The sequence below is a fragment of the Thermobia domestica genome, chromosome 1 (genome assembly GCF_964235325.1).
Source record: "Thermobia domestica chromosome 1, izTheDome1.hap1.1, whole genome shotgun sequence".
Classification (NCBI taxonomy): Eukaryota; Metazoa; Arthropoda; class Insecta; order Zygentoma; family Lepismatidae; genus Thermobia; species Thermobia domestica.
In genome coordinates this window covers 212,936,205-212,997,152 of record NC_137454.1, presented here as the reverse complement: position 1 = coordinate 212,997,152, position 60,948 = coordinate 212,936,205, and the positions used below count along the sequence as shown (strand labels likewise).

General features: G+C 35.6%; 1 protein-coding gene across 1 annotated transcript; it reads left to right on the top strand.

Moving 5' to 3' along the window:
• Positions 1 to 8,750: 8,750 nt before the first annotated feature.
• Positions 8,751 to 45,803, top strand: LOC145693548 (D-beta-hydroxybutyrate dehydrogenase, mitochondrial-like). The gene is made up of 7 exons (XM_081769639.1): positions 8,751 to 9,008; positions 15,607 to 15,690; positions 28,878 to 29,052; positions 32,838 to 32,990; positions 36,186 to 36,353; positions 44,316 to 44,458; positions 45,573 to 45,803. The coding sequence occupies exons 1-7, from the start codon at positions 8,823 to 8,825 to the stop codon at positions 45,726 to 45,728; spliced, it is 1,065 nt and encodes a 354-aa protein (XP_081625765.1). The 5' UTR covers positions 8,751 to 8,822; the 3' UTR covers positions 45,729 to 45,803.
• Positions 45,804 to 60,948: the final 15,145 nt, after the last annotated feature.

The window sequence follows — 60,948 nt, the reverse complement described above, 5'->3', positions numbered from 1 at the left end:
CAATTAAACTTACTTTAGAGTATAATTTGAGATCGTGAGAAAAAAAAAGAACTTGAGAAGTTTTAATACACAGAGGAATATTATTAATAACAAGAAGAAACAACAGGGGACCTATATTAGATCTTTGAGGGACTCCCGATAGAGTATTAAACTTTTCAGTGACAAATCCTTTGTATGAAACATATTGTTTTCGGTTATACAAGTATGATACAAAATACTCCATTGCTTATTTCGGAAAATTTAGAGATGCCACTTTTAGTAGCAAGACATGATTATCAACGACGTCAAATGCCTTGCTAAAATCAGTATAAACGACATCCACTTGACTGCTTATATCTAATTCTGTTGGTATAAAATTTGCTAAAATTGATAAGTAGAGAGCGAATTTTAAGGTGCAGCACCTTTCCTAAAAATGCAGTTGTTAAACAACCAAAGTTCAAAATATGTATTTTCGTGCATAAAGCGAACTGAAATGAACGCACTTTGTTGCACCTTTTTCGCGAATGTTGCACCTTTTTTGCTAAATTAATAAAATTCCCTCCTTTTTACTTCTTTTAGCCTGCACCACCTTCACTGCTCCTTTTTTCTTTCTTTTATTTAAATTTGGACAGAACAATATGCTCTATTTTCAATCTGGTTTACACATAATATTCCATAAATTTAGCCGCAATCTTGACGGATTTGCTAGGGACAAATTTGAACTGAATTTGCGAAATAATCAGGACGTAGAAACCTTTGCAATGTCAACTGAGCTTCTCGTCCATGTGCTAACAAGATATGCACCACTGGTTTCCGTTGATTTCGAGCAAAGGTTCTCCACATACAAGGATCTCATGAGCTCCAAACGACAGAAACTAATATTCGAAAACATAGAAATGTTGTACATATTCAAGTATAACCAGTTTCTGAAAACCCAGTAGTATGTAACGGTCTCACAAGCCACAATATTGCTAAATTAATGTTTATTTTTATTCTTTTAACACCGAGTTGGTCTTAACTACAAAAACATTGAATGTTGTACAAGTTTGAGATTAAATAAAATAATTTTGCAATTTATGTCAAATGTTTAAAGCCAAATTTTTAACATTTGCTGGTGTAATGAATAAAGAATGTTCACGTAACTGTATACTATAGCAATTATCCTATTATAGCACCTTTTTTTTTTGCACCTTTTTGAATGATTTCTCAGCAATGTCCTTTTTCTTACCACATTTTTGCACCTTAAAATCCGGTCTCTATTGATAAGTTTGTCGAAGTAGACCTGTTACGTAAGAAGCGGTGTTGATAAGTTGAAAGAACAAGTTTTACGTGATTTAAAATTCGCGTATATAATATACTTTCAAGAATTTTGGCAAAGGGCAACAGAATAGCAATTGACCTGAAATTTTCTATTTCTCTCTTGTTTCCAGATTTCGGAAATGGACAAACTGAACTTTCTTTCCATTTATTTGGGAAAGTGTTTATTCTAATAGAAATATTAAATATAATGTGAAGCGGGTATTTAAATACATCACTGCATCCTTTCATAATATAAGGGGGAGTGTTATCAGAACCACAAGATGCTTTTGGTTTCAACGCTCGTATAACATTTTGTATTTCTTCGAGTTTTATTTCATCTTATTGAAAGTTGTCTAATATATTACATTCGGTCGATTAGCAAGCAAAGAGTCAACGTTGTATGTGGCGGGTACATTGTTGTCAATAATGGGAAATGCCTGTGCTATTTCACTGACATGTTGGATATCATGACCATTGTATGTAAGGGAGTTTGATGATAAATGCTGTGTTTTGCGTTTAATAAAGCTCGAGATCTGGCATGGGTCTTTTTCGATAGAACATTCTGAGTTTAAAATAAGTTTTGTAAGCTAATTTTATGTCAGATTTTATTTCTTTACGTAGTCTTTCAAATTTGTTCGCGATGATAAAGTATATTTGTTGATCCCTTTTTCCACTTGTTATGGTGGATTTTATTTTCTTAATTTTATTATATATAAACCAACATGGATAACTTCTGCTGACGTCTTTTGGAGTATTGGCAAATCTTCTTTAAAATATGTACTACATATTTGAGCTGTTTTCATTATTTCATTTATAAAAAAAATAACAATAGAATGAACATAAAGTCTTATTAGAAAAGTTCTCAATAAACACTACCTGCAAAGATAACATATATCATAGTTGAAATATACTTACTTTGCTTTTATATCTGTGGAAATCATTCACATATCAAAATGCTTCTGAAACATATCTAAGAAATAAATTTTAAAAGTTGTTGTACAAACCTCTTCCATTATGTCTTCACTTCCAGTGCAAGATATATCAATAACAATTACCAGATGATTTTTCAGGAATGTAAGATCTCTTATATCGTCAACTTCATGAGAAGGATCCCAAAAATTAACGCTAATATAATGAGCAGAAAGGCTTTTGCCAAGCTTGATTTCATCTAGGAACAAGCAAAGAAAAAGATTGATCTACTGATTAAGTTTTGCTAACATTACAAATATTTTACTGAGTAGATGTAAATGAAGATTTAAATCGAATGTAGTTGGTCATTTTATGGGAGAATTTAATTACATTTATGTGGTAAATCATATGATATGAAAATCCAACTTCCCTCACATGCATATATTTTAACTATTGCTTTAACTTACCTTTCTTTGCATCACTATTTGAACTTCGTAAGATACTGACACTCTTTATTGTTACAGAAACGCATTCACAGTACTTAAGTACTTTCTTTTACTGTAGTATAATAGTCGGGAAATTTATCTAAAACGTAGTACTCCAAATTTACTAATTAAAGAAAGTTCACACATGTAAAATGTCATATTTCAGCAGATATTTTAATTACATTTTCATGTTTTACAACATTTGCAACTACACTAATAAATTTCATAAAATTACAAATTACACCGTGTTTCAAAGAGAATGACCTGATTTTGGACGGTAATAATTACGGAACATGGGACGTACAAGCAAGGAAGTGAGTACTGTTTAAACTTGTGTTGCATAGAGTTTCAGAAAATCGCCTAGATGTCAGCCTGTCCGGTCAACAGAAGGCGTTTTGTGTGCTGTAGTTTCCAAAGACTGAATCAGTGATTTCGATCCAGCGTGCTTTTCGTTGGCGTTTTCCCATTGATCCGCCTGCAACCAAAAATATTCGTCATTTGTATCGCCAATTTGAAGACACAGCATGCTTGTGCAAAGGTAAGAGTACAGGTCGGCTTCGCATTTCAGATGAAATGGTGGAAACATTTCGTCAAACGTTTGAGCGGAGTCCGCGAAAGTGCTGCTGGTGGACACATAGAGCATTTGTAATAGCATAGCTAAAACTTGAAGATTTTGTGCGTATTTTGCAATTTATCTCATTTTTATAGTATGTTTTTGTCATTACATAAGGACTTTTAAAATCTGGACATTCTTTCTGAAACAGCCTGTATATCTCCAGTCCAGCTCAAGAACCTATTACTTTCAAGTATTTGAACTTTGACAGGTTTTCTTGCACAAAAAGGGAATTTAATTGAATTTACTTCACCCTTAACATGTTCATCATATATTTTACTTTAAACTATAATGCGATTTAAAAATCTATTTGCTTTTAAAAATGAAAATGTATTTAATTTTTCTTCCTAATAGTTTTGTACCGGTACTGAATTATGTAGTTCTGTTCATACGGTGTGTTATGTTCTGTACATGGTAGGAAAATTAATTTAATTCATGTCCAATATATTGTTTTATTTTTTTCTTCTAGATATTGAATAAGAATTTTGTGACATGGTATGGAAGATCCAAACAGAACAAAACACAGTTTACAGGGAAGGGGGAAGGGATTTAGAAAAGAGAAGATCATTCCTCGATGAATGCTAAGAGATTATTAGTAAAAATTAATTATATTAAAACTATACACTATATTAAATGGCTGCTTGTAGTGGGTTCTGACTGATACTAACCTGAACTCCAACAAGTAAAACACACTCCATTATTATATCCCTTTGAAGTAAAGAAATCCTCAACCAATTTGAGAAATATAGAATCCACTTTAATCGTTGTAATAAAATAATTCTTCTGAAGCAAATATAATATAAATATTACGTAAGATAAACAACACATACTTTTAGGTTTCGTTTGTTTCGAAAGTCGATACAAAGATTTTGGTATATTATTTCAAAAGATAGTAATATTCTGTTGTAACTTCTATCTTCTTACGTAGCGTGGTAAAGTCATTTAACAATTGAAAGGACCATTATCATTAATTACACTTCAAATAAACGTCCGAACTTAATGAGTATATTGAGATTTCTGTTATTACAAGTGATATTTAAAAACCTAAGATTGATATAACTAATTGCAGCATGTCTTTCATGAAATAAATTTCTTTAGTTTTGCGGTTTGATGAAGTCAATATTGATTGTTTACTTAAGTGGTATAATTTTAGAAGATAAAGTAAAGTGTATGAAATCTCCCAAAAAAAAAAAAAAAAAAAAAAAAAGATTTAGGAGAGCAGATAAATGAACGTTATAATTAAATAAATTATTGAAAAGCCATGTTAGGATAATTAGACTGTTCCTGGCTGAGTTAGATTAATGTTAGTACCTAAGTATTTGCTTGTTATAGTACACTCTAGAATTCGCACAAGGAAACTGGGTGGATATTTATTTCAATTCCATGTTTTCAAACAAGTTTAATCTATAAAGTTAGTGAAGAAAAAGAAGAAAGTGTAACACAGCCATATTTATCAATTTATAGATTTTTACCTCTTGGTAAAAAGATGGAATACTTTCGACCCATATTCATAAATACTTCTTCTGTCCTCTTTATTAAGATTACACTAGTGGGTTAGTACGTCCGTCTGCCCATTACTCCACATGATAACTCTGGAACGAAAGCGTATTTTTGGATATTGTTGTTTGCAATAGATAGCTAGAGTCATTATCTCGCAGAGTTCATTGGTGGAATCAATTCGTTAATATCTTCACGATTGCTTAGGTCCGCACGTTATAACACTCGATAAGTCTTCAACGAATTTTACCTTTTGAATTCTGTTTCTTATAATAGATAGCTAGAACAATGTCGGCTGAATTCAATAAAGGAATCCATTCGTTACCAACTTTACAGGTAACGGGGACTTTAACTTGGCTACCCATATACTATTTTCTGCTTTTTAAACTAGGGTGTACAATGCAGAATGCTAGAATGCTAGAAGTTAGATGGCAAAGTGCTGTTAAATGATCCCCTAGCGGTTGCATCTACCAGACGAAATTGAAACTTCTATTTGTGATCCTTTTTACTATCTTTAGCAGAGTTCATTTCTCTCTTTCACTTTCATATAACCTACGTGTTCTTCCTTTGGGACTATGTGCAACTCATCGTGCCCCCTTCTTTTGTGCAAACTTCAGGAAAATCGAATCTGAGTCTCCCGAGCCAAAGGTGGGGTAGAAGCAATGAAAGCATAAGGGAAACCGACAGATGAAGTTGTTAACGTACTTCCTGGACTTCGTACCTCTTTCTGGCTAAAGCACGTCCTTTCTTTGCACCTTGTTTCAGGTTGAATTACCAGTGGAGATGGTTTGGATAAAAACCCGTGTGGTACGGATTCTATCTTATATAGTAATAGCTGAATTGTCCGTTCTTCGCACGGGAAGGATAAGGCTTAAACAAATGAGTGAAATAAAAAATAAATAAGAAACGAAGAGCAGTAGTAAGTGAAATGAATAACGAAATGCAGTACTGAGTAAAACGAATAACGAAGAGCAGTATTGAGTTAAATTAATAACGAAGAGCAACTTCTTTGGCGTTGATCTTCCAAAATAAAGGAATGACTGAAATGAATAACTATACGCAATATCTTTGCCACTGTTCCAATCAATTCCCGGGGCAGCCAACGTGTCCCTTCTCGCGTAAATGTCAGCGAGTGTGTCATCAATCATCTCAGAGACCACAAAACTATGTATTCGACAGTAATATCGACCATTTTCGATTATTATTTTAAACCTATTCGTCTTTCCGTCACCAGGCTCGATATTAGTGTTTCTTGTAAAAATATGGTTACGTGTTATCAGGGCTTTCAGCGATAATTTTCGTTTAGCAATTCATTCTTTGTTAAACTTACACTAATAGTCATCATCGATCACAACCAGCCAAAAAATATATATTTTAACCCTGATAAAATTCCCGTCGAGTGGAAAATCGAAAACACAGCTTCGTACGCACTTAGATGTGGTATAGTGTGTTCAAAATTTGTTAGCTCTAGATAATTCTTTCCTATGAGAAAAGCTGACGACAGATATACCCACACTATTTTATTATTATTAAAGGTTGGTACTAAAATCCCACAATAAACTCTACCATTCAACCAAACGACTTTTCGGACTTCACTTAAATAACCTACTAGTAAGAATAACTAGTATTTCTAGTTTCGAGCGGGGGCCACAGTGGCTCAGTGGTAGAGCGTTCATCTCGGGGACATGGGATCCTTGGTTCGATCCCAGCTCGCGCGAATTGAACTTTGTGGTGGATAAACACTGTGTGTGTGGGGTCTTCTCGAGGTTATTTTGTTTTCTCCCACTTTCTTCATTCCACTATTTCATTCATTTCTCAACATTACCGTCTCCTTTAGCGTAGTTGGCATAACCGTGGGACGTAAAACTTAAAGATTTCATTTTTCTACTTTCGAGCGACGATAGAAGAGAAGAAAGTATAATGATCGTAAAATAAAAATTCGAATGTGAGATTTTAACAGATTTACGTGGTTTATGGCTTTCACATACAAAAAAAAAAAGAAAAAAAAAAGAAAAGAAAGAAAGAAGGAAAAAAGTTTTGAAAGTATGTTCATTAGTTAGTCTCGAAATATGTACATTTGTCCAAAGATCATACCATATCAGAACCAAATTTAAAACATACGGTTTTTGGTTGAGTTGGGTTGGTTTTGGGTTTAACGGCTCGTTCAGCAGCGAGGCTATATGAGACGTGGACCTATTGATTAAGGTGGAATCCGAATCACATGAGCTCCCACCGCGAATCGAACTCCGGTCTCCCACGCCAAAGACGCGTACGCTAACAACATACGGTTTTTATAAGATTCTACAAGGGAGAGAGTTCTACTCCCAAAATTAAAGGGTATTTACTGAAGTGTGAAAATAAAACTTGCGTTTTTCTCGAAATTGGAAATTTTGTTCATAACAGTAGTTTTCATCTTAAGCTCTATTAACAACCCTGTATTGTGGTATAAGTTAGTCTGTCCCAATCTGGGGTCGGCGAGACATTTTATTTTAATTAAAATTTATCTTATCATGGTGCTCACGTATGGAATATTTGAAACGTAGGTTTCTCGGTTTCAACCAATTGAGAAGAATAGAATACCAATAGATAAGAAGAAATAACAGAATTACCAACCTAGCCTGAAACATAGATCATCGATTACATTAAATGAATGTTGAATTAATAACAATAGGTCTAATTGGTATGATTTTTTAAAGAATATCTCTATTTATAGCAGTATTACATTATCATAGATAACACATTTAGTGTTGTAAAATTGTAATTTACTGTTTTGTTTTTATCATATGTAAAATATATTTTAAAAATGAATTTTTGATTTCATCGGTGGCCGTAGAGAATTAGCAGTCGCTAGGAGTCTGCGACATAAGAAATATGGGAAAACGTTAGTATAAGTCATTTCTCCGTGGTAAAAAATCCGGAATGAGTAGATTACTCTGGGGTGAGTTTTTGTTGAACAATTTTCTCAAAAATAAGTCAGGCAATTTCATTCATATTGCAAAATAAATGTTTTATGAATAATCCTACAATACAGCATGTCGATTTTCATTTTTAAAAAAAAATCACAATGGGTAGCTTATTCTGAAGGTGGCTTTCTTTTAGGACGTATTTCTCAAAAATGACTCGGGTGATTTTGCTCACATTTCAGAAATAAATATACTTAATTAATAACCTGAAAATATGACATAACTCATTTGTCTTGTAAGTATCTATAAATGGTAGTTAGTTTAATGTTGAGGCTGTTTCTTACGGACAATTTCCTCAAATAAACTAGTCAGGCAATTTTGTTTATTTCATAAATAAATATTTCATTAATAACTATACCATAAGTCATTTCTCATGAAACATTCTATAAGGAAACGAGATTTCTTTGGACGAAGGGGGAGTTTTTCGAAAACGGAAAGCTTTCAGTTGTACGTTCTACGGTTATGCCGGCTACGCTAAAGGAGACAGTGATGGTAAAAAGTGAATGTAATGGTGGAATGAATAAAGTAAGATTAAACGGAAGAAATCCGAGAAAACTCACGAATACTATGTTTTCCACTATAAAGCCCACTTGGCGCGAACTGGATCTAACCAGGGACCTCATGCACCAGAGATAAACGCTCTACCACTGAGCCACAGTACCTTCTTTCCCGAAAGATGCCTTCTAATCTTGTTGCTATTTCACAAATACATTTAACACAAATTAGAAGCGGGAAAGTGTAGTGGGGTCGTCTGTGCCTTTTATTTTCTCTTTCAAACTCGGAAGTACTACTTGATTTATTGGTGTTAATAGTCAGTAGCAGAAGAAGAATAAAATTCATAAAATGAAGAAATTTCTAATATTCACGTTATGCTGAGATTTGATTCTATTCAGACAGAAGAGAGAAGATAGATATCAAGGAGGTTAAGGACAAAGAGATAAGAACATTGTTTTGTAGCTTCGTATCAGACGTCACGTGGGTAAAAGTGCTTTAAAAAAAATAGAATAGTTTGGCATCGAATCATGAGAGTGTAGTACTGCATAGTATAATATACTAGTGTCTGCTTGTGATGTTGGTATGGATTTATCTCTTGATGGTGTCCACCGTGCCCTTCAGCGAGGTCTCCAAGTGGGCTTAGCGTCTATTGTAGGAGGTTGGTTTCTGCTGAAGATAGGGTTAATTTCAGTTCAGTCTCCATGCTATGTTTCCTTCCTACTTATATTTTTGGCTACCGTAATAGCTTTGTATGTGGACAGTCTTCGGGTATGTATTTTCATTTACTATTGTATTATATTTAATATTGTTTTTGTTGTTACAATCAGGGATGATTTCAGAATATTGTTATTGCCTATATCAGGTGGTTTAGTAGTAGAGCGGTTGCCTCTGATGCATCGAGTTCCTGGTTAGATCCCGGCAAAGTAACTTTGCGGTGAGTGTGTACGTGAGTTTTCTCGGGGTACTTCGTTTTCCTCCCACTTTCACATTCCACAATATTTCCATCATCATTCATTTGACTTAATCAAGGTCTCCCTTAGCGTAAAGGCTATAACGTGGGAAGTAAAAATGAAATATTTCATTTTCATTTCGTATAGCCTATATCGATTCTCAAACTTTCCGATAACGTGGACCCCCTGTTAATTCGAAAAGTGATGTGCAGACCCCCTGTTCTTTCGGAAAGTGATCTGCGGACCCCCTTGCAATGCTATCTGAAATTTCACATGGTATAAAAGATATACTGATTAGCATTATCACTGACAAGAAAAAGATCAAGAAAAACAGTACCCTAATAGCATGTTGGTTTGCTGCAAGTCTTTCACTATATTTGATTTCAACTTGCTAGACTTTCCGTGTACTGTACACCTGCTGCAGGCCTTTTGAAAGAGCTATCCGCAAATGTCGTAATTTGATTTTCACTTGGTAGATTTTACTTGCCTCGGAGGCTTGCTGCAACTTTGTAGCACGTGTGTCAGATCTAAAGCCTGTGACAAACATCTTGGCATTTCAGCTGAACGAATAAAACGCAAGCTTTCGCGCGACGTTGCCAAGTGGTAAAGGGGTGTGACTGTGGCTAAGCAGATAAACTACAACGCGATCAGGTGACAGGGGATAGACGTGGATGTGTGCAAAATAAATGTGGCAAAACTGCTGGCCTCTCATTTGCTAGCAACACTTAAAGGAAACTTGGAGCGCCGCCTTCAAATGCCAAGATGTTTGTCACACCGTTTAGTTTCTAACAACAGGTGGCACAAAAGTCTAATCTTAAAAATCTCCCCGCCAGGCTGCCATTTGTAGTAGGTACGAAGTGGGTGAAGCTTTAAAACAAGTGAATAATTAAGATAATTACGTAAGTATCCAGTATGTAGAGATAATTTATATTTTAAATGTATATCGTTTGACAAAGTTGTTGAGAAAAATATACTGTGTGATTGTTCGTATACAGTAAATGTTCGTTTGCAAAAGGCATGCAATGTAATGCAAGTATATACCTGCAGAAGATTTATTACACTCACTTGCTGAAGACCTGCTGTAGACTTACCACGCAAGTATATACTTGCAGAAGACTTACTACAAACTTGCTGTAGACTTGTAGTGCAAGTGGCATTCTTGCAGAAACTTGCGTCAAACCTGCACTAACTTGCTGCCGACTTGCTGTGCACTTGCAGTGCAAGTGGAAACTTGCAGTAGGCTTACTGTGCAAGTAAATCCCTTGCAGAAACTTGCTCTGCAAACTTCGTATACACTTGCACTGCAGGAGTGCTGTAAGTTCAAAGAGCGTCAACTAGGAAGTTTGCGTTAAACTTGCATCAAACTTGCAGACTTGCATCACAAGTCTGCTGCAAGTTTTCCAGACTTGAATTGCAAATCTGCTGCAAGTTTGTTGCAAGTTATTTTCTATCTGGGTACAATAAGTAATTTATTCGAAAGATACATAATTGTTTCCTAGTGAACGAAATTTCAATTGAAAATACATTAACTTTCAAAACTGAAAATCATTTTTTTAAAAAAGAAAACCCTTAATAAACGATGTTCTGAAATGTGGAGTCACTAATGTGAGGAATGAATTTTTCTGTTTATATATATATATATATATATATATATATATATATATATATATATATATATATATATATATATATATATATATATATAATAGCATTGAAATCAGGAATAAGTTTTGCCACCATCAACCTTAGGTCCGATTCCACATTAACACGATTTCGCTTTAAGGTTTTAATACTGCAAAGAGCAGAAAAGGTCTGCTCAATAAGTAAGTTGTAGGGAAAGGCATCAAATGTTGCAATGCCTTTTTTAGACAACTCTTCACACACGCAAGTCAGAAATTTAGTAAAGAAGGAAAACATTTAAATTTACAAACGTAGGCATAATTTCTAATTGCTTTCCTTTTAGTAACTGATAAAATACTTCTTGCATAATAGCTGTAAGTTCCATTTTATTACAACACATTTCAATTTTTAGGCGTCGCGAACCCCACTTTGAGAACTACTGGCCTATATTATTGCTTAAGTACCTAATTTTGCCTTCCTATTAGCATTTTTTAAAATCAGGACTTTACCGGTATAACTGCAGAGACGTCTTGTTTCAAGGAAAGTTTTCGCTACTTCCTAGAAATTTAAAACATGTAGCACGTCGTGTGTAAACCATGCAAAGAAGTTTGGTTTGTATGTTTCGTTGGAGATATTCTTGGAATGTTAAGTTGATTAATTTTTTGCTCTATACTGATCAACGTAAAAACCGGAACTGGTTTACTTCTACCACTTCCGGTTTTAATAAAATCTCCATCAACGGACTCGATTCGTAACATTTGCGCATCGACATCCTGGCCAAAATTGATGGTGATCCATCAAATATTTCTTGAGATTTTGTGTCTTCTGGACAGACGGACACAGAAAATATATAAAAGAGGTTTGGTAAATCAAACGCCATAAAACTAATAAAAAAAATTTGGATTAAGTCAAATTCAAATTCACCCTAATACGTGGAAACCGCGAGAAACCAGAGCGTGCTATTGCAGCTAACAAGGACTTGCAGTATTAAACAGAATTGAAGAAGTAAAAGTGAAAATGTACCAATACACATGTTCTCGTATGATTTAATCATGCCCTAGTCACACATGTTTAAAAAAAATCGTTTTACTCTCTTTTTTTAAAATAAAAAGTTGTAGATGAAAATCATAATGATTAGTTGAGTACTTGAAAAGTACCTCATTACAGTTGTATCACAATTAATGGTTTTTCTTGATGGACTATTAAAATGTATTAAATTAAAATATACTTAATTTGTCTTCACATTCAACGGTATACTTTGGTTCGGACTATTGCTTGTGAAACGTTGTAAAACTTTGGACTATTATGAGAAATTATAAAATGTAAATAATTTATTTATTGGATATTTCTTTTATTAAATGCTCTCTATAAATAACGATCAAATGTTGGATTATTTGAACACGAGCTTAATTTCAGTTTTTGTATGCCATTTGGATGTTTGTTTTCAGTAGTTTGAAAAATCTTACAGTTTAACGTCCCTGGATTATATCCTTTAGGCTAAGGGAGACGATGAATAAAGCAAGTGAATGAGATGATGGAAGATTTGGTGGAATGAGAACATGAGAGGAAACGGAAGTATCCCGAGAAAACTCATAGACAAGATGTTGTCCACCACAAACTTACTTGCCTGGGGATTGAACGAGGGACCCCACACAGAAGAGGTAAACGCTCTACCACTGAGCCATCTTGCCCCCGTCATTCAATATTTTGAGTATGTCATTTTCATATTCTATTTTTTTAAATTATAAATGCCTAATTCGCTGCTTATTTTCTATGTTTTTAAGTATCTGAATATCTTGTTTCTATTTCCGACAAAATTATTGCTGGTTTAAACGAAATTATGAATAATTTTGCTTCTATAGCCTTTATCTATAGCACGCATATTTGCCCCTTTTCATATTAATAAATTCAATGTGAGTAGAGCTTTTGTATTTAGGATCTTTACTTGCATATACCGAGGTTATGAAGAACGAAACCTACTATTAACGAGGTCACCAAAACCAAGGTTTGAATTCGGTGCAGTTGGTGGATGCACAAACCATCATACAAGATTAACCCTCACAATATAGGTCGTTACCCATTACACTATATCGCCTCCAAGAGAACTGGATACAGAACAACGCCACCGAACTTGGCTACTTATAAATTCAAAAATTTTTAACATGCATCTCTCTCTTATATGGTCCATTTTCCCATATTATCCGGTTAGACTCGTAGTCAATGGGTAGGGGCCGCGGTGGCTCAGTGGTAGAGCGTTCACCTCTGGTGCTTGGGGCCCCGGGTTCGATCCCAGCCCTCGTCAAGTGAACTTTGTGGTGGACAAACACCGTGTGCGTGGGTTTTCTCGGGGTTCTCCCGTTTCCTCCCACTTTCTTCATTCCACCATTTCATTCATTTCTCATAATCGCCGTCTCCTTTAGCCTAACCGGCATAACCGTGGGACGTAAAACTCAAAGATTTCATTTCATTTCATTTTCGTAGTCAATGGGAAGTATTAAGGAAACGAATGCTTCCGAAGGAGGAACATAGAAACCTTCACGTGTGAATTTTTAATAACATTTAATCAGTGGCGGATCTAGAAGGTAAAAAACAGGGGGGACAGTCAGAACCCAGACTATGATAGATACAGTATATCATGAATTTACAATTTTTAATGGGTCCTGCAGGAGTTTTCAACTTAACTCCCTCCCGATTGGATATTGTGGCTAGGTTGGACGTTGACATTATAGACCTCAAGTATTGTTTTACACATTTCATAACAAAAAAAAAAAAAAAAAAAAAAAAAAATGCAGTTGAAACTACATGTAATGTTTCAAAAATTTTCAAAGAATAAAAGCCTACTATAAATATTGAAAAATATATAAATAATAACTTCAATTATTTTTGCTACTCAAAACACTGGGGGGCCTAGGCCCTCCCGGTCCAGGGCTAGATCCGCGACTGGATTTAATCTAACCTTCTTGAAATTAATTAATAGACACTCCATGTGCACGGTAGTGTTCTCATTTGCCACACATAGCATCTCAAAGTAATGATCCGTAATTACATAGGTCTAAGCCAGACATAACGAACTTTCTGTAATTGTAATTTTATAGAAGAGAAGAATAACATTTACGACAATTAGATAGAAAAAAGAAAAAAAAAAGTAAATAGTTTAGGCAACTGCATTGAACTACGTGATAGAAAATATGTGAAATTAAACAGAAGAAAAGGTGATAATACTTGATGAATTGAATTAAAGTAAAAATGTACAAGTACTGTACGTCACGAAAAATAAGTTGACGGTGAGTATGGAGAAGTTTCTCAACTAAGCAACAGTTGTCCGTTGAGAAGGGCGGCCATCTCTTAAGGTTCAGAAAAGAGTGCGGAGAATTTGGCAACTAAGGTTACCTAGGAGATAAGAGTTGATGCTATCTCGTCCCGAAAAATTTATCTGTTTCTTTTGGAAAAGTTCTGTCTCTCTCACGTATCTCTGCATGGTAGTTCTGTCTCATCTCGTTGTCAATTCCAATTGCTTTTTAAGTTATAGGAAAGAACCCAACAAGCGTTTGAAAACCAGTAAAGGAAATTTAATGAAATTCTTATTCCGTATTAGTACATTATTATACAGTCAAGAATTAAACTTATGAGTTAGAAGCGGAGATTTGAGCTTCACTCTGTCTTCTGTAAAAGAGCTGGAAGAATCCTTACGGTGATAAAAATATATATAAAGCATAGTGTATAGCATAAGCTAATCAAAATGTAAATTTACCAGGAACATTCCAGAAGAAAGGAAATACCAACAATTTTATACATATTTCATTGTCTCTTCCTGTGTGTTGTGTGTGTCAATACCATTTTTCCAGAGAGTAAATGACATGAGTCACTCTACACAGAGACAACTCAATATCACTGAATCATGACGAATGAAATGAGGAATGTAAGTGTTATGTTTATTAAACGATATATTAAATGGAGAGGTGTGGTCCGCGAAGCCCTTTACAAATGTTATTGTAACCTTTCGACAGCAAATACTCTTATATAAGCGCTGTTGAGCAATCTCAAATATATTTCTAAGACAATGTAAAAGTATTTAATCAAATACCTTAAGCTCGAAATTCAAACGAAAATACACATAGTTTAACAATACAACCCCTCAAATCCGAACTAATTGGGGCTGAAGCCTGTTCAGATTTCGGGGGGTTCGGATTACCCGGGAAATAATGTTACGTACTTATTTCGTCACTGAATTGGCATTAAAACAACGACTGAGGTTAGACAGGGTGGCCCAGTGGTGGGAAGGGCAGTGACCTTGACTGGCGGGTGTACACTCATGTCCAAAATGATTGTCGCATATCTGTAACTGTCTTCTTGTAAGAATATAATTAGATAATGATTTTGAATAAGCATTAAGTCTAAAAATGTTAAAACATTAAAAAAAACTAAATTTGTGTGATTAAATCTATTTTTTTTCATTTTCCAGCTGTAGTTATTTTTTTTCTCCTGAGAACGTGTTCGGATTTGCCGGGTTTTCGGATTTCCGGGGTTCGGATTTGAGGGGTTGTACTGTATTTTGTATTGATAACGTTCCTTAGAGTTTCTTGGAGAAGAAAACAAACAAACAAACAAAAAAATCACCGAACTGATAGAAGCTTAGTGAAAATAACTATTAAGTCAATTCATAATTCCAGAATATTATGCTCTGCAGTTTTTTTTTTTTTAAATAACATGAAGACCGAAATAGATACTGTAACGCAAATAATTAAATATAAGTGAGTCTTTTAACATAACTTTTGTTTTCCTTACTAATTTTCTAGGTTGAGATCAGAGGTAAAGCAGTTCTTATTACAGGATGCGACTCAGGTTTCGGGCATGCACTAGCTATTCGGCTGGAACGAATGGTAAGTTCTACAATTTTCTGATTTAGTGTACAATTTACCCAGGTAACACTTTCGATTGTAAGTCTGAGTAGGACACTGGTAGTACTTTATTAACGCAACCGGATGGGGCCCGAGTCTAGGTATTTAGCCTCTCAGATATTTTCCATGAGTGTTTCTAGGTTGTACTCGCACTTAAAAAGAAGAAAAACATCATTTACTTGATGTCTGGCGATGAAATTGTGAAGATTTTGTATCTTGGAGGTTGTTGTCAGTTTTCATGGTTTGCGGTGTTTCGTCGCAGAAGATAAATGAATGTTTGATGCTATAAACGTTTTACTTTCTTCTCTATTAATACATGAAGCAATATAAATAGATGAAGAACAAATAGCAAACAACCTAACAGTTTCACTTAATAATAAGCAAGATTTACAGTACCGGTACTTATTTCAAACATCATGTTTCTATTGTAATATTTTTTCCTCATGTAAATACAAGACAATTTGTTTGAAGTAATATATTTATTTGTTATCAACACAACAGGCACAAGTCCAATTATAGTGTTAGTGTATTATAAAATAAATTTACAATAGTTCTTTTAAACATATAGTTCATATTATAGATTTCAATTTCTTTATGTTCGATACACATTTTGTCATAAGAAGATAATATTCTCCAGATTCGTGATTTCAATAATACGTTGATATTTGCTTTTTTTTTTTTTTTTTTTTTTTTTTTTGCAATAGAACAGGCCAGAGTTGTCACTACGAGTTTTAAGTGTCGGGACCTTTGTACACTATAAGTTAAAATAGTGCTTAATTATTAGCTCTAATTCTTTACTTGTCCTAGTATTAATCAACAATGTTCATGTTCAGTATAATCATTATCAATTTTCAAATAATTAAATTGAAACTGTAAATTTACGTTGGAGTTAAATAATTACAATATATTTGTGTAGAAATATACACAAATGTTAAGGCTCAAGTCTAAATATAGTTACGACACTTGTTTTCTTTTGAATTAATGAAATTGAAGCAATGTTGTTTCATAGTTGCAAGTAAATCGTCATAATATTTTTAAGCTACAAATTGCCTGTACACTAGCGCCACCTACTGGCACTATGTAGGCAGGTGGCGCATGTAGTAATACTGCTGAATTGACTGTATACACAGACTGACATGTTTTTAAATTATAAATAGAGGTGTAACAATTCCAACCGATAAAATAACAATAAATTTATTTATCTTAAAATAGTATTTTTAAAGATTTATTTATCATATTTCGAATGTATGTGTGTGTTTTTTTTTTTTTTTTTTTACTATCTAATATACATCTTTTAAAAATACACTAAACGAGGGATACAAATAACCATATGCCCACTCGCTTGGGGTGAGTGGTTCATCGGTACGGGCGAGTATTTAATATCATACCGAATAATATTTTTTCTGTTTTGCTTTGATGAAAATGTCTTGTCTATTTTCTTATATTGAGTACTTCTCTTTAATAAATTAAGTATTGTATCTTGTTTCCTATGTAAGAGATGTAATGAAATTTGTAGTTTGACATGGTACCATCATTATGTCCCATAGGCTAAAGGAGAGGAATAATTATGGGAATAATGCAAGTAAATTATGGGAGAATTAGTAGAATAAGAAAATGGGAGGAAACGGGAGAACCTAAAAAAATCATGGACGTGACGTTCTTCACCACAAACTTACTTGGGCTGGGATAGAAGCAGAGACCCCTCGCACCAAAGGTAAGCTATCAGTGTTTAGTTAAAGTTGCCTCCATGTCAATTCAATAGCCAGAACACTAAGGCAATGGGAGGGAAGATCAGTTTCGAGAACGCTAACTTGAGTTCATCTCAACATTCATTCATTCATACCAACAAATAACTGAAAGTTTTAGAGGAATTTGAAGATGGTCGTGGGGAGAGCTCAGCCCACTCTGACCTACCAGTAGCTATGAGTCTACACCACACAGACTCTTTTTTAATGCCACGAATGTTTTCAACAAAAACTAGGTGCTCTAACTATAAAGGTAACCAAGAAAGTTCTGTCGCTTTTTCTGGAGGTCTGTGTTCAATTGGCTCTCACACCGTAAGTTGAATGCAAATGGAGACAAGGCGGTCAGTTGTAGGTGTGGGTATAATCAAAATATTAGCTGGTTGTGGCAGTTCAGTTACACCGTGAACTTGCGTAAGGACAGAGTGAACATGGGACCTTCACAAAGCTTCATAAGAGCGTGTAGGCTGTATGAACTGGGGTGAAACGCTGCTGCAGCGGTGCTGAAGATGTGTCAAGTCTTTGGTGAGGGTGTCGTGATTACGCGGACAGTGCAACAGTGATTTAACAAGTTTAAGGACGGTAACGAAACACTCGAAGACGCACCACGTGCCGGAAAACCAACACATGTGCAAAATTTAGATCTTCAGGCAGCAATTGAGGCGAACAGTGGCCAGGCATGAGTCATATCTGGTCAGGGTGTTAATATGTGATGAGAAGTGGGTCCTGTACGAAGCTCCACGGCGCCGTCATCATTGGTTAGCATCCCATGAAGCAGTTCCAAAACAGTCGAAACCAGCACTGAACCAGAAGGTCTTCCTGTATGTTTGGTGGACTTCTTGCGGCATCGTGCATCGGAAACTGCTACCAGCTGGTCAGAGCATCAATGCAACTGTGTACTGTTAGCAGTTGAGCCGTGTACAAGAAAAATTCAAAACTCTGGAGTCAGCACTTCTAAATCGTAAAGAGGCCCTCCTGTTACAGGACAACGCTAAGCCCCACGTGGCTAGGATGACGCAGGACACCATTCTACACCTTGGATGGGGATGGGAAACACTATTGCATCCGTCATACTCCCCGAACATTGCAGTGTCCGACTATCACTTGTTCCATTCCTTGGACAATCTCCTTAGAGGACGTCAGTTCAAATCCCTAGAAGAGGTGCAAAATGCACTTGATACCTTCTTCGCTTCACGGTCCACCAAATTCTACTGCGATGGAATCCATGGCCTTCCAGAGCGTTGGCAGATGGTCGTCGATGCTGATGGGAAGGTTTTTGATCTTCCAGTTACGTCTTAGGTGATATATCGACACTGGAAGGTGGTGGTTGAAAAGACGACAGAACTTTCTTGGTCACTTTAATACACTACAAATTTATTATTTTGTTATAATATCTTAAAACAGATTTAATTAAGTTTGTGAAAAATGTACTTACGAAGAGCAATTTACTCCAGTAACAATGAATAACTAGAAAAATCTTAAAACCACAAATATTAAAGACATTTAATGGCTGACGGGTCGCGTGAAGTTAAATCCCCTTTCACACACTTCTTTAACTACGAGACGTTGCGAGAATGGTGTCAGCATGGTGCACCGTCCGATCGATAGTGCCTCAGGTACCAATTTCATAAGGACGGGGAGATCCTTAGAGCCGCATTGGAATGACGGTTAAATTGAGAACAATTCCTCTCCCACGGGAGATCCAACTCTGGTCGTCTTATTAAATTCGCTATCGTGATTCTTCACTTAACATAGGGCTACTTACAATGAAAAAATATATATTTATACTTTAACACGTAATACTGGAATTTGAATAATTTAACATGAGATATCTATATATTAATAGCAGTGTCTGTGAACAAAAAACTTCAGATCCAAATTGAAAGTGACTATGTTTGTGACTCTTAATCCCTTGAACCACCCGACCGATCTCAATCAAATTTTTGACGTAGATGAAGTTCTGGCATGGGAGTGTTTTTAGCTATTCACGTTGACGGTAGAACTTAGGGGAGGGGGAGGAGGGGAATTATAAAAATAAATAAAACTTAATAATTTTCAACATAGATGACGTTCGTATCTAGGATGGATTTTACCATTTCACTTTGACGGAACAACGTAGGGGATGGGGAGGATTGAGAGATATACAAAAATGAATAAATATAAAAATAAAAGTGACCATGTTCGTGAGTTAATAACTCTTGAACCACCTGATCGATCTCAATCAAATTTTCAACATAGATGAAGTTCAAACCTGGGAAGTTTCTTATTATTTTATTTTGATGGTGAAACTTAGGGGAGTGGAGGGGAGGAGGGTAAATATATGAAAATAAATAAAGCTTAATAACTATTGAACCACCCGACATATCTCGTAGGCCAGTCAATAAGGGATGATTTAGGGTCGAATAAGGAAAAAAGTAGAGGAAAGCTGGAACAAATTTTATTTTCTTTATGCAAGTGTCCGTAACAACATACTAATTTTGCACCGTTCTGCCACCCCGGATCTTTCAGCATCGCTTTGTAGCAGAACCTTAATGAAAATTTTCTGATACTATTTTGTTTTAGTGATTATTTTTTAAATGTAGAATATAAATTAATGTATTTTCATTCATTTCAGGTGTGACTAAGGATTAGTAATCAGGTCTATTAGATCATCTATGTTAAAGATATCAGCTGAAAAATGATTTATCTGTGAGAGACTTCTCGGTGATGGTGTTCAGGGGCGGACTGGCCCACCCTGCTACCCTGCAAATGCAGGGTGGGCCCCCCAAACAGGTGGGCCCCTCCACCAATTTTAAAAAGGTGTGCTCAATTAAACCTACCAGCATCAAAAATATGGCAGGGTAACTCCCGCAAACTTGTGTTTTGCATGAAAAAGACGTAAAGTTAAACTTTCATGAACAGACCTTATTCTTCTTCACGTTTATTGACTTGAAAAGGTTCCGTCTATGAGACAATCAGGCCCTAAATCATTGCGGGGTTTGTGATACAGCAGCTGTTAAAAACGAGCACATTAACTACTACTTTTTTAAATATAAGAAACACAGTAGATTTCAGGCTGTTATTGGATTTGGATACCATTGCCTACTCCGGTCCTTTTACAAGCCGGCGAGTGGCGATGTTTTAAAGAAACAATAGTTTCTAGATATTGTTATTGTGGAAAGTGGAGGTGGAGCCGGAACGCTTTTGAACTGCATTGTCCTCAGACCAAGCTTCGAAGAAAGAAATCGGATTAGGATTAGTTTTTTTTCAGTGCGGTAAAGCGAAAAGAAATTAGTCGCCACTATCAACGATTGTTTTAAACAAACCTCAAACAATTACTATGAAGTTGCTGCCCTCGGCTCGTGTTTTATTTGTATATTTCATCGAAGAGCAAATCCGATAGCAGCAATTCAATTATTGGAACGCCAGTTACGTGTCGTTTGTCGTGGAAGACAGATGTGTTTGTGTCAGTATGGATGGTAGGAGTGATTGTAAGATTACTGTAAAGAAAAAATATAAAAGTGGTGCTAAAAAGCGAGAACACAAACGAAGATGTGATTTACAAAAAGTTGCATCTGACCCAAAACAACGTAGGCTATTTGAATCTGTGAAGCCCCAAAAAACAAATGAGCGTGATGTGACTCATTCGAGTACTGCGGGACAGTTGCCAGGTATTTTTTTTGTTTTTCTGCCTAAGGTGTTTATAAATTATAATGTATACACCACGTCTTTGGATGATTTCAGTCAATTGTAGCTTATCTTTTATGGCTATTTTTACTTGAAATTACACAACAGGCGAACACGAAATTAACTGAACTGTTTGCTGCCGCGTAGTGCTTTCAAACGGGTCAGATCAGGCTTTCATGCGTCAGGGGTCGAGCCAAGCCTGCTTGAGACACGGGTCGGGTCAGGTCACCTACGCTAGGGTCAGGGCTGCTCTAGCCACGGGTCGGCTCGGGTCAACTTTCTTATGCGCCGTTTCGACTAAATCCTTCTCGGGTCGAATGGAAATGCAAACCTGCAAGACAGTGTAAAGTGTGTCTAGTTTGTGCACTGCACCTGCTTCACGAATTAAATCTTTATGGTCCATTATATCCATCGTTGTATAAGGCGTATAAGTATGTTCTAACTCTATCGTGTATTCAAGTATCATGTGAAAGAATTTTCTCGATTATGAAAGTGATCAAAAATCGGTTGCGTTCATCGCTTGGACTAGATTTGTTGGAAGACTTTATTCTTTTATACATAGAAAGATCATATACGTTTGATTACGACAAAGTGATTAACGATCTTGTATCTAGCTCCAAAGAATTAGGTAGATATTTGAAATTGTGAGTGTAACTGGGGCATAATGAAGATATTAATATTAGGATACATTTCTGGCATTCATATTAATATTCTACTGAATTGCATATTGTAACCTAATATTATATTATATTAGGTTACAATATGCAATTCAGTAGAAAATTTCAACCAATTTGATATTAGAACTGATTTATGAGGAAAGAAACTTACATTATTTCTGTCAGTGCTTTAATTATTTAGTGTTTCAAAGTTGACTTGAGATTAGTTTTTACTTATTGCACATGTATATATTTTGGGTTTTCTAAAACATGACATTCATTTGTTTACATAAATGGTTTAAATTCATTACGTATAAAAACAATAGCATTATATAAATAACTGAAAGCACTAATTCCGGTATTGTGTGTGTTTACAATTAAAAATGATAATGCCAATTACACACTGTATGAGTTACTATTAAAATGTTCCTACTTCAGATTTTTCGTAATTAATGTTTTGCTTTTGTATGAATATATGGGATACCTTACTATTTATGGGTTCGAAGATGGACTTATATATGCCATACATATGAAGAATGCCAAGTACATTTTTTACATTTTTATACAGTGGGCCCTCATTTCAGTTTAGCAGGGTGGGCCCTATGGTTGCCAGTCCGCCCCTGATGGTGTTACATGTATAGTAAAAGAAGAGGGACTGAAAACATTAGTAGACTGCAGTATTAAGGTGAAAGATGGAGATGAATGTTAACTTACGGGACTAAGAAGTGTTACACTTCATGAAAAGTGTAGAAAAGAAAACAAGAAGTAGCAAAGCGTTTCTTTCACAACGTATTTCATCATCTACGCCCATAACCCTTGGGACAGAAGTACTAAGATTTAATTTTCAAGAAGCCTGCCTGTTTTGTAGACAATGTACATCAGATGAATTTTTAAAGAGAAAACAGAATACGAAACTTGTGAGTGAGAGTGAGAGTGTGCATCGCGTAGAAACCATTCAAGTTAAAGATTCTATTATGGAAGCCAACAAGGAAGAGTGCCAATTTTCATTCAGTGAAATTTTTCAAGATTTCAATGATGCACTGCCAACTGAAAAAAACAATAAGAACTAAATTGAAATAAAATTACTCGGGAGATATTATTATACCATCAAACAAAAACATAAAGCCCATAGTTTACTTCCGTGATAGGGCATAAAATTCTCATAGATACATAGTATGATCCTGAGAAACGTAAGTATATGGACGAAGAGATGTTGAGAATAATAATGACAGCCGGGCAAATAATTGCTGAAGATATCAGATCTCAGGTTTACGAAACTGATGATAGCCATCAGCAGATAATCTTTGAATGGCGTTAATTCATTCATTCCGGGGACTTTAAAATGCCTTCTCGATACTACTGTACTATCTTGAAAAACAAGACAGGGAAAAGCACAAAATGGGAAAGAAAAAGTACAATTTCTCACGTCATAATTGCAGCAGATACACCAAAATATCTGTTATCTTCATCGCAAGTAGGACTTGTGGTGCATCCTAATCAAAAGATTGGTAGTAAGCATCTTAACGTTCTCTTTTCGTTAGGATTGTGTGCATCATATGCAGAGGCAGTTTTCTTTCAAGTTTCGGTTCCTGTGCATACTTCATTCTTTGTTTGTTAATATAACAATATCTTCTGAGTAATTTTCTTTCAGTTTAGTTCTTATTGCTTTTTCAGTTTGCAGTGCATCATTATAATCTTGAAAAGTTTCACTGAATGAAAATTGGCACTCTTCCTTGTTAGCTTCAAGGTAGTTGAAAGCATAAGCCGTGGCATCTGAAACAACATTATCTTTCGGACGACCACGTTTCATTCCAGAAGAAATCTTGTGGAACTTTTTCATGCATAAGGAATGGTATTTGGCTTCAGCAGCAACTAAATCATGAACATTGCCAATCCTAATACTAACTTCTTTGCCCTAGTCGTCATTGCTTCTGTCGGCTACTTCCATAATAGAATCTTTAACTTGAATGGTTTCGACGCGATGTACACTCTCACGCTCACTCACAAGTTTTTTATTCGGTCTCTTTAAAAATTCATCTGATGTACATTGTCTACAAAACAGGCAGAGTTCTTGAAAATTAAATCTTAGCACTTCTAACTTAGGGGTTATCGGCGTAGGTGATGAAGTACGTTGTGCTAGCAACGCTTTGCTACTTTTTGTTTTTGTGAAAACTTTTCTACATTTTTCATGAAGTGTAACACTTCTTACTCCCTTAAGTTGACATTTGTTTCCATCTTTCACTTTAATACTGCAGTCTACTAATGTTTTCAGTCCCTTTTCTTTTACTATACATATAATACCATCACAGAGAATTTTCTCACAGTTATAACATTTTTCAGCTGATATCTTTAACATAGATGATCTAATAGACGTGATTACTTATTCTTAGTTACACCTGCAATGAATGAAAATAGATTAATTTGTATTCTACATAAAAAATCTCTAAAACAAAATAGTATCAGAAAATTTTCGTTAAGGTTCTGCTATAAAGCAATGCTGAAAGAAAAACGCGTAAATTGCCACGCCTATAACATCTAAACGGTGCATCCTAGAGAAAAAATGAATAGAACATTTCTTGTAGAGAATTTAATGTAGATTATTATTATTATTATTATTATTATTTTTTTTTTGTAATAACATATTTTGCTCTAAAATGCTTTCCATGCGAGATATTTACAAAAAACTAATTTTTGGCGCCATTTTTCCAAGATGGCGGCCAAATTCGGGGTGGTAGAGTGGTGGAAAATTAGTATGTTGTTACGGGTACTTTTATAAAGAAAATAAAATTTGTTCCAGCTTTCAACCATTTTTTTCCTTATTCGACCCTTCATTGACTGGCCTATCGATCAAACTTTCAATGCAGATAAGGTTCGAACCTGGAATGTTTTCATCATTTTACTTTGACGGCACAATGAGAAGGAGGGACATATATGTAAAAATAAATAAATAAATAAATAAATAAACATTAAAAATAATAATAATAAAATAAAAGTAACTGTCTTTGTGACTTCATCCACGCTTAAACCACCGAACCGATCTTAATGAAATTATCATCATAGATGAGGTCCGGACCTAGGGTGGTTTTAATCTTATGCCTTTGACGGCAGAACTTAGAGTAGGAGGAGGGTAGGGTAAAGATATATAAAAATAAATAAAACTTAATAGCTCTTGAACCACATGACCGATCTCGATCAAATTTTCAATGTAAATGACGTTCGAGCCTGGAAAGTTTTTCTTTATTTATATATATATATTTTCACTTTGACGGTAGAACCTGGGAGGAGGGGAGATTAATATATAAAAATAAATAGAACTTAACTCTTGAACCACCCAACCGATCTCGATCAAATTTTCAACATACATGACATTCGGGCCTGGGATAATTTTTATCATGCCGTGTCCCGCAATATGGGAAGGGGAGAGGGATATATAAAAATTACCTAAAATGACCAATATCAAAGACCGCTTTAGTAATATTAAAAACAGAACATATTACTATTTTTCCTTAATTTAACCCAGCGAAATCGGGGTGCGTCTTAGATTCGAGGACGTCTTAAATTCGAGTAATTATCGAGAAATTCTTAATTAAAGATATTTTTAACGTGTTACTAAAACTATTTTGCTAGCCATAAATATTTTTAATTTTATATCATATTCAGTCATTTAGACAATAATAGTGTCCTGTGCTTGCGCAGGACGTGCGGGTTTGGTAGTTCCTATTGTTTTTAAATAGGCAACTTTAACAAAAATTTTGTGAGTACTCAGACACAAAAGTAATTTCTCAGAAATTGTTTCGCAAACCTAAAGAATAAAATAATACTATTTTATTATTTTCTTTTATAAAATTAAGTAATCATCATTTCCTTCACATAAAAGCAACCATTCAAACGCCATTTCAACAAAAAGAGTTAAATTAGTAGTGCCTACATTTTACACATCTTCTGGATGTGACTGTTATATTATTGTATTCTGCATCGTCCACCCAGAGCCACGCTGTACACACCGGTGGTCAATGGGCTACTGTTTGAGAAAAGCAATTTGTAAACAAATCTGAAAATTGTGTAACGTACTACGATGTTACTGTTTATCCTTCAGCTATCAGGTAATATTTAAATGCCATAGTTATGATTAATAATAATAATACTAGTAGTTACTTACATTGGTTAACATTCTTTTCCTTATTTTTTGTTTATGAACGTTTGGACGTAATTCAAACCGAATCATACTTATTAGCATGGTAAGTTGAAATCCTCCCAAGAGGGTTTGAAGGAACTGAGGATTGGTGGCTTGCATTTTGTTGCTTGTTCCATATACTTAACAATGTTACTGTAACTGTTTAAATTTGCGTCACGCGTCCAGCCAAAACTACTGTTTACCTGTTTAAGCAGTCCACTCCACTGAAACTACTCGATATAGTGTCACAAGTATCAAGATGAAAACACTGATCTAATGATCTTTCTTTACTCATGAAAAGATCTTGCACCTTATCTAAACAAATTCGGTCAACCAGGTTTACCGGATGAAAAAGATTTCAGTTTCCTGATGTATATACCCTAGTACCTTTGTTTTCATCAAATGTCTTTAATATTTGTTGTTTTAAGAGTCTACTAAAGGATTGATTGTTGTTGGGGTAAATTGCTCTTCATGAGTATAATATGTTGCACAAACGTTATTAAATATGTTTTAAAATATTATAACATTTATAACATAACAATAAACTCGTACTGAAGTTAGAACACCTTTGTTTTTATTGAAAATAATTGTGATATTACGGTAGTCTGCATGGAGTAACTACTGAGTGGCCAGCGTGTGCTGTGATCTCCTCAGACCATCTTCAGCTTTCCCCGAAATTTTCAGTTACCTTTTGATATGAATGAATGAATGTAAGATGAAGTGAAGTTATAATCCTCAAAATTGATCTTTCCTCCCACTGTCTTAATGTTCTGGCTACGGGATTGGCATGGGGTAACTTGAAGAAAACACTCGTATAGACTTATTAATAAATTAATAAGATCGAAAAAGGAGCTTAAGGTCATCTTTACGTTTTCTTAGACATTTAAAATCTCCGTCTCTTTTTCTTCAACTATTAATGACTATTAAGAAAGGTACTTTGTCAACTGTTTGTTTGAAGCATATATATGTTTTTCATTGCTGTCCTGTATTGTATAAATATCATCCATATATATTAATTCTTTTTTCAGTCATACGTATACCGCTTTCGTATGAGAGTAAGAATTCATGAATCAATGTGGCAATATGGCTCCAATCATCATTTCGAGTTTGCTTAACAAATGGGGTGAGCTGTATCTAATTTTAAATGTTGAAAAATTACTCCAAGTCATTTTATTGAATAATCACATTCTAAGGTCAAAGTTATCTCTGAATGCCACTATAGTGAGAAATGTAGCAATCATAAATCAAATTCTTAAAGCTATTGTAAACAGTGACTTTTCCTGGCAAAATTTCGGGGGCATTTGCCGCTGGAGTTTGTTCCGCCATTTCTGAGAGTAAACATAAATTAAATTGTGATTATATATATATATATATATATATATATATATATATATATATATATATATATATATATATATATATATATATACATACGTATATACAGCGTGATTCAAAATTATGTGAACGATAAGGTAACGTTATATAAGTGATAATACTTTATCAACAATGAAATCTCTATGGAAGTACTTTCAATATTAGCCTGAAGTTTTGTTTGGAACGAGCGTAGTAGTTTAAAATTTAACCGCTATGTAACAGAGTGATTAGTTTCAAGATGGCTGCCTGTGGTGCAGACAGAGCATTTTGCGTTTTACAGTTTCACGTTTCTCGGTCTGTTGTTAGTGTTCAACGCGAGTTCCGCACAAAATTTCATAAAGATCCACCATCAAAGAACTCCATGTGTAAGTAGTATGACAAATTTAACAGAACGGGATGCATTTATAAAGAAAAATCGCCCGGTAAGCCGTCCACTTCTTGATGTCGAAAGAGTTCGAACCAGTTTTCAACGCAGCCCACAAAAGTCAACAAGGAGAGTTAGCAAAGAACTTCAAATGCCTCAAACAACTGTTTGGTGTGTAGTGCGTAAACATTTCAAGGTGTATCCGTATCGAGTGCAGTTGTTACAACACTTAACTCCTAATGATCACACGTGTCGCAGGACTTTTTGTGAGTCATTTCAAGAGTTGTGAAGTGTTGATGATGATTTTTTGGGCAAACTTTGTTTCAGTGATAAGACTACGTTTCATGTGACAGGAAGAGTGAATAAACAAAATGTTCGCATTTGGGGAACTGAGAAGCCTCACCAAATCTGTGAAATTGTGCGTGATTCACCGAAGACGAATGTGTTTTGTGCAAGTTTATGGTTCGTACTTCTTTGACGAAGGAACAGTGACTGGACAAACATTTCTACAAATGCTTACTACGTGGCTTATGCCACAGCTCGAACATGATAGTGCAAACTTCATCTATCAATTGGATGGAGCTCCATGTTACTTTCATCACAATGTCAGAAATTTCCTCAACAACAGACTACCACATCGCTGGATTGGGCGATCAGGTAAAAATGATCATCAGCTTCTACGTTGGCCACCAAGATCACCGGACTTAACCCCCTGCGATTTTTTCTGTGGGGAAATATAAAAGATATTGTCTAGAAACCCCCTCTACCCCAAGATGTGAATGAACTGAAAGAGCGCATCATGCTGCAGTGCAAACTGTTGATGCAAACATGTTGAAACGGGTCTATGCGGAATTGGAATACCGAATAGATATATACAGGGTAACAAAGGGGTCCCACATATAACATTTGTGATGTACTATTTTCATTTTTATTACAAAAAACTTGGAGAGTTTTAGCATTCAACTGTAAGATTTGAAGCTATTTGGATGATTAATAAAAGTTATAAGGAGTTGTAATCGTTCACACCATTTTGAATCACGCTCTATACTACATTCGTAAACTTTCAATACGTACCAAAAGAATATTCCATATGCATTTGAATTTTGCTCTCCAGGACAAGGTTTCATGGAAGAACCTGCGAAGTATCTGTAATGCTCTTGATACATTTCTCTTACTATGTTATTTCTTCTTAGGGGTTCACTGTGTTTGCTGGCTGTCTTTTCGAGTCTCAAGAAGGTGAGGGAGCAGCTAAGTTAAAATCACTGGGAAGAAAGGATCTGCATGTAATTCAACTTGACGTAACTTCAGATGAGCAGGTACAGAAAGCAGTCGCCTATGTTAAGGAGAACCTTCCTCCTGGATCACGAGGTAATCTTAATTATTAGGTAAATATAGGAACAATAGTAAGTTGGGAACAATATTTCATTTGTCTTAAACTGAACTATTCTACTTGTTCGAAAATTGTAGCTGAAATCTTCATTGTCCATACAATAATGATTGATTCATTGGAATTTAATGTCTTATTTCGTTATTTAGAATAAGTGTATGAGAATTTGACATATAGCGTAATGACGGACCCGAATCACAAATCGAACATGGCTTTCTCCTATGAAAGTCGAGAATAAAGGTTGATACTAACATCCACAACAAACCCCTTTTAAATTGTTGACACGTCCCACACAAAACCAGTATCTTCTTTCAATCTTTCACAACGGTTCTGGTTTCCAATACTCCTATTCCCCTCAGTATGCGCCCTTAATTAACCCTATTACTGTTTTGAAATTATACATTTTTATAAAAATATTGGTTGCTGCCTGATTTAAATCTAGGTATTTTCGTCTTCTTCTAAGATTTCAATGGTACACCTTATGTCAAGATTTTTCTTACTGAGACTTCTGAAAACTAACCGTATTTCCCAATGTTATAGAACCTTTCAGTCATTGCTATTACTTCTACTACAATCAATGCTGCTGTTACTATTACTACTACTTCTAGTACTACTACTACTAATAATAATAAATGGGGCGTTCAAGTTTTAAAGTCTCCTAAGATGACAGACAAGATCAATTCTTTAGAGCTGTGTTTTTATCAGTGGAATATCGCTAATACTAGAGCTGCCTGACTGGAAAATGAACGTCTACGCAGTGTCCTTCACTATCTGGAACAGCTAAAAATCGTTAGGAGCTAGGTCGGGTGAGCAGGAATCATGAAATACTATGTGAAAATTATTTCTACGAAGAAAATTCTGAGCTAGGAGAACATTCTGATTAGAAGGAGCATTGTCTTGATAGAAAAGCACATGAGAGATCTTCTAGGGCTATTTTGTTTGCCACGTTAAAGTGAGCAAAGTCTTTAAGCATGATTATAAGATGCGTCTCTCTCTCTTGAATATGTACGAATTAGGATTAAGAGCACTCCATGTTCCAAAATGTGGCCAACATTACCTTATGAGCATTGATGGTAACACGAAATTCCTACGGTAGCTTCTATTATAACGACTGCCGTTTCATTTAAGTGGTACAATGTGTTTTATCTATTTGGAAATTGACGAAAAGAAAGCACCATTCATTATATCATCACATGTTATTATTGATTGACAATTTGCTACCTCACAGACTTGTGGTGAACAGTCATAATTCCAGGAACCCTTTGTGAAGAAAATTTTTGCATTTCAGAAACATTTTGGTCTTATGCAGTATGGTCTTAATAGATTCCATGCAAGTGGAAAGTCTAGACATGATATTACGTACAAGTAATAGGCGGTTATCCATAACGTCTTCTTTCACTCAATCATGGTTTCAGTCCGTGGTTGAGTCTGTTTGAGTTCGTTATCACGTTTCACCTTCTTTAAATTTCCGCAGAAACGAACTTTTTTCCCACATCCAGTACATCTCTATATGTCTCACTGAGTTATCTATAAGTATCAATTAATGCCAGTCCATGGAGGTGGAATAAGCGGGTGATTACACTCGGCTCTTACACACTGAATGTCGCCCTTTGTAGGATCGAAAACGCTGTTCACTCTAGCAGTAGCCGAAGGAACTACGATCGCTGTATAATGTTGCCTTTTATGTTACAAATTTATTAGGAATGTTTTCGTAATTTAACATGAGTTACATTCTTCAGTCTGCTCACATCACCTGCAGGAAAGGAGATCTTGCAACTTGAACACGACTCGTGATAATAATAGTAATGTTAACGGTTGTATGATGAAGATGTATGTATGTATGTATGTTTTTCGTAGCCTGATTGTGCTTCAGATTCACATTATGGGTTTATAAGCTGTTGGAATTCCAGTTCATCTATGTCTTTTATAGCCATTCAAAGAATAAGATGTTAATTTGCAAACAAATGATGCAAACATGTAATCAAATCCTGTTTTATTTTCGAATTAATTTACAGTTAAACAATATCTGTTAACATGTGTGACTAACAATGTGTTGGAGAGTGCTTCTATCATAGGCTGTTAGTTGCGCGGTCACTGCAGTTAAACGGAGAATTCTGTGAGTTCAGGTTGGAAACTGAATTACACGTCCTTTATGAATTTGAGCCGGCATCACTTTGTGCTCAAACTGCCCCTGTTTCCCCACAGGTGCTGCGTTCTGGCCTGGCTCCAACCATTGCTAACTGGTGTCTGGATTTCGACAGTAAATCCATTTTTGTCTGTCACAATCTGTTTAATGAAACATTGATTCATAGGATTATTCAACAGTGTTTTGCACACTTCCACCCTTCATTATACTAGATCAGGAATGAGATCGTGCGGGAAATTCGTGTACATGTTGCCAACAGTGGCCAATGTCTTTTGTATGGTTGATTTTGAGGCATCCACCTCAGCCGTCAACATACGGATGTTGATGTTTGGATCCGTCTCCACAGCTTGGCGTACAGCCTTCATGTTTATGGTGACTGATCTTCCTACACTTTCTTTATTTGATACGACACAGTCCTGGGTGTCTCTGCATTCTCTTAGAATTTTCTGAACACCTCTTTTGTTGTGTCGTAACTCACAGAACGTTCCTCTTTCACCGTTTAGATGCTTCATCCTGTTTCACGGGCTGTATGTCTCAGTTGAAACTGATACAGCAGGAGCTCACTAATGAGTGTTGTTTACAGCTCCATATTTCAGCTCAGAGGATCATTTGGAAGGAGACAGAGAGCGGCGATTAAGATATATGGCAGGGGAAGGTTTGGTCTTTACATTGGTATATTGATTACTGTATCAGTGTTAAATACTAATCTTATTAGAGATATCCAAAATTCATGTTCTGACATGGTGGGAAATTAAGAGGTAACTTGGTATTTCGGATTTAAAAAAATCACTTCTAAAGGGAGAAATGGTGAGAATTTCTATGATATCCAAATTTCCCTTTCTTCATGCAGCAAGTGCCGAATGTGAGGCGGATTCGCTTAAATTTGAATGTAAAATCATGTATATAATCTCGAAATTAAAAAAAAGGGAATACATGTTCGAAAAGTTTACTCCTGGAGGGAGGTAAAGACATATTTCGACAATATCCAAATTTCAACAGACGTCCTTTAACGTATGTCTGTTGCTTTTAGAGTTTGAACCAGTTATAGACTGCAGCTTCATGATGGCATGTTTCCTCAACACTCGCAGCCAGTTTTCTCAGAAATAGGAGTTTTCGGCTTGTTAGACTTCTGAGGGTTCCTCACCTAGGTTGCGGTAATGTTCCACTGCTTTTTCATGTACTGAAGAACATCAGTCGATTTTTCCTTACAGGTGAACCAATTACTTTAAATGTCGCATACAAGTTTCTAATTGACTTGCCAGAAAGTTGGTCATTCCAAATCTGTATGGAAAAGCCTCTGAACAAACAGACAGATTTACAGTATTTGCATAAAAATCGACAATACAGAACATTTTCTGCTGTCAAGTAGTTGCCATTTCACTCACTTCACCATTACCTCCTAATGGACGCCGGCGAAACTGGGCTTCTACAATACATAAAAAAACTCAATGAGAATATCGTCCAAAAATGTGTAAGGAAAGCTTATTACATTTAGAATAACAAATGAACATTATCGGGAACATCATTTTACTTATGCTGTATTATATAAATAATACAAGTAAATTATAGATTAGTCATGCGCTATATTTTTACAATTAACTCTGCTTACGCATTTTTCAGGTCTTTGGGGAATAGTGAACAACGCTGGTTTGAGTACTTTTGGAGATGTGGAATGGGTTGACGTTGACTCCGTTAAGAAGATGATGGAAGTCAATGTCTTGGGAATGTTAAGAGTAATTCGAACATTTCTACCTTTAGTACGTCCTGCAAAAGGTAAGTGGCTATATGCCAAAACACAGTCATTTTCTGTTTTGACTTACAGTCAAAGAGTGAAACTCCATTTCACAAAATTTAATTCGTACAATCATTAGTATTACGAGGTATATGACTAAAAAAAAAAAAAGATCCTTTTTATTTAAAAAAAAAGTGAAACTGGCGTGCGTGCAAGTAGTAGTAAGTTGAAATGGCTGCCGCCATAGAAAATCCCGCCATCAAATATAGGTCAAGAGTTGTGATCCGCTTTTTCAACGCAGAAAGACAGAAGGAAGAAAAGGACAGCTGACATCCATCGAGAATCGAGTGCTGACACTGTCTAATTGGCGACGTGCTAACCAAAAACAACTAAGAGGAATCTAAGATCTGGAATTCTTTGATTTATGACAAAATCCGCCCATACAGCTACCCGTACGTTGAGACAATTCAAACATTCAGATGCGAACTTTTTCATCACCCTCCATAGTACCGACCTTGTCCCCTAGTGATTTGTTTCCTCCTTCATATGAAAAGGTGGTTTGCAACGAAACACTCCAATGACAGTGACGTTCTCAAGATCATTTTTCCACTGGATCAAATCTCAGGCGGCAAATTTCTACACAGAGTGTGTGCGAATGCTCGTGTCACACTACCATAGATTCATTTTGAGATGACTATATAGAAAAATAGCCAAAGTATGTACTTGTATCGTAAAATAACAATAAATTTTGCTTCTTTCATTTTTTATTTGGAATATCCAATCAACTTTATTTTTATTTCTTTCTTGCGCCTGATACTTGATTATAACTTTTTGTATTATCCATTATTATCCGAGCTTATTTGAGTTCATTTTCACATCCAAGGAACAATAAAATATATGTATGTTGCTTCCCCGGGCGGACTAATCTACATTTTGCTTTTATTGTTTTAACAATCACTTTATAATATTCGTTTGCATTAGTTCCTAAATAAGATAATCAGAGAAATACTGTAGACGGTCTGTCCAGAAAGTATTGGGACTCATTTTTTTTCTAGATAAGTGGAGAGTGATTTTCATAGGCAGAGAAGTACGAGAGGGATGTTAGGTTTAAGACACGACCCGGGTTAATTATCTCTGAGTATTTCAGAGTGTGCTTTAAGCCTGGAGTGACCATTTGCTTTGTAGTATAATCAGTAATCAAAGTGTTGTTTTGTGTTGTTTTTGAGTTTAGCGTCCCTTTCAGCAGCAAGGCTATATGAGACGTGAACCTACTGATTAACGTGGAATCCGAACCACATGAGCTCCCGCCGGGAATCGAATCCGGGTTTCCCACGCCAAAGGCGCGTACGCTAACCGCTTAGCCATGAAGGAGCTCAAAGTGTTGTTTTCTAGGGGCGTACCACGCATGACAGAAGCTCTGACAAGGTATAGTGACGCAAAATGATCTAATTTTGAAGTCTTTTAACTCACTGTGCATGTATCCATATTCTTTTCATGTACGTAGTCTCGACACTTCTCGGCATATCACACTTTGAATTGTAGGTCCCGTCCTATATAGCCTTGCTGATGATTAAGGGCATAAATACAAGTCGAAAAACATCTATATACTAATTAAAACATTAGAGCTTTTGTTTTTCCATATTCCAGTGCAATAAATTACTAGATATTCAATTGTGATTAAATACTAATATTTGATAAGAATCAAACACGTTATCAACTGGCATGAAAATAAATTATAATAGTTTTAGTTTTTTCAAGCTTCCTAGCTTTGTATTAGGTTGGTGCGAATTAAATACCCTTTTGAAGTCTGATGTAATACTCACGTGAGCAACACAATACAGTAATGATCTAACGTCAAATTTCTGTACACGTCCAGCAAATAGGCTGGCGTACTCAGACAATCAGGAAGCAATGCGCTGATGAACAGAGTAGCATGAAGTGCATCATATACAAAGCATACTATTACGAGTGATTTTTCTCTATGAATTCAACTGCGACATTCTGCACAGCAAGTCGAAAAGCAATATATTAACAGTGCATTTAGAGCAGGAATTGCGAATGAACATACCATTTGCCCTCCTCGTTTATCACATTTTGTTCCGGTGACACAGCATTGCAAAATGAGCCCCGTGGGTACCGACGAACATCGTATTCAGATGAGTCCCTCAGGAACAGAGCGGAAGCGGAACCTCGGGAAAATATTCGTACCAATGCAGAAGAGTTAGGCATATTATACCATTGTCGTTCCGGGGATTTGGTGCAGTCGTTAAGGCGAAAAAGTATACTCACCGATGTCACATGAATTGACACAAGCAACCAGAATCGCCATCTGGATATGTGCAATTATGTGAGCGTAAGGGATATCCGGGAAAGTTTTCTTCATCGATTGTTCAGATGAAAAATTGATCTACTATCACAGCAGTAAAGGATTAGCAAAATCGTGATCAATGTTCTGGGACAGTTTCTAAGACCAGCACAAGATGTTGTTGCTAGTATGATGGTCTATGGTGGGAGTGATCCATATTATCTCTCAAAATCATCACTGCTAAACTTTACAGTGCTCAGGACCATGAAATACAATAATCTAGTAATGGCCAATTGAACAGGTGTTATTATGTTGAAAACAAATCACATCCACAGGCCACGTGACACAAAGGATGGTCCAGGCTCTCTTTGAGTTGCGGCATGAAACCCTTCATCACCGCTATACTTTCCCGATCTCTGTTCCACTGACTATCACCTCTTCCAGCATCTTGATCGCTTCTTGAGAGGGAAGACCTTTCTTGAGGATAGCGCCGTGCAACACACGGTTGAGGACTTGTTTTCACTGCAAATTCCAGATTTCTTTAGCTACGGAATCCAATCATTTTCTGAGCAATGGAGAAAATATGTGGTTGAAAACGGCTACTATTTTTATTAACCAGGTATGGTACTTACTCATTTTTTCTCAACATTGAAAATTATGGACTTAGGGAAGACATTCCATTCCCACCACCTAATAATTTGTGGATAGGTTGTATCACTTTATAGGAAGTAACACAGATAGAAGAGAATATTCATTTTTTTGCTTATTTACATTCGTAGAATAATTTATTTTCAATGCCCATTCAAACCAATATATATGGAATTTTCTTTCTTTTTGTTAAGAAACAAGATAGTACTTACTATTTATTTTATTTTATAAATACATTCTTATCTGTATGCCTTAGATAGTATTTCTACTACTTTTTAAACAGGTAGAGTAGTGAATATATCTAGTCAAATGGGACGCATGGCAGCTCCGTCTAGATCCACCTACAATATTTCTAAATTTGGCGTAGAAGCCTTATCTGATTGTCTCAGGTATGAGATGCGACGCTTTGGAGTCGATGTATCTGCAATAGAACCTGGGAATTTTGCTGGAGGTAATGTTAACTTTGAGATAATCGTAGCTATATTTTTATTGTTCTTCCAAGAATGAGCACGTATCTGCGAGTATAGTGTGTTGAGGTTGTGCAATAAAACATTATTTCACCTCCGTTGCATTCCCGTACATCCGGAATTAATAGAAGCAAGTCATTCTGGACATATGCCGATTTCCTGGATAAAAGCATGGTTCAGCTGCTTGCATACAAGCAAACATTATTGTAGCTTATACAGAGTGACGCAAAACTATCTACCAAGTTTAAAAGTAACTTTCTCTTCAATTAAACCATAAGAACCATCATAACCATATAAATCAGTTAATTAGCGGAACCCAAACTCTTTGGAAGATCCAAAATCAACTATAGAAATTAAACTTGTTCCATTTCTGCGGATGTTGTGAGCAACGTATATACAGTTTACAAACTATAAGTTGTTGTTGTTGTTTCCCTTTAGAAGGACAATGCAATATTTAACAAACTTTACCGCCAATTCACATGAACCATACTACTGTTAACAGGCCATAGATATATAGATTTGAAGCTTAATATTTGTGTAATCGCAAGTTAATTATTGTGTAAACTTAAAAAAATGTTAAACAAAGACAATTGGAACTCTTAATTAAGCACGACTTTAATCTATAGCGTAAAGAGAACAGATGGATTGTGGGTAACGACTAGTTTTTTTTTTTATAATAGAAGATGGCTATAATTAATCTTCCCTAATAAAATTATTTCAGAATGTGTCAACTATAAGAGATAGGAATACTCCATTACTTGGAAATATAAACGTGTAGGCTAGTAACTAATGTGGAGTTACGGTATTGGCAGATTTCAGTGAGTTTCATTAATTATACACAGACCATTTAAGTCGCTACTTGGTCTACCACCAAGAATTTTTCACATACACTTGTTCCAATATTCTAAGTCAAGAGCGAGCGGTCAAACTTCCACTACCTTTAACCCTTTCCGGATCCGAGGTTTTTGGGGTATTTTTTAGACTTTCAGTCAAGCAGGTACTATTTATCCTAGGATCATGGTTCATACCTCATTCTCTTCAGAATTGAACTGGCTTTCAAGTGGTACCACTTGCATGCTCATACCATATACCAGGAGAGGGGAAAGTGATGTCAAAGAGAAAATTTCGAGGGAAATTTTTTTTCACACTTTGGGCCCCTCTGGAACGGCCCTGTGTGAACGTAGAGATCTCAAAAAATCTGATAAATAGTACTTGGTATACTGAATGTGTGTGCCAAATTTCAAGTATCTATCTTGAATACTAAGGACGGAAAAAATTTTATCAAGAATCCCCACAATGCCCCAAATTACCGTAAAACACCATGATCTCAGGTAAAAAATTTCCTGAAACATCTCTATTTACCCTAGGACTATAATCCGCCAATCATTCTCTTCAGAATAGAACTGCCTTTCAGGCGGTACCATTCAGGCGGTACTATTCACTTCAGGCGGTACCAACAATCGCTGGATTGTATCTTGCGTTAAGATTTTGTAGAACGTTTTTTTCTTTCTTTCAAAGACACTATTTTGTAAGTCATCAAGGCACAAACACACTTCATATACTGTAGTCAGAAATGAAACAGCGCTGTACAGAAATGAAACTTGCATTATTACGTATTGCATTGATGCCAATTTCATGTTCAGTTCCTTATGGATTAACGTTTCAACTTTTCTTTACCACGAATGTGATAAGTAAATTACATGAATTTTTATTTAGACTAATTTGTCAATTTGAATAGTCCTATAGATATATTTGCAAAAGTTGGAATATTGTATATTTCGTAAATTGGAGTTTTATTTTAGGAAACTAACAATTTTAAGAAATCCGTTAGAGGAACTAATAATTTATCTCTCAAATTTTGGTAATAAGTGATCTATTTAGGGTTCTTATTTTTTTAACTTACTAAGATGGCACAAAGATGCATTAATGAAATATTTGTTTATATATATTCCGAGTATTATCCAAGTATTAAGTATTACATTGATGCCAATTTCATGTTCAATTCCTTATACATTAACGTTTTGTCTGCACAGGTATTTAACGTTTTAAATCTTCACTCTTATTTTTGTGCACTGTTGATATTGTTATTGGCCTCTCTGAAGTGCTTTATTAACATTAGTTAGCAGTGATACTTTTTTTTTGGTGAAGTCTGTTTTAGGGGACGGCCATCCTAAGATTCAGTCTCATGCAACCACATCAACACTATTAGCCAAGTAAAGATAGGATTGAGAAAGGAACAAATTAGTAACAAGCTGAAAATTGGTATGGTAGTAGGGGGATGTGTCAGGAATAACATACTAAAAGTCCCCTAAAATCCCACTGTAGCTTTTCCCGCAATTTTGAAAAATGTCCGCCATCTTTAGATGACGACAAGGAATTTATGGAAATCGTCACTCTTTATGTTTATTCTTCTAGCCACCGTTCTAATTATCACAAAGCCATGAATCATATATGGTTGGAAAGCTTGAAAGACAGAGAATCTAAGTAAATAACATATATGCCCATCGTGCTAAATTTCTAGAAGAAGAGGAAGAAGAAAACAGATTTTTTATTTTAAAAAGGATATTTTCAGAAATCATGAGAAGTTTGCAACACTGACAGTTATTGCACACCAACGAAACACCGCCAAAAGATATCCTTGATATTTATCTCAATCATAGCCAACAATGACACAAATCGGTGCGATACAAGCCGAGAAAAAAATATAACTTATGTTACTTTCTGACCTCTTTGTACAAAAGTGCATAAGGTGAGATACACTTTCAAGGTTCTAGTTAGCTTCTTTTATCACATAGGACCAAGAGTTATATATAATTGGAAATCTTAAGAAACGTAAATTCGAACGAGGTAACACTTATACTAATCAACCCCAATTTCTGGAAGAAGCGCAAAACCCAACATTTCGGGACAAAACGTGATTTTCGCATAAATTCTTTAAAACTCGCAACACTGACAATTATCATATGTTAACAAAACTCAGCCACCGTTTTCACTATCGTCATTATTAATTTACTTTTAAAATGGTCAACGTTTTACCCAATGGAGTAAGCTTTTATGATACATAAAAAGCTTTTATGTTACATCACTTAAAAATAGCACAAAAATCATTTATTAACAGCATTAGAAAGTAGCAGAAATTGGTAGTCTCCTATTCATAGGAAAATCGTAATTCACACACTTAAAATCACTCTCAACTACAGTAGTCATTTGAGTGTATTTTTTTTAAATGTCTTGTTCATAACTAGAATGCAATTTTCCTCCTAGTAATCTTCAAATCAACTTAGCATTTATATTAGACGTTAGTATGCACTTTAATAACATTTTTGTAACTAATCCATTCGGACTTATTTTATTAGAAATCAATTAGGTTATCATTATCTCGTTCATCTCTATGGTCTTCATCATTTGATTCTGCATTCATACATCCAATTCCTCGACAATGACATAAATTAGAGCACACAATTCCTGCTTTCCGACAACCGTACATACTTTCACAGCCCTTTTTACAGTTACAGGATATTACAGGAACGGAGCGGGTTCCTTGGTCATTCTTGCTGGTACTAGAATACCTCCTAATGTTGTCCATTCATATTCAGTCGCTCGCATATCATTGAGCAATACCTGGGTTCAAAAAACGTACACTGTCAAAGAATGAATGGAATATATTACTTTTAACGTACACACGCAAAGGTAATGGCCTTTCGGATTTAATCATTGAAGATATAAGATACCTTCGTGTTCTGAATATCCAAACTGTAATCCACCTTCTGTACGATGTAACATGGATGATTCTCAAGTGGTTGAAGACACTAACTTGCCCGAATTGGAATGGATTTATGCAGCTGGTGACAAGCATCAACCATAAGTATCAAACATATTAAGTAGTAATCCAACCTCTTATCAATCTTCAACCAATAAGCATGGATGCTGTATACTCGGCGCTTATGTTTGCTAGCAAAGAATGTGCAGGCAATAAGCAAAAAAGTGTGCTTAGTCACGTTGCATCAACCTTTGTACTCTAAAACATGCAGCATGTAGAAATTCTGGTGAATTACCGTCAGTGGTTGTTAGACTTCGGGGGTTTTCACTCTATAATGCCATTTATGGAAACAGTTGCATATATAATGAAAGGTAGTGGCATTGAAGAACTTTGGTCTTGTGTGTATGCTAGTAACTCCATGCCACAGATAAAGCCAGGGCATTCTTATTGCTCGTGCTTTGCGAGCTCATTTTTTAAAAGCACAACACGGCCTTTAGCAATTGCAATATATACTGTTTAATTAATGAATCAGACGGCACTGAGGAGTTTGTGCGTCAATTGCGAGATGTTTGTATTCCTCTGATGACTGAAGAAGATATCGATACTGATGTAGTTGTTCAACATTCATAGTCAATCAAGATTGCAAATGACTTGAAGTTATTCATTGACGCTGCTACAGAAACAAGCCGTATCTCTAAGTTATTCGCTCTGTACTTTCAGCTTGTAGAAATTATGCGTCTTTTAATTCGAAAGAACTGGAGTCTTGAATCTTAATCTTCACTGCATGTAAGAAATGTTACCATACTTCTATGCAGCTGAGCATCTTTTGTATGCCAAATACGCACATCTGTACTTACAAGAAATGTTGCGGTTGGAGGATGAAATGGATCTTCATCAGTTCCACTTATTTGCAGGAGACGGTTACTTCACTATTCGTAGAAAAGATATATTTTGAAGTGGTACATGGTCTGATATGACGATTGAGCAGGTTTTAGCGAGAGCAATGAAGAGCAGCGGTGGACTGATCCATGGGAGGCATGACTGAAAAGATAATATCTAGATGTATGTCAAGTATGCCAGCAGCGTGCCACTTACGAGAATGTCTTGAAAAATTATTAAACAAAGATAGGCATGAACTTCACACTGGTCGGCATGTGGGCCTGTACCAAAGCAGTCAATCGCGTGATATATTACATCTAAAGAAGTTCTTGCGTTGGTTTTGTCAGTATTCTCCATTCCCTTCATATCCGGAGCTCGCGTCCCTAAACATTGGCATGGTAGGTAATGAAATGGTCAACTGATAAATCTAAGGAAATCGGTTTGGCTGCTATGGAAGGAATGTTTGGATAGACTTTGGGAAATGTGAAACTTAAACAAAAAGATAAAGTCATCCCACTATTCGTAATGCACAATGTAGTGCGTATCCGTGATGAGCTACTGGCTGTAAACACCATACTTCAACTGAATCATATGAGTAGAAGTCCGAAAAAGAACTCCAGCAGTGTTTTGCTTACGAGCTTGCACCCTATTCACTTTCTTCACAGAAATATCAAAAACGAAAAAGTCCGCTTTGTACGACATGTTTGAATACCGGACAAATTTTAAAAGTCAAATTAAAAACACTGTGTACGTTATAGATGGAGGCTTGCTTCTACATCATGTTGTTCGGCCACAACATGGAACATACCTTGACGTGCACAACTCGTATGTGTCCTATGTACTCACAAACTCAGGAACGAAAGCAACAATTATTTTTTTTATGGGTATTGCACTGAAAACTGTACAAAAGCCGCTGAGCGGGAGCAACGTGAGTCAAAGGTTCAATCAGCTTTGGTGTTATTCACAAATGAAACCATATTATTAACAAAAAAAAAAAAAAAAAAAAAAAAGATAAATTCTTAGGTAATTTCAAAAATAAGGATTGTTTCGGCCGTGAGTTGATGGTTCATTTGACACAAGCTGGAATTCAAACCCAGCAAGCAAGGAGTGATGCTGACGCACTTATAGCTAAAACTGCTGTAGCCAAGTCTTTAAATCCTTGTCGGCATATCATGCTAACTGGCGAGGATGTTGACATTTTAATCATTTTGCTTAAACAAAGTAATAATCAGTACGACATCACATTTCGAAATAATCAGTATGACATTGGACGTGTACAAGAATTTAGTACTAAGAAGTTGTAAGATACACAGACAAATATACTAACTGCTTTGCTCAGTTATCATGCTTTAACTGGATGCGACACATCATGTGGTTTGTATCGACAGGGAAAGAAAAAGCCATTGCGATTACTTCAAAAACGGGAAGATTTATGCCGATCACTTGAAGTTTTGAACCATGATAATGCTAGTGTACAATCTATGAAGCTGGCACATCATTTCTACTAACACACTACGATTATCCAGCAATAGTAGCCTTACTGGATGAATTCCAGTATCATTCATATATCCTTACAGTAAGTCGCTCCCAATTCAGAACGAAATTCAATTGGAAAAACTGCCACCCACCGGTGATGCTGCGAAACACCATATCATCAGGTTCAATAGTACCGTGGAAATGATTTGCGTGCGACTGAATATGGATGAACAACATTAGGAGGTATTCTAGTACCAGCAAGAATGACCAAGGAACCCGCTCCGTTCCTGTAATATCCTGTAACTGTAAAAAGGGCTGTGAAAGTATGTACGGTTGTCGGAAAGCAGGAATTGTGTGCTCTAATTTATGTCATTGTCGAGGAATTGGATGTATGAATGCAGAACCAAATGATGAAGACCATAGAGATGAACGAGATAATGATAACCTCATTGATTTCTAACAAAATAAGTCCGAATGGACTAGTTACAAAAATGTTCTTAAAGTGCATACTAACGTCTAATGTAAATACTAAGTTGAATTCAAGATTACTAGGAGGAAAATTGCATTCTAGTTTAAACAAGACATTTTTAAAAAATTACATTCAAATGACTATTGTAGTTGAGAGTGATTTTAAGTGTGTGAATTACGATTTTCCTATGAATAGGAGACTACCAATTTCTGCTACTTTCTAATGCTGTTAATAAATGATTTTTGTGCTATTTTTAAGTGATGTAACATAAAAGCTTTTTATGTATCATAAAAGCTTACTCCATTGGGAAAAACGTTGACCATTTTAAAAGTAAATTAATAATGACGATAGTGAAAACGGTGGCTGAGTTTTATTAACACACAATAATTGTCAGTGTTGCAAGGTTTGAAGAATTTATGCGAAAATCACGTTTTGTCCCGAAGTTTTGGGATTAGTATAAGTGTTACCTCGTTCGAATTTACGTTTCTTAAGATTTCTAATGATCTTTGATTTCCTCGTGTATAACTCTTGGTCCTATGTAATAAAAGAAGCTGGCTAGAACCTTGAAAGTGTATGTCACCTTATGCACTTTTGTACAAAGAGGTTAGAAAGTAACATAAGTTATATTTTTTTCTCGGCTTGTATCGCACCGATTTGTGTCATTGTTGGCTATGATTGAGATAAATATCAAGGATATCTTTTGGCGGTGTTTCGTTGGTGTGCAATAACTGTCAGTGTTGCAAACTTCTCATGATTTCTGAAATATATCCTTTTTAAAATAAAAAATCTGTTTTCTTCTTCCTCTTCTTCTAGAAATTTAGCACGATGGGCATATATGTTATTTACTTAGATTCTCTGTCTTTCAAGCTTTCCAACCATATATGATTCATGGCTTTGTGATAATTAGAACGGTGGCTAGAAGAATAAACATAAAGGGTGACGATTTCCATAAATTCCTTGTCGTCATCTAAAGATGGCGGACATTTTTCAAAATTGCGGGAAAAGCTACAGTGGGATTTTAGGGGACTTTTAGTATGTTATTCCTGACACATCCCCCTACTACTATACCAATTTTCAGCTTGTTACTAATTTGTTCCTTTCTTGGCAGAAAAATGGGCTATCTTTACTGGACTATATCCTGAGGTAATGTACTTCATGAAGAAATTCTATAGTACACGGGAGGCGTTTGGTTTAAAAATGAAATTCAATATGTTTTGTAACTGAGACTTAAGCAGAAGAATGTATAAAATTTTTAGATGAACTCATAATGTAATAATACAAAATGTTTTTCTCCTATTTACAAGTATCGTTTCTGTATCTAGATAACTAAATTACACCTTTTACTACTTTTGTTCATTTCAGCTACTAGTATATTTACTGTAGAAAGAGTAAAGAAAATAGCTGAAGACATGTGGAATAATATGAACGAAGACGTTCAAAATACATATGGCAGACAATATTTTGATAAAGCTGTTGGAAGAATGCTCCATTTTACTCTTTCTGGTGTAAGTATCAATTATCGTGATAAGTTTTACGTTGGATGTCTTGTTTACTTTATGATTAGCTTTAGAGGCATGAATAGTCTTATGATTATGTATCTAAAACGTATCTTTATACAATGTATTTAAACTGTAAACTTATCAATTTATTTTGAATAGCTATACTCTGCCTTTTTGACATACAGGTATATATCAAATACATGAACACTAATAAAATCAGATATTCACCAACAGTGGACTACATAACAAAGTGTGGGGAGATGTATGCTAGTAGTCACCTGCTAAAATAGAAGAATTACATGGGTCAAGCATGTGAAAAGAGTGACAGACATTATTATGAAAATAAAGGCATTAAAGGGGCAGTGGACCGACTGTATTGCAAAGAGAAATGATGATCGATGGAATATTTTTGACAGGATATCAAGTGTCAACAAGATATTCCTCATAGGCTACAATGTGGCGTGACGAAATCAAGATGCACAGCCACATGCTCTGGAAAAAATGACAAAGATAATTGGTTATGGAGAGGAGTTTAAACACTTTCATTAAGAATGGATTGGCAACTGCTAAATGTGTATGTGGGATATTTTACGATATTCATATTAGAAAATGCCCTACATTAGATTAAGCGGTTTCGAGTATAATCGAATGTCTATCGAGAGTAGAAAATATGAATTTGATACCATAGTTCAATTTCTAGTTGGGCACATGATTTTTCGATATTAACCCATTATTATTTAGCAATTGAAAAGCCAGCTGAATTGAGAGACAGCGGATAATGAAAAATAATAACACAAAAACTGACTACGCATCATCCAGTTGAATATACACCATCGGACGGCCGTTGCTGTAGCTTCGGGGCACTGTGTTAAAATATTATGTGGTATGTATTTTGTAATGTACTGTAGTATCAAAACTTCCACAAATACAAATTTTGGTCGTTATATAAAGATGCGGATCATGGATTTGATCTTGAGTGGTGGATTACATACATTTTTGTGTTAGTTTGCCCATTTCCTCATACATATTGAAAATATGTTCTAGCTAACTATTATTTTTGGTACTATGTTTGGTATTTTTAATATTTTGCTGTAGAATGTATTTTTCTGCTGTTTTGCAGCCAACAGACATCACAGCAGTGTTGGATGCAGTGACGCTAGCCCTGACACAGCTTTATCCATACCCACGCTATCAACCGATGGATCTTTATTCCAAAGTCAGAGTATTTGTGGCCACTCATTTGCCGGAATGGGTCTATGAGAAAATCTATGTTTGATACGTGTGCAATTGTTAGTCAAAGAACTATTGTTTGTAAATAGTTGAATAAAAACAAGCTGTATCGCAAACAAAAGTGTTATTAATACATCATAATTATTAATATCAACATGGAGCAACCACAAGATATAGGAATCAGCTCCGTGTATTTTCACAGTTAACTCGTTTTGAGCCAAACTAGTTCTATATTTATTAACACACAATTGTGTTCCAACTTTGATATCACACAGAGGATAAATTGATTCCAGGAAGTTACTCGTGAGCCGCGGTAGCTCATTGGTAGAGTGTTCATCTCTGGTATATGAGGTCCCTTATTCAATCCTAGCTCCCCCTAAATGGGCCTTGAGGTAAACAAATGTATACGTGGGTTTTTTCGGAGTTCTCTTGTTTCCTTATATTTTTGTCATTCCACCATTGTCACTCAAGTCATCATGACCGTCTCCCTTAGTCTCAGTACATATACGTAGGACGTTAAACTAAACTAAACAAATAAGTAAATAAAGTTAATTGAACCTTTGAAATATAGTATCTCAAATCAAATTTTCCCATATGATAGTACATAATTTATGAAACACAAACCAATGAAATGAATGAAGACTAATCAAATTGCATTTATTTTCTCTTTTCTTCCTTTTTCTTTTTCATTTTTTAAGAGGAGAAGTCTCTATTTTCAAAGAGACATTGCACATAGAAAGGTAGGAAAGGGTTACCTTTTAGGAGGAATGTCTCCCTCTTACAAAAATTATGGAGCAATAACTCTATATCAATGGATTCAGACGCTTCACCTCACTGAAGTCTGATTTAGTTCACTCGGCCATCTTTGGACTTACTCTCATTAAAATTTTATATAAAGACAATAGTTTCTTTGTTTTATTAGTTTTATAATCTAACATAGCTTTACCAGTTACCTAGGCCTTGATTTCCATACCAGTTTGCCAGGTTTCAATGGGTACCGATCGATCATGTAAGGGCATTTAGAGTTCCAGTATCAATGCAATCAGTGACAGATGTTCGAATTCCAAAAGACTTATTCCGTTTAGATACAGATGACAGTTTCCCACTTTTTGAAAACAATTCTTCTGAAAATGGAAGGATTGTTGGCCTCGGAAGCAAAGTGAGCAAGGAGAGCTTAATTAGTAGTGAAAATACAATATAGACTAGAAAAGTTAGGTCAAAAAATGGCTGAACCGGGAACTAATTCTGTTAACGGATTCTTATGGAAAACTACCTGAGGATGGCGAAATGTCTACCACTCTTTGAGGTGGGGTAAGGCCGCTATGGAGAATTTCCCATCATGGCCGCCATGCGTTACATCTATTCGCAAAGTCTCACTTACGCGCCTCCTGTGCCTCTCCTAATTAACATAGAGCAACAAATAATATATCTTTGTAAAGCTTATGGAACCCAGATTCCAACGATGTAACATTGTTTTCCATTTTGCTCACCGACTAGAAGAAGAACGAGAAGAAAATTAAAAAATCACAAAAGACTTGATTTTTTGTGAAAATATCTCATCTCTGGCAACATTGTGTAACAAAAAACTTGTTATTACATACCTTATATATTCTTGTGTGAGATGTACAACAGTCACTGAGATCTAGGCCGAGGAAGGTGTCCTAATATGGGATACCCTATATGGGCCGTATCACCGATGTCAATGGAGGAAATACCGGTAGACCATTATATGAGAACACCCTGCGACCATCCTAATCATCCCAGTCTCATGACGTATACATCATTGTAAAGCTTATAGACCAGAAATGTCAACTATATAGCATTGATCCCAATTTGACCCATCGGATAGAAGAAGAAAAAGAAGAAAGTTGAAAAATTACAAAGTAGTTATTTATTTATTATTGAGAAATTATAATTGCTGTATACGCATGCTGTATCATGGATTTTACTGGAGGAAGTATACCATTGTATGAGAACACCATGCAATGTAATAGTTTTTCTTATTTGTTCCAACTGGAAAATTGACTAATAGAAGTCGAATATGGGCCTTAACGGCCTAGCAATTTAGGTAGAAAAAACACTGAACCGCGATCTTATTGTAATGTATAATTTAGTGTTGACATTTATTTAAATGAAAAATACCTTAGAGAAACGGTATTGAAAAGCCTACCACTCTCCGAGAGTGCATAGGTCTGTTGTGGTGAATTTTCCAATATTGGCGCACGTTTCCTAGTAGGGCCTACTTGATATCGTTATATGTTGAGAATCGTTCAATATTTGGAATCTTATTCTTTCGTATTAATTGAAAGCAAACTCTTAAACAAGTTTTTTCGAATATTATTATTACAATAGTTTTTTTCGTGGTACATAGAACATGGTAGATGACTCACAGAACAGTTACTGAATATATTTTCAAAAAAAAAGAAATCAATGTAAAAAAAAGAAGAAGAAGAAGAAGCCAAATAATACACTTAAAATCCCCACCTCACCACCAACCAATCCAATCAAAACCAACCATATTTATAAATACCACACACCAAACACACCCAAACCCATACGAACCCAATTACAACAACTAAAAGCACACATAAACAGCGACAATAACATATTCCAACCACGAGCTACATAACAGAGCCACAGACCAGCAAAATTACCATCACTTCGGCAACGCACAACTTTGGCATTACACACTATACACACAGTCACAATCACAGCGACTTGTTGGAAAATCCCTTGCCACTCAAATCCTACATTGCTCTGGGCAAAATAGCTTATTGCTAGAAGCCCATCTCTGCCTACCGCAGAGTAAAGTTATTAATTAGTTAGTTAGTTAGTTAAACTTATGATGCCTATGAAGTTCGTTCAAGAAGTTAAATGTAAGGATGAAACTCGTCATTGAGCCTGAACTACCATTCCAACGCCTGGTGCCCTGTGCTCAAACAACTAGCTGTGATTTGAAAGAAATGTTTTCTTACGAGCTCTACATATACCCTTCTTCATTATTTGATAGAAGCTGGCATGTGAGAGGTTCTGAAAAGTCTCAACTTGCTAAATTCATACGTGAGCAAGTAAAAATCGAAGTAGTCTGCTTGAAGATGTGCAGTATGTCATTGATGGTGGGTTCTTGCTTCATCGCCTACCTTGGAATCAAAAACAAACATTTGAGGAAGAAATTCATGATTATTTAAAGTATATTCTCACTAAGTACGGGACACCAACAGTTGTCTTCGATGGTTATGAAAATACGTTATGAACAAAGTCGAAAATTTATCGAAAACGAACAAAAGAGTACATATTAGCCCTTCAATGAGCGTTGCTGTGAACAAAGAAATTTTTCTTTCCAGCAAACCAAATACACAAGCGTTTATGACTTGTCTTTCGCAAAAGTTATAATGAGCTGGCTGTACCACCAAACAAGCTTCTGGTAATGCTGACGTCATGATGGTCATGGAAACTGCAGCATTAGCGCGCAAGTATCTTACAGCATCACCTATAGGTGATGACTAGACTTCGGATCGATATGCACTAAAAAACAACAAAATATGCATGCAAATATGCGCTAAAAATCACGAAAATATGCACTGAAAGTATGCAAATATGCACTAAAAGAATAAATATGCACCATTCAAAGGGTAAAGTTAAATGAGGAATTTTATTGTATGTAAAGAAAAAAGGTGTATTACATGAACTAAATATACTTCGTATAAAACTATGATGCATTCATGCTACAATACACAGCTATGTAGTTTTCGGTATTTTCGGGTAAAAACCTGCATTTGTCAGTCAAAAACATTACTGTACATGGAAAATATTCCTTCCGTGTCACGGGTCGTTAAGGGATAGTATTTCAAAGCAATGCTACTGCCGATAAATCTGAAATTCGTGCGTCGTTGTTCCCAGGAACACTTTATTTACATTAGACAAGAATTATATGCCAGGATTTTTCGCGTCAGTTGACCGTGCTTTTCGAAGAAATGCTTGTCGAATTGGTCGTGGCAGAGTCTGTTTCGTTATTGAATCAAACAGCTCAAATGCAATACAAAGTCCTAATCATCGCTCCTCTAACCTCGCTATGATCTTTGAAATTGAACTGAAATGAGTATTGATAAACACAAGTTCGCTTTTAATGTTTTCAGCTTCGCAAGTGTCCACAGCTTCTTGAATATATTTGGTTTCTTCCTGTTCAAACAGCTCAGTATGTGAAACTAAAATACATACATTTAATAATTTACAAATAAAAAAGATTAGAATGCGCCGATTGTCTGTGAAAGAATAAATATACTCAAAGAAGTAAATAAACATTTCTCGCATAAGCATATAGTAAAACATGCATAGCGAAACTGAACAGGACTTGCAAAAAGGACCGTGCACAATCCTTATGGAAATTTGATTTCGGTAGAATTGCTTGAAACCGTGATATGTTGTAGATATTGTGATCCTGAGAAAAAGTCTCAATGGGCACAACCACTAGTCACTGATCGCTTGCTCACTACAGAGCCACATTTTTTGGAAGCAGCAGAAGGTAACAGTATTCTGGATTTTGATGGAATTGCTTGAAAAAATGATATGTTGAGATATTGTTATCCTGACAAAAAGTCCAAATGGGCACAACCACCAATCACTATAGGGCCATTTAAAAAATGGCCTCGTATAACGATGTTCTGGATTTCGGTGAAAATGAATGAAACAAAAAGTCAGTGGTTGGTAGTTGAACCCACTGAGGCTTTCTGAGGATCACATCTACAACATATCACGGTTTCAAGCAATTCCACCAAAATTCAATTTCCGTAAGGATTGTGCCGGTCCTTTCCGTTAAAGGTTTTAAAGTTAAAGAAGATAGATCTATGCTTAAAAAAATAAATAATGTACATACATACAATGGACATAGTGAGATAAAATAAAATGTACATACCGTATTCAATTACAGTATTTATTTATACTACGAATTGATACGCATAAAACTCACAGTGGAAAAAAAAGAAGCCTACACACTATTTCCAAGGCTAAGACAAAACGTACATGCTATGTCCTTTTCGGCGCTCTTTCCTCTATTTTTGGCTCTCTTTTGATCTATTTTGTATATTATGCTCTTTGTTCCATGTCTCTAGACCAGCTAGAGAACGAGTAATTGGTATTTGAAAATAACTATGGAAATTGCACTTCGTTCAAAAACTTGCACAGTATCTAGGGTCTTACATGGCGCTGGACAAAAGGTTAAAAGTGTAAGTAGGGCAACAAGAAAACGGAGACCTTTACAGACAACGTAGTTCCTATCCCTAACTTCTCACAGAGTTTTTAAAATTTTTACTAAATGCTGCATTCCGGAACATGAAAATTTCCGTCAAAAAGTATATTTTAACATATTGTTGTTCACAACACAGATTCCGCCTAATCAAGAGAATTTAACATTTTTTTAACCTTTAAATTAACGGGACCGTGAAATATTTCCGTTTAAGATAAATTTTCGTTCTATAAAGGGCTTGTTGAAGGCAGTTTTTACTGCATTAAAAGCCTGTATTCAAAACCTTATGTTCTGGTTTAAAAGAAAATAAATCCATTTGAAATTACATTTTGTATCCAATTATGTGTAGATACTAGAATATTTTCCTCTAGCGTAACACTGTCCGTTTCAAACAGCAATAATTTACAATGTATAGTATTGATACTTTAAATGGAATAAACTGATTTGAGGGAGACATGAAGCATGAATAGGAAGAAGGTAAATTTATCGAAAACATAACAGAAAACTTAGTAGGAAAGTTAAGTTTCGAGAGACCTAGGTGCATATCAAAACAACACAAGCTTACATTTAAATACTTTCATAAACTCCTTAAAGGAAAACTGGGGAAATTATCTCCTTATCTCAGAAAGTTACTGCTACGACAAGTTTTAGATTTTGTAACGCAAAGATTTTAATTAATTGTAGAGCTCATTTTCAAAAAGGTTGTTCATTTCTTCAGGAAATAAATTTTTCAGCGCTTTGGGGTGAACTCTGTCGAGTATGAAAAAAAAAAATCTGGGTTACTTCATAATTGTATAAACTTCTTACCAGACTTGAAACTGTTACGAAAATATAAGAAGACCAAAAGATAGGGCGCTGCTGAAGTTTGAGTTTTTACTGTTGAACAAAAGGGAACTGTCCTTTTCTGAGAACAAGCTTAATTACTTTGAAAATATTACTTCTTAACTACACTTTGCAAAATATATTTTCTTCTTCAATCCATTGTTTCAGAACGTAACTTCTAGAAGATTTTTCTTTCGATATTCTTATACTGCCATAGGACTACACAATTTCAAGTCTTTTGAGTTTTACGTCCCACGATTATGCCGGTTAGGCTAAAGGGGATACACAATTTTAGATCCACACACATACAACAATAGTAAATTTAACCTCCGAGATGTGTGACGTGAAATTTTGTTGCAGATGATTTGACACCGTTATTTATATCTCCTCCGAAACAGGTAACAGCCATGCATCATTTCCGGGAGGATGAATCATTCATCCGTTCTTATTCTCCCTTCACATGACCTTGGAAGATATTCTAAACTGACAACAATGAACCATTTCAAGGTCTTGAGTCTATTTATATTAGAAAATTGAAACTCGATTTATGAGGAGAGTTGTTTAAAAAATATCAATTTGGTCATTTCTTTAAATATGCATTTATATGCAATAACGACATAAACATGCACTAACCTCCGAAATATGCAAATATATGCACTATAAAACTCTGCTATTTTATCCCAAAACATTTAAAACGAATTTCTGTGTCAAGAGCATACCAATATCACATCAGGAATAAAACATGCAAATATGCAAAAATCCGAAGTCTAGTGATGACACTGATCTTATGGTCCTGTTCATACATCACTTCAGTAATGAGTGTCATGATATTTTTCTCTGAATGGAGCCAATGCGAACTGCAAAAGCAAACACAGCCTATGACATTAAGAAAATTAAGCAAGAACTTTGTGAAGTTTGCTCTCACATTCTTTTCGCGCGTGCTGTGTTAGGGTGTGATAAAACATCAAAGCCGTACGGCCTAGAGGAATGTGACTCTATCAAAATGTTAAAGATAGGGATGGCCAGTTCCGGAATTTTTACTTTCCGGAATTCGGAAAGTAAAATCGGAAAATTCCGGAATTCGGAAAAAAACGGATTTCGGAAAAAATCCGGAAAATGAAAAAAATCCGGATTTCGGAAAAATTCCGGAATTCGGAAAAAATCCGGAATTCGGAAAAAATCCGGATTTCGGAAAAATTCCGGAATTCGAAAAAATCCGGAATTCGGAGAAAATCCGGATTTCGGAAAAATTCCGGAATTCGAAAAAATCCGGAATTCGGAGAAAATCCGGAATTCAGAAAAATTACGGGATTCGGAAAAATTCCGGAATTTGGAAAAAATCCGTATTTCGGAAAAAATCCGGAATTCGGAAAAAATCCGGAATTCAGAAAAATTCCGGAATTCGGAAAAATTATTATTTTTTTTTTGTAATCCTAAGAATTTTGTTCAAATGCAAACGAACAAATTTCCTTTTTGTAATCCTAAGAATGCATGATGCAAGTTAAGCTGAAACATCCTAAAATATACACTAAACAATCTTTCCATGGTTAATGAGATGTAGTCCAAAAGTACGATGTACTCCTAATATTTAATTTTTGTTTTACTGTGGTATTGTCCAGAGGTAAGACATATATCGCACTGAGATAAACAACTTGACAGAATGAAAATGTTATCATACGTAGTTTTGCAGAAAATCGTGAGAAACGAATTTTTATGAAGTTAAAATATGCGTCGCTTGTTACCAGTGTGATGCAATTGACATATTTTATGCTGGCATATTATTATTATTATTATTATTATTATTATTATTATTATTATTATTATTATTATTATTATTATTATTATTATTATTATTATTATTATTATTATTATTATTATTAATTGTTTATGTACTGTAAAAGAAAAATATGAACCGTTAAGTAGTAGATTTTATCTGTTGTTTTTTGATATCTTCTAACAGTAATAACAAACTGCTTGTAAATACGCAATGATTATCAAGGACAATGGCATATTAATGTAAGGACTACTCTGCAGACTAGCAATAAATAACAGATAAACAATAGTTGAAAAAATAAAGTAACTAACTTGGGCACGTCATTGCGCATTATGTTCGCGAGAATATAGGGACGTATTGAGACTTGAGCAAAGAGCGTGGTGTTATCATGTTCATTTGGCTAATTTTAATAAGTTGAGGCTGATGTATAAAGACGTAGATCTTGCTCTAACGGTTAATCTCATTTTTGAGATGATTCTTAGAAGTGGGCTTGTTGGCATGCAGTTAGAAGACCTATATCCATTATTTAAAAAGCACACGTTATCTGTGGAGTACTAATGATTTGCGTCACTATCGAACACTAACGTAGCACTAGCGATGTTTAAAGTCGAAATTGGGGTCTGACATAAGTGGCTTGTCAACTTCACGGACATTATATTTTCCTTGAATGCGAGAATTTTTCGCCCGGGAAATTTGCGCCCTGCCACAAAAATAGGGAAAAATGCGCCCTCAATATATTTGCACTGGGATGTTTCCGCCCTACCCCAAAAAGAGGAGAAAATGCGCCGGCTATATATTTGCACTGGGATGTTTGGGCCCTACAATTCAACTTATTTTTGTATTGTGTAAAGTAACTTCCACTCACACTTGAACTAGGCTTGCCTCTCATCGTCTCAGTGAGTTACTCCATCCGTTATAATATTCCGAACAAATGAAAAAAATGCAATTTTAGTTCACTAAAGGGCAATCCATACAAATACAATTTTTCACTATACTACAAAATTTACAATAAAAGTATAAATGACTGATATATAATTATTTATTAATATAATCAAAGAGTATAATTTAATCTACAAAAGGCTGTTTGGCTCTACCCAGATATCTCTGTTCACAATCCTTGCGAGTTGTTAGGCTTTTCAGGACACAAAATATAGAAAAGAAAATGTAAAGTGAATATAAAATCAGTTCAGTAATATTATCAAGAAAACTATGTACAGTGTGTTTACTTGCTAGAAATACACTTCAAACACACAATTGCGTTCAGTCGTTCTTTCAGAAAAAAATGTTCCGGGGTGCACACTTAGTATTCCGAAGGGGGGTCACTGGTGGTACTATTCTATTTATTATTATATTATAGGCGTATTATTTTAATCTCCTCCGAGGGGGCACTCTTGAGAGCTCTGGGGAAGCCAGTGTTCCCCCAAAATCAGCTCTGGAAGGAGCAGTGATTGCGTTGATCTGTTGTGTTCTTTTGGCTTATATTGATGTTTATTTTCCCCTTATATAGCCACAATGAAAATAAATCACAAATGGCATGGCTGTGGGGGGAAGATTGTTTATGCTGTAATGTCAGCCCCTCCGAGCAAATGCGTAAGCTCGACTAGGTTCTTTTATTTCGCAGGACTCAAACTTCGCGGTGGAGGTACATTGCAGGCGCAATTTTCCCTGTTCTTGAGGTAGGGCGCAAATTTCCCAGGCGCAAAATTCTCGACACCGTTCGAATGACCTCGGAAGACTATATATTTTTCAATACTTTTTTATATTCTTTTACTCGAGATTTCTTCATGGCTTCTTATTAAAATACTTACTACATATCCTCATTTTATTGTCCAAACCGATCAATATGGGTATGTTGTCAGTAAAATATTTAGATTGATCGAGCCCCTGGTGTGTAACCACAGTATTTCATATCACCCCCCCCCCCCATTAGAAATCTTGGCTAAACGAACCAATATATGTTGCCAATAAAATAGTTTAGAATGATTGAGCCCCTGGCAAATAACCACAGTATTGCGTGACAGACCCTCCCCTCCCTTCCTATTACCATATTCTAGCTACGTGCCTGACTCAAACACCTACATTCATAACCAAGCACACATTTTCTAAAGCGGAAAATGCTCTCTAAATACCTAAGCTCATTATTTTCAGCAGATGCACAAATTAAGTGTCGATTACTGGAAACCGCTTCTCGCTATCTGTTACCATATTTACAATATAATGATTAACGTTAAAACCGGAAATGGTTGATTCGTACCGCTTCCGGTTTGAATATTACATTCATCAGGGAACTCGATTCTTAACTATTGACTCTGTACATCGTGGCCAAAATTGATGGCAATCCATCAGATAGTTCTTCAGACTGTTTGTTTCACTGACGGACAGAATGAATATATGGCTATAGAGTTTTGATAAACTAAATTCGTTAATGAGTGATGATGGAACAAATACAAGAAAGGGAACCAAGAGTACAACCGGGAAAATTTTCGAACACAAAATTAGCCATCCAAAACCCACGTTTCCTGGGTTAGAATACCATAGATGAAAACTCTACCACTGAGTCATCAATCACCCGCTTATTAGTTTTATTAATTATTACATTAATATAAATTAATGAATGCCTGCTTATGTTAATTATTGAACAATTACATTGTATATTTCGAAAAGTCAAAAATTATAAATTTTTATTTACTGTACATAGGTATGTTGACAATAAGCGAACGTTATTATAATATTTGTTGAGATTTCTTTTCCTTCACTGCCTTTCGTCTGGTTAAAAAGTAGTTTGCAGCGCTTTGGAGCAGCTGCAATTGGGAACACGATAATGTTTGAGACATACCGGCGACTTTTTTGTGTGTGAAAATAAGACCTTCTTCATAAAGCAGTAAATAAGTGCAGTAGCAATTGTCTACGTAAGTGATAAAGACATATCAAACTACAAGAAACTACTACAAGTATATATAGGCCTATTCATTACAGTATTTTGTTTTTCTTTTAACAGCTACTAGCTAGGGATGGCCAATTCCAGAATTTTTACTTTCCCGAATCCGGAAAATAAAATCGGAAAAATTCCGGATTTTTTCTGAATTCCGAAATTTTTCCGAATTCCGGAATTTTTCTGAATTCCGGAATTTTTCCGAATTCCGGAAAGTTAATTTTCCGATTCCGGAAAACAAAATTTCCGGAATCTGGATTCCGGAAAATTTTGGCCATCCGTAGTTAAAGAGGAATGAGATGTGTAAGAAAGATGCTGCTATTTTCAAGACAGCTGGGGAATCGAAAGAAGAAGTTCACATTGTTGGTCACGAAAGTATGGTCTATTTTTATGGTGGAAATTCAGGAGATACACTAAACGAAATGCGGTTTCGAATGTTCATATCAAGGGCGACAAAAGCAACAGCTCAGGTGAAACCGGAAGGACTACCTCCCTCAGTAAATGCATACAAATTTCATAGTCAACGAGTGTATTATTAGTTCAACAGTGGATGGGTAATGAAATGGATCCATGTAGCTGAGGTTGAGAATTGCGTCACGAACATCTGAAACCGTTGAAAATGGCTCAATCACCAGCACCCAATTATAAAGGTAACCAAGAAAGTTCTGTCGTTTTTCTACCCACCACTTTCGAACATCGATATGTCACCTAAGAAGTACCTGGAAGAAGAAAAAATAGTGCCCATCAACATCGACCACCTTCTGCCAACGTTCTGGAAGGCCATGGATTCCACCGCTATAGAACTTGCTGGGACGTGAAGGGAAGAAGATATCAAGTGCATTTTTCACCTCTACTAGGGATTTGAACTGGTGTCATCTAAGGTGATTGTCCAAGGAATGGAACAGGTGATAATCGAATTGTGCAATGTCCGGGGAGTATGGCGGATGTAATCGTGTTTCCCAGCCAAGGCGTAGAATGGTGTTTCGGGTCATTCCAGCAACGTGGTACTTAGCGTTGTCCTTAAGAGGAGGACCCGTTCGCGATTCAGAAGTGCTTGCTCCAGAGTTTTGAATTTTTCTTGAACACAGCTCAGCTGCTGATAGTGCACAGTTGCATTAATGCTCTGACCAGCTGGTAGCAGTTTCCGATGCACAATGCCGCGAGCAGTCCACCAAACACACCTATTTTGGAACCGGTTCATGGGATGCTAACTAATGATGACGGCGCCGTGGAACTTCATACAGGACCCTCATCTCATCACTTGTCAACACCCTGTCCAGAAATGGCTCCTTCCTCAGACGAGACACCAAAGAAATACAGGTGTCTGCTGTAAAATTGATTGCACAAACCGCTTCTCGTTATGTATTACCGTTTTTGCCTTAAATAATGATGGACGTTAAGACTGGAATTAGTTGATTTCTGCCGCTTCGGTGTGACTAGAGGGTTAAGAGGGAAGATGATATCTATACTTACAACGTTTAATCAATTGAAAGAAATATTTCGTACTATTTCTCACAATTTTGCTCTATTCAGATCAACACTGAAATCGGAAATTGTAGAGGTTTTTTACCATTTCCAATTTTAGTAGAGAGTTCATAATGAATATGAAATGTATTCTTGGGACGTTTAATTATTTAAATTGAACCATTACTTACCATTTAACATTGGACTTACTCTATCATGATCAATGTAAAAACCGGAATTGATTTATTGTTACCACTTCCAATTGGAATATTATACCAACCAAGGAACTCGATTTCTAACTTTCGATCCTCGAGATCCTGACAAAATTAATTAATGGTGATCCATTAGGTAACTAGAAAGACTCTTTCTTCCGAAAGGATAGACAGGCAGAGTAAATATCTAAAACAGTTTCTATGCTTTACTGTGTGTGGAACACATTCCTTCCTTAAAAACTGCCGGCTTTTGAATTAAAATATTGGACAGTAAAATAAAAAAAAATATATTATTTTTAATAATAATAATAATAATAATAATAATAATAATAATAATAATAATAATAATAATAATAATAATAATAATAATAATAAAACGTTTCAACGATTGTGTAACCAGGAAGGAATTGGAGTTGTGAGTTTGATCAAATGAGTAAGTCAAGAAGTATGTATTATATCAAAATATATCGTTATTATTCTTATTTTACAAACATGTCAGAGGAATGTGTCAGTCTGGCGCGCGTCATAGAACACGTAATAGTCACCTGTGAGTACTGTAGTATGAAATGAAAACAGTTATTTTCAAATGATTATTCTTTTTTCTTTTCCCTTTCTTCTTTTTTTCTACAATAATTTGAGCAAGACCACTTAGTTCCAAACTTGTCCACTAGGTGATAGCAGGTTGTGCAAGCGAATGTACAAGGTGGAGCACTTCCGCCATCTATTAGTGCTATTTTGAACTTCTACATCACCTAGTCAAAAGCCAGCATGTCATCAGGACTCTTCATTATCAGGACCCGTCATCAGGACCTTTCATCATCAGGATCCTTTTAATTTAAAGAATAATTTATAGATTGGAAATCGGTATTCAACTACAAATAAAAGACAATATTCCTCATGCATTGGTATTTACATGACAATACGATTGAAATGTTTGAGTAAGTAGAAAAATCTAAGCGGTTAAATTGCCTCGAAAAATCTAAGGGGTTAAGTAGGAGAAATTGCCTCGTCTAAAGGCCCGAATGACGCCACTGGATGGTGGGTACTGATGGGTGTCTGTATAATGACACGTTCTCCACCTATCAGACGTATTTTGATTATCGAATCTATCAGTGAACTTTCCACAATGTATTGAGTTCGGATGGAATGAAATTCAAATAAGTCAGTATAGGTAATGGCGGTGTTTCATGGTGGGTGGCGGTGAGGTAATAAGCAGTAAAGTATCTACCGTAGCAGGAGCTCATCCAGTAATTTTTGTTGGGATGGGTACAATACTATAAAATACTACCTCTGTGTACGTATAGTATTGAACCGGTGTTATTTTCCACCTGAAAAGACGATAAGAGATTATTAAGCCTGTTTCCCATATTCTTAGAAATAAAAATGATAGAACAAGTTGCATTCATAAGAAAATAAAGATTAAAAGATGATGTTAAACAAGTATATTTTATTAAGGACTAGCTGAAATACCCGTTCTTCGTACGGGGAGGATAAGGTTTATGCAACAAATCATATTTGTATGCAGAAAAATAAATAATTAAGGAAGAGCAAAGCCTTTGGCGTTGCCCTTGCCAATATCAATGGAATATATAAATAACGAAAAATAACGCATTTAGGCGTTATCATATCAATATGAACGTAATAAATAAATAAATAAATAAGGACTAGCAACGCTTTCGGTGTTGTATATCTTATATGAATGACATAAGTAAATAAGGAAGAGCAACCTTCGGCTTTGCTTCTGTCAGTTTCCATATCAACTGCTGTATCCCTTCTTGCCTAAACTTGGGCTCAAATATCAACGGGACTGTCACCAATCAGCGATTCCGAAAACTAGGTAGTCGACACTAGTATTGATTATTTTGGAGATGTTATACCATCCAGCCTCCTCCATGACGATAGGGACTAAATTTCTACTTTAAGAGCATCGGAAGTATCACTATTCATTCCACTCATCCAGAAAACTATGAATTTGACACTAATATAGTTCATTTTGGACGTGTTATTTTTCACGCTCATCAAACATATCATGACATTAGAGGCTAAAGAAGGACTTGAACGGCATCGAGAGTATTACTATTCGTGTCAGTGACCCCGAAACTTATCAATTTAACAGTAATATTGCTCGTTTTGGACATGTTATTTTTCATACTTTCCCAAACTCTCCATGACGATGGGGGCTAAAGTTAGACTTAAGCCGCATCGGAAGTGTTACTGTTCATTTCAGCGATTCGAAAACCTTGAATCTAACGATAATATCGGTTGGACATGTTATTTTTTACATCCCACATGAGGATGAAGGCTAAAATTTTACTAGAACGGCATCGGGAAGTGTTACTATTCAACTCAGCTACTACCCGAAAACTATGATTTTTACACTAATATCCAGGATTCCGGATGTTTACGATCTCCCTTAATGCATATATTTGATTGTGCCCGTAATTTCTTCCGGTGCCGAAATTCGAAAAAAGTGCTTTTTAGGGTATCAGATCTGTTGATAATCTATCCGTCTACTGAATTTGGTGGCTGTAGGTCATTCCGTTTTATGTGAAAAGTGTATGACAGACAGACAGATGACAGACAGGCAGACACATACATGACATTATCAGTAAAGAAGTGCACAAGCATATATCGAGTCATGAAGTTTGAGGGTCCGGACCGGTGGACCTCATTGTGGTGCGCTTTGCACCATAGTAATGCCTGGAGTAAATCCAGGAGAGCCAGATTTCTTCCGTATCTAAACCGCAAACGGTGTACTGGATGACTGACCCTTCATTTCAGAGGTCATCACTGGAAAGGAGAGTATGATCTACAGATAGG

Excerpts from the sequence above, each read along its gene's own strand:
- LOC145693548 (XM_081769639.1), top strand. The coding sequence starts at position 8,823 with ATGGATTTATCTCTTGATGGTGTCCACCGTGCCCTTCAGCGAGGTCTC. Across the intron at positions 29,053-32,837 it reads CCTTCCTCCTGGATCACGAG|GTCTTTGGGGAATAGTGAAC; the intron begins GTAATCTTAATT and ends CGCATTTTTCAG. Across the intron at positions 36,354-44,315 it reads ACCTGGGAATTTTGCTGGAG|CTACTAGTATATTTACTGTA; the intron begins GTAATGTTAACT and ends TGTTCATTTCAG.